We start from the raw sequence: 61,888 nt of genomic DNA, 5'->3' as shown, positions 1-61,888 counted from the left end.
ACAGCAGTATAAAAGCAGTGCACCTTCAGTGTTTTATGTTCGGAATGGAATACTTTATTTCTAATTACTACTTAGTATTTACACGGTGTACTGCCTTAAAACCAGTGGCATGCAGGGCTTGACATTAACTTTTAGTAGTTTTCCAAAGTTCCTAGCCACTCAGCATTTTCACTGGCCACAATTTTGTTGTTGGGAATTTAATTTTATGTGATTAAAGTTAACTATGGTGTGCTAAAATTTACTTTTACAACCCTTTTAAATGTAAATAACCGTACACACCCTAATCAAGACTACATGAAATGTATAACACTACAGGGCATTATCAAATATTTAGCCCTGCTATTTTGTGTTAAGCTCCTTTTTTATGAAAACATACAGTCTATTAAGGCATAAAAACTGTAGCTTCTTATTACATATAATAAAAGTGATGCAGGGGTGTATAAGAATGATTAAAAAGATAAAAAATAAATAATAAAAAACTAGACAGAGAAACACTGTTGAAATATTCATTAACAACAGCAGTAAATGCTGTAGCAGGGGAAAATATCTGCACTAAAAGCAAAGAAGAATACATTTATTTTGTCTTTCAACTTTTCACTACCATATTATGATACACACGTGTTTGATGTGCATATAATACACACTTTTCACATGCATATGATATGCAATTTGTTGGCGTGCATGTGATACGCACTTTTGGCGTAGCCTACATAAAATACACCCCACCCCACACCTCTAATCCTGCCCATTGCATATAATATGCATGCAAAAAGTAATTTCAGCATATAAATAGTACGCCAAAAACAAATATTAGCTCGTGCTATAGATATGCAGCAGGCTACTATAAGAGATCTTGGAACCATTTTCTACCTGAGTTCCACTTTTTGGTGAACTGTCTTTTCTTTTAGTTTGTAGAGTTTGAACCAACACCAGCAGCCATATCACCCTGTAGCCCAAGACTGGTTACCTACTGAAGCTAAGCAGGGTTGAGCCTGGTCAGTACCTGGATGGGAGACCTGGGAAAACTAGGTTGCTGTAGGAAGAGGTGTTAGTGAGGCCAGCAGAGGGTGCTTACCCTGTGGTCTGTGTTGTTGTCGAGACCAAGACTAATGTGTGTTGAGACCAAGACAAAACCAGGACTTTTAGGGGTTGAGACCAAGACCTAGGCAGGAGGAGACTGAGTCAAGACCAGACCAGCACTCCTTAAATTCATAGCGATCAACATTACCACCTGAGAAATGACTTATTACTTATAATAAATATAATAAGAATAAGACACTATATATAGCAGTTTGCAATCAAATTAAATAATTAACAACCAAATCAATATTTGCGCTACAGAGGTGATACAGAAGAATTGGTAAATTACAAATGCATAAATAATGTTGAGGATAATGTTTTTGTTATTTTTATTGAATGTTTGTTAAAGCAATATCATGTTTGCAGTCATGCTCAAATTTGTGAAAACAGCTCTCTTGCTCTTGTGATATTGGTTAATTATATCACATTATAAATCAAGATCTCATACAAGGACTTTTTGTAACAATATCTTGAATTTTGTGAGCATTTGTATATATTTTTTTGGACATTTTTGACACAGTCCCTAATTCATTTCTGAATCAGCACAATAAATCAATCAAATTAGAAATAAGTGATTGCATCTGAAGCAGTAAGTTTTACATCCAATCACATCAATTTAATAAATCAGGCAATGCACTGGCAATTTAGTAATATCCCAGCAGTTGTGGTCTTGATCTGTTTTGAAACAAAATCCAGAGTCCTCTTAGTCTGAGACCAAGACAAGACCGAGTACAAATGTGGCCGGTCTCGGGTACTACAACACTACTGTGTGGGTCCTAATGCCCTAGTGATGGGGACACTATACTGTCAAAAAGCACCATCCTTTGGATGAGACATCAAAGCTGCACTATGTAACTTTTCCATCCACTAGAGGTTGCCTATTCAAAACAAAGGTGTAGTTTGATGACGCCACGTTTGAGCACGGATTCATGGGAGATGTCGTCTTCACCTCGCAGCGGTGGAAAAGAATCGGGATAGGACTCGGGCAGAAATCATGTCCGTGGATGAGATTATTAACGTTACTGTAGTATGAAGCAGAGCAGGACCGAGTGTTGTGGACCTGAGCAAGGCCGCAGGAGTGATTGTTAATAAGAAGAGCGGAACATGCCTTGCGAGGAGCGGGACTTTTATTATGGCATAGTCACCGGCGGGACTTGTATTATGCCACAGTCGCCGGCGCCACTTCCGCTTTTCCGGTCATGAGTATGAGGTAACGCAGCTCTGTTTATCATATTAGACACATCTGAGTGTGTTGAAAATTATGTTATGACATTACTCTGTGCGTTCGCTCAGCGGCTGCTATGACACTTGTTCACACTGATGTAAGAGTAAAGCATTTCTGCAAAATAAAACCGGAAACCAAGGGTAACGCAGATATGACGTAATTGACAGGCGACTCCCTCACACGTCCCGGTTCCTTGGTTAAAATAGCAATTTTCTCACGATTTACAAATAGTTGGAAACATTTGGGATATTGTTAGTACTCAACTGAACAAAATATATAACACTGGCCTAGTGGTTTTAGGATATTTTACTGAAAAGATGTTACATAGTGCACCTTTAAAGCTCCTTAAATGTTCTAATTGAACTAAGGCCTAGCCCTGGCTTAATTTAAGCCATGTCTGTGAAACCAGGTCCCAATGTTTAGGTTTTTTCAGTGCTGAGTGCATATTAAATACTCTTGTGCTATGTAAGAGTGAGTTGTGTAGAGCAGTGGTTCTCAACCCTGTCCGGGACCCCCCCACTACTGCACATTTTGCATATTTTCCTCATCAGACACACCTGATCCAACTCATCAGCTCATTAGTAGAGACTGCAAGACCTGAAGTGGGTGTGTCTGATGAGGGAAACATACAAAATGTGCATTGGTCAGGGGTCCCTAGGACAGGATTGAGAACCACTCGTGTAGAGAGCTATTCTTCCCTGGGTCATGTGGCTGATGTCAACTGCCTCCATAATATCTAGGTTTGGACTATTTATCTGTGCTGTTTGATGTTGATGCTTTTTTACATTATTTTGTTAATTCACTATTTATTATATAGGCCTAACCTATGTTTGGTTTCATAGATATGATTTTAATTATGTACAAACTTTATAATTCTGTCTCCTCATAGAAATTATATTTTGACCCAGTATGTAGTTATTTAGCGTTCTTGCCTTCCAAAACTTTCTGTATTTTGCACCATCCGTCTAAGTCTATTTTAACAAGCTGCCCAGTCTGTGCTGATGAAAAGACTCACAGCATGATATAACAACACGTACTTTTGAATACTGGTTAAACAGTGCAATGCTCAGACCACAAACTATTGCCCCACATTGTAAGTGGGTCACTGCTGTGCTTTTAGGCATACTCCATATTTGGGATCAGATGGTTCTGTTTAAGAGTTCCACAGGCACTTGACTGGGGTTGGATGGCACTTACACACGGCTGAAAGATGAACTGCTCGACTGGTGCAACTTTACTCTTTTCCGTGATACTGATATCTGCTCTGTCTCTCCTTGACCTTACACACTTGCTTCTGGTCTGCAAGAGTTTTGATGCATTAAAAAACATTTGTTACTTCTACTTTCTGATAATGAAACAGCAGCAGCAGCCACAAAACATTTCAATATGCTATGCCTTTAAATAATGTATGATTAATGGATTTGCTTTAAGGAACAATTCACACCAAAATGATCATTCTGACAGTTTACTCACACTCATGTTGTTCCAAATTTGCTAGACTTACTTTATTCCATTGAACACAAAAGGAGAAATTCAGATAATTGCGCTTGGTGCTCTTTTCCATGCAGTTACAATGAATGGGCTCTGAAGCTTTCAGTCTTTCAAAAGGGATGCAAAAGCACCACAAAAGAATCAGGAAAAACAAAAAGGAAAAAGCCCTCCTATGTTGCCACAACTGGACAAAAGTTGTGAGAACAAATCATTTACACTGGTTTTGTGAGACCAACTGAAAAGATCTGACTCAACAGAATCATTCGTTGACAAATTAGACATGGCTACTTCTCTCTTGAATGAGAGTTAGGGTGGATGTTATTAACATGTGTCACTGTCTGAATAATGATTTTGAGTCATGCTTTGTGGTAGGCTAGTTATTGTAATCCACGTGATGTAAAAGAAAATGTGATTCATCAGACCAGGCCATCTTCTTCCATTGCTCCGTGGTCCAGTTCTGATGCTCACGTGCCACTCTTGGTGCTTTCGGCAGTGGACAGGGTTCAGCATGAGCACTCTGGTTTGCGGCTATGCAGCCCCATATACAACAAACTGCGATGCACTGTGTATTCTGACACCTTTCTATCAGAACCAGCATTAACTTCTTGAGCGATTTGAGCTACAGTTTTTCGTCTGTTTGATCGGACCACACGGGCCAGCCTTCGCTCCCCACGTGCATCAATGAGCCTTGGCCGCCCTGTCGCCGGTTCATCACTGTTCCTTCCTTGGACCACTTTTGATAGATACTGCAGACCGGGAACACTCCACAAAAGCTGCAGTTTTGGAGAAGTCGTCTAGTCCAGTCGTCTAGCCATCACAATTTGGCCCTTGTCAAACTCGCTCAAATCCTTACGCTTGCCCATTTTTCCTGCTTCTAACACATCAACTTTGAGGACAAAATGTTCACTTGTTAGTTTAAACTGATAATCGTTTGCTTTACTCGCGTTTTCGTAGTTTCTCCTATTAAATCCAGTCATGCAGCAGCTCTTCTTCCACTCAGTCCGGCTGAGGGGGCGTATTCCGGCGGGAAAGTGACGTCAATGCATACCCTCTATAGTGTTAAGACAAATGTAAGGTGTGTGAGGGAGAGCCTCTGTATGGATAAGGCTTTGGTCTGAGCATTCTTTGATTGCTGAGAATGATTTGTGAGTCATCTACTACTAGTGAGTCCACAGTTAACACGTACTACAAATGCTGAACTACTTGTTTAACAAGCCATGTCTTCCTGAGACCGTTTCAAACCCAACCATATAAAGACTTTCCTCATTAGGTTACTTCAACTGGATGGAAACTGCAGATCCCTTGAGTCCGATCCAAGAGTTTATAGAGCCTTCTGGAAAATGTGTCTATTTAGAACAACAGGGCCACCCCAAATTCAGAGTTAATTTTACTTTAAAATGCTTTGTTAACAGCACAATGTATAAGAGCCTTGGAGGTTCAATAGTCCATCCTGTCTATTAACTGAAGACAAAGACAAGTATAGATAAGGACTGTGTGTCCTCATGCATATCACAGTGGTGTGAAGTACTATTATTTAACAATGATCGTCTGTGATCAGGGCTTTGGCCTGATCTTCTTCATTTGATATAATTTCCATGACATTCAGTGTTTGTCTGTTTCATGTCATAGCTGAGTGCTTCAACAAGAGCAAACAAAAGATCGTATTGCATCAATAGGACCACTCAACATGGTGCTCCAGTTTTAATATGTTAACATTGAACAAAAACACTTCACAGAGGTTATGTACACACAGAGGACTGAGAGAATATTATGTAAAGCCATAGGGGAAAGCAGGGATCAATATTTTTTTAGCCTAAACCGTTGAAATTGTTCCTCAAACATCTGAAATGTCAGCAGTCATTACCTGTGTTAATTAAATGTTTCTGACAAACGTTCACAAATATTTCATTCATAACGTCCATTCAATGTAACTGAAAATGTGGTATGTGATAAATATAAAAGTAAATGAGAAATATGAACTTATACTATGCTGTTCATGGCCTACTTATGGATACAAATGTGTGATACTGCTTTTACAAAACAGGGGCCATATTCACAAAACATCGTGAGGCTAAAAGAGGCTCCATACTTGCCGATTTAGGATAAACTTTTAAAAATAATGGGCGTGTCAGTCGTAAATGAAAGACTCCCAAAATGTTGCTCTAAAAGTATTTCCAACGCTATCTCATGACCAATTCGTACGACCTCACTCATAAGAATTTGTGCGATTTGTCTATACTGCAGTGATGGGTAAGTTTAGGGGCGGGGTTTGAGGTTAGGTCATTCGTATGAAACTTGTCAAATATGCAGGATTTAGCAAAAATCTGACCAATTCGAAAGAGTGAGGTCGTACAAATTCGTACGAATTAGCCACCTCGTAAAATATGTACGAATTGCTGTGAGATTGGGTTGGTATTTCACAAAGCTAACGCTAAAACTAGCTCCTTAATCTGTGAAAAGTTAAGAGGACTCCTAAATCACTAAGACCAAATCACAAATAATGGTTGTTGCGGGCAATAAACCTCAGCAATCTGCCGAAAAACACTGTACACCATAGAGGTAATAGGCGGTAGAGCTTTGGGTGCTAAGTCTTTTCTTCATAAATGCAATAAATATTTTGATTCATAGATTTTAATCTGCGATGACATAACATAAAGGTTTTCATGTACAGGCAAAATGTATTGAATGATGAAGAATAAAACATTGCGGCGATAGCCTTGTGGGCAGTTCGGGTGATCTCATTTCCCATTCTCTCTCCCACTTCGCTTCCTGTCTACTCACTGTCCTATCATATTTAAAAAGAAAAAACCTCCAAAAATAAATATTTGAAAATAAATAAATAAGAAAATAATGTCCTACTACCTGTGACAGTTGTCTTCACGAGTTCACACATACAAATTGCTGAAAAGTGTAAACGAGTAAAATAAGCATATTTGCTGTGCTGTCTGAGGGGCTTGAGGACTCCGAGCTCGGAATTTAGCCCAAACCTAGAGTTCTCCCCCTTATCCTGGGAATAGGAACCAGCCGAGAGTGAGGAGTCAGGGTGGCGGAGGGATGCAGAAAACTGTTGAGATAACTAGGTGAGTCGGCCGTGTATACGTCCCAGCTTGAACTGATAGAATGTGCTCCTCCCAAACTTATAAAACAATTTGTCGCTTGAATTCAGCAATCTCTCGAGATGCAGACATGTAAGAAGCTGACAATCTTAATTAGTGACACTTGGCTTACATTTTAAAATCTTTATTTGAATATGGCAACATTGTTATTTTAAAATCTTCACACTGTACACCACTGAGGCAATAGGCGATAGAGCCTTGGGTGCTGAGCCTTTTTCCCCTTATAAATGCAAAAAATATTTTGATTTATAGATTTTAATTTGCGATGGGATAACATAAAGGTTTTAGAGGCAATATGCATTGAATGATGGAGAATAAAACATTGAGGTCAAGTTGAAAATAATGTCCTATCGTCAGCACTGATAGCCTTTTGGGCAGCTCAGGTGATCGGAGATCGAGTTCCGGCTCGTGGACCTTTCCTGATCTCGCCCAACCCCCGCCGTCCCCTTTCTCTCTCCCACTTTGCTTCCTGCCTACTCACTGTCCTATCATAATGTAAAAGGCAAAACGCCAAAAATAAATCTTTAATAAATAAATAAAGTCCTATTACCTGTAGCAGTTGTTTCATGAGTTTTAATAGAGTAAACGAGTAAAATAAGCCATTTGCAAAATAAGCAATTTGGCATGCTGTACGAAGGGAGGGCTCAGAGCTTGGAATTTAGCCCAAACCCAGAGTGCTCCCCCGTAACCCCGGCTGGGAATTGGAACCAGCCGATAGTGAAGAGTCGGGGTGGCAGAGGAATGCAGAAAACTTTTGAGGTAACTAGGTGAGTAGGCTGTGTATACTGTATATATATATATATATATATATATATATATATATATACAGCTGCTTGAAAGTTTGTGAAGCCCTTGCAGAATTTTTGAAAATGTGAATAATTTGAACAAAATAAGAGGGATTTGGTACTGTCCTGAATAAGATACTTTACATAAAAGATATTTACATAGAGTCCACAAGACAAAAAAAATTGCCATTAACTTTTAAATGCATCATTATATTTAAATTTCAAACACAAGAAGAGTCTCCGCATGAAAGACCCATGACTGGCAGATCAACATGCTGCTACATTGTAAACAATTAAAGTGAATGTGGAGGGTTTTAATTGTGACAAGATGATTGACAGGGCAGTTTAAACAGTGATAGGGTGCATGTAACTAAGCGACAGAGCTGTCTGTTAAAGACCATGAAGTAGTATGTCACAAAGCTTGCATACTCTTCTGCTACACACTCAAAAGTGTGTACTTTTTCTTCACAAAAAGAGTACATACTTTTAGGTATAGGCGAATTGGGACGCAGCATAGCTATCCTGCAGAGTTTCGCTTTAAGCCTGATTAAACACACCTGATCTAATCAAGATCTTCAGGATTACGAAAAATCCCATGAAAGTGTGTTGGGTTGCAGGTTGAAGCTAAATTCTGCAGAACGTTGGCATCAGGAGCAGGATTGGACACCCCTGGCGCATACATACAGTCTGTTTGGACTGTGCAAACATTGACAAGCGGAGGGATAGCAGTGAAAAGTCCCAGTAGTAGGACTGTTATATTAGCGCTCTTGTAACATTGCTCAAAACCCCCCCAAAAGAACTGATATATAGGCCAATGTGTGTTGTCATTTGCTAATTTTTCTTATCAGGTAATCAAATCGGACTAGAAAGCAACATACCCAAAAAAATATAGGCCTAAGGCAGAAATATAAACCAGGAACACTTTGTTTTATAGCAGCATCAATCAGAACATCTCCTTAGTAGAAAGTCCAACAAGTGTCCACATCCTTTCAAAAAGCAGGTTTATTAATAGCCCATTTTGGGATAGTGTGTTTTAAAGTAAAAAGTCTTTATTAGAGCCAGCCGGGGATCTCAAAATACTTTATATGACACCAAGAAACCACAATGACACCATTGAGATGCTACTTTAGGGCCATGCTAGCAGTTAAAAGTTCCTGTGTTTGCTGGGAGAGTATTTTGGGATGTGTAATGGCTTCCTCCCGCACACACTGCTGTAATTGGCACGCTGTGAAAATGAACGTCTGTGACCTTGAGTTAAGCAAGTTCTCCGTTAATCTGCTGTCAGCTGACTACCTTCAAAAGCAGCTTATCCTTTTGTTCCCTTGGCTCGACAGCCATTATTTTTATCCTAACGCCATCTGACAGTTTGACTGCGATTGTCAGTGAGGGTCACTCTGCTTGTGTGTGAATGACATAAACCTGGTTTGGATCAGACAGGCATACTGAAAAGCAAAGCATACTCTCACACGGGCTCAGTTTAACAGAGGTCACAGCTGAGGGGAGCAGAGATCTGTTGGTTTGTTGTAACAGATCTTTTTCAGTTATGGGAAACAGAAGCAAGAGACGCTTCTGTCACTATTTACAACCTGCTGTTGTTGAAGCCTGCATAGCCTGCAAGTTAATTTTATGAAGTATAAGTAATGTTCAAGTAAACTTCATGTAGGAAGTATATTAATAATATCAATGTACTAGTAATAAACTTGTAAGTGTAATATTTACTGATTGGGACTACATTTGCTCACTTTATAGTTTAAGTGTACTAAGTGTAACAGCAGTAAACTTTAAGTGCACAACTATGTTTCTCATTTGTACTGCATCTGTACTACAAGTGAACTTATAAGTATACTAGTAGTTTACTATTTTAATACTTAAAGCACATTTTTTAGTTTATGAAAGTACACTTTGAAGTGTACTCAGTAAACTACTAGTTTAGTAGTTTATTCTGCAATATATGTGTAAGTTTTCTTTAAGTTAACATAACATCATACTTACAGTTTACTATTTATATATTATTTTTTGCACTTACTATTATGTTCCTATTTAGGTATTCATTTTTTATACTTGAAATTTACTGATAACTGTACATTAACTCTTTCCATATTAAAAACATTTTATTGTAGTTTCATGCATCCTTTTTATCAACACTTGAATATGGGTAAGTTTCATTAAAAAAAGCAACATTTTAAACAAAAATTGCATTTTTGTCAAGGACTTTGTCTGGATGGGATTCAGAACGATTCAAAACATAGATAGAGTAGATCGAGTTCATCAACACCCCCAAAGCTTCACAGTTCACATTGGTAAAATTAGGCAGTTTTGATTTACAGTATATCCTATTTAATGTTTGATGATTGATTGTGTTATTTTACATTTGCATAAGGGATCTTCTATCATTTGTTTCAGCTTCTTCTACACCTGTGTTTTGATCCGGGGATTCTGTACCATTTCAGAAGACGTTTAATAGCGCGCCCTACTGTATAACAGTGAACAAAAATGGATAGCCGGAAAATTCAGTCAATGGCGAGGAAAGAGAAAAGATTTTATGTAAATTCCTTTGTACAAATTTGTATGTTCCTATTGTCAAAGCTTTACGAGGCATAAATAGTCCTCACTTTAGATGAGCACACAAAAATAGTTCACTGACAACTACTAAATGTTATACAACTACCTGAATTAATCATGAATTACAGATACATGTTAATAAAGCATTTATTAACACACTGAATAACTATTGTTATGTCTAAATAATATGAATACATTTAAATAGTTTATCAATCCTTTACTTACACTTTCTAAATGATCTTATGAACCACTAACAACTTCTAATTAACTGGTTTGTAAATAACGTAATACTTAATTTAGAAATTATAAACTGATCATTTATAAAGTAGGAAAATACAATTACTAAACACATTATAGATATGCGTATAAATAAAGAATAAAGCATTTATAGCTGTATTTATAAACTGCTTATTAATGTCTATTAATGCTTTATGAATGATGAATTAACTATTTACTAATGCTTAACTTGCGTGCAGTTATTATAAAGTGTTACCGGCTATGGAATCAAAAGAGTAAACATAACTACAAGCCAAGTATACTTAGAATACTTCTGAAGAAACCCTTAACTATGAATATTTAACTAGTATTTAGACCGGGGATGTTGTAACGTGGGTTAATTGTAACACTTCAGATTTCTCCAATCAGGAACAAGTAACAAATCACCTGATTCACTTCACACATGCTCTGTTTAGTCCTAATTACACATGTGAGAAAGTAGAGCCCATTTTTAGAGCAGAAAAACAAATTTTGATGTAAGAAAGTAACTTTTTTTACTTTCTTTATTTTTATTATGGCAATTCTTGCTTGGCAGTTAAGCTCATCAAAGTTAAATTATGTTTATTGTGTGTCTGTGTAGATATTTTTCATGCAAGTTGTCAGTGCTAATGTTTTGGCTGTTAGGTGAGCTAGTTCATGGCTACAAGACTCTGGGTTAGTTGTAACATAAATTAATCATTTTACTGCGTACCCCAAACACATTTTGTTGTGTTTTTTCTTTCAGTATGCCTAGGTCATATGCAGTCTTCCAATTTGCCTCAACACACCTGCCTGGAAGTTTCTAGTATGCCTAGTAGACCTTGATTAGCTGGCTCTGGTGTGTAGTTGGGGTTGTAGGTGAACTCTGCAGGATGGTGGCCCTCCATGAGCAGGATTGGACACCCCTGGCCTAGGTCTTGGAAGAGAATGACAAATTGAGGGACGTAAAATGAGCATTTGCTCAATTTATACATTTTTGTTACACACATGCTCACACACCCATTATGTTAACAAGTCTGTGTTGAATAAAAAGCTTTCAAAACTTTTTTTGTTGTTGTTGTCATAATCCTTATTTCATAATGTTACTTATCAACCCTGTGGATATAATAATGTTACATCACACCCCATAGTGTGTTACAACTAACCTGGACTATTGGGTGGATTGTAACATTTCTCTCCTAGTGTTTGAATCGAAACCACACATTTTCTGTTTGTGCTGCAAAGATAAAAGCTATGTCATTTAATAGCTGACACTTGTAACCAATTTTAATCACAGTTTCAATGCACAGGCTTAAAACAACCCCAAGATACAGACAGAAATGTCAAAAATGTTACAACCATCCCCGGTCTCCCCTATATAATTCATCCAGCACAGTTTGTTACATGAATGATATCAAATGTCTCTGTGAGTTCTTTTGTCGATAAATGTACGTCACCTAGCAACCATCCAGAAAATGTTAGCTACATGCTAAAAACCACTTAGAACCCATTAGCATCTATATATCAACACCCTCAAAATCATGCAAATGTTGCTGTCAAGTACCACTTACTATGGCAGTGTTTTAGTGCCATGCAGTGTTGTAGTCGAGACCAGATAATTCAAGTCTATGCTTCTGAGTTCATGATCAAAACCATGGTCTTGGACTATAGACTCAAGACTGAGGGTACGTTTACGTGTCAACAAAGTACTAAAAACAGAAAAGTTTTTCCTTTGCATTTTTCGCATACAGACGACAACATTGTCAAAACGATCCCCATTCACACGGATCTGATTAGAAACACTGTATGCCGGGCCAGTAGTTGGCAATGTCACTTTGTAAAGAAACACTTCATGCCTGAAAACGTTACGCATTCACGTTTTTGTTGTTTATACACGGCGACAATAACGGTATCGTTTTCAAAAACTTGCACTTTGAAACCCGTTTTCAAAAGCTTGTGTTTTCAGGTCCCCAAAACGCCAATGTTGTGTAAATTAATAGCTAAAACGCATAAAAAGTTTTCTGCTTATAGTTAAAAACTGTGTCGTGTAAACAGCCCCTCAATCCAAGATCATATTTGTCATGGGCGCAGGAGTGTGTGGAGCTTGACTCAGACTGAACCCTTCTTTGGTCTTGGTCTTGACTTGGACTCGAATTAGCTGGTCTCGACTACAATAAATAGGCCTTTCACAAGAATTAAGAGAAAGTTTTCAGAGTAAAGTCATATTACAAAATGAATGAAGTTGTAAACACTATATGCATGTAATGCAAGAGGAAAGAAAATACGTAAAATGTTGCATGATGCATTTATATTCGGGGCTCATCGACTGCTGATAGTGTTTATTATCAATAAGGTGAATTTAGTCTTACATTATCACTGCATAATGCCATGTTCAGCATTTTAGAAGAATGTCCCTTCTCATTATATTTCTACTTTAATCTCATTATGCTATGAATTTGTTGTAATTTGGACTTTATTCTCTTAATATTAGACTATACTTTAATCTTGCAAAGTAACATCTTTATTCTTTAGACCAGGCGTAGCCAACCCTGGTCCTGAAGGGCTACAGTTCCAACTTCAATTCCAACCAACCCTGCTCCAACACACCTGTGTTATTTTCAAGTGATCCTGAACAACTTGATTTGCTGGTTCAGCCAATTTAGAGTATGTTCCTGGTCAACTCACAAGACATTCAAGAGTCACCATGGAAACGGACGCTATAAGAAAAAGCGCGACATGCAACTTTCTTCTTTTGTTTAATGGCCAGTGCATATCGTCACCATTTGGTGGTTGTACAATCTTTTAGTGTAAAAATCTTTAATAAGAGCTATATTATTTGTTGAATGCTAATTGTATAATAAAAGAAAGAGTGATTAAACTAAATAGCCTGTGCTTGGTTTTTTTTGTTTCATCATTTAGCTTGCACATTCCTTGATAGGAAAGATATATCAAGTTTTTATTTTATTTTATTAAATACATTGAAAATGTCCTGTTGCAAAGTCAGATCAACTGGGGGGTATTCCAGAAAGCAAGGTTAACTTACCGTCACATATACCTTGAACTCTCGGTTGATTAACCCGAAACTTGCTTACTCGAGGTATGCTGGTTCCAAAAACGTGAGTAAGTTCAGCCAACTCAGAGTATGTTCCCGGTTAACACACAAGACATTCTCAACAGAGCGACGAAACGATGATTCACCATGGAAACAGACGCTAAGAAAAGCGCGCAATTCTACTTACTCTTCTTCTTTTGTTTAATGGTGAGTTACATAACCTATTTAGTGCACATTGCCACCTATTTGGTGGTTGTGCAATCAGTTTTTAAATCTTTTCGTTTAAAAAGTAATCTTTAAAAATTTGCATACCCTGAATGTTCCTCCGTTTTTGAAACCGAAAGTTGAAGTTATCCACTAACTTACCCTTAAACATACCAGGGTATGTCACATAACCTGCTTTCTGGAATACCCCCCAGGTGTATTTGATTAGGTTTAGAGCTAAGCGGCTGTTTACACAACACCATTTTCAACTAAAAACATAAAACTTTTTATGCGTTTTGGCCGTTCTTTTACACGACAACAGCGTTTTGGGGGCCTGAAATCATGCGTATACGTATTCAGTCTATAGGTGCGTAGTGTTTATTTAGAAAGTGACACTACTGGCCTGGGGAGTATTCCAGAAAGCAGGTTGTGTGACATACCTGGGTATGTAAGCGTATAACATTAACTTTCGGTTCCAAAAGCGGAGGTAACTTTCAGGGTATGTAAGTAGCCATAGCAACTCACTCTCTGAACATAACCTGCTCCGGAGCAGCTTCTGTTCCAGGGTTAGTTTGCTTAAGAGGTATTCAGATGTGTTACATAATTAATATAGTTATATTAATATAACTACATTTGTTTTATAGATACAGTTATATAATATACAATGTTATATATTATTTCTAAAGCACTATTATAACAAGGTAATGTTTAAATGTTAAATCAATTCAAATATATTTATTATTTATTTTATCCTCATCAAACACAAGGATCTGCATTCAATTAATTAGCATCAAACAAACAATATAATCCTTATTCTCAGTGAATAAATATTGAATTAACATTTAAACATTACCTTGTTATAATGGTGCTTTAGAATTAAACTACTGTAACTATATAACAAATGTAGTTATCAGGGCCGGCCCTGACCAATTTGCTGCCCTAGGCAAGATTTTACTTGGTGCCCCTTGTATCAAGGTTTAGCACTACACATTATCAGTCTAAGTTGTGGAAACACTCGTACTGTTTTATTTTTGTAATGCATTGATGTTTTATTTTTATTGTTGTTGTTGTTTTATAAGATGTCCAGTCCATTCTACCCCATCATTATGTTCATGATATTATTATTGTTTTTTTATTTGTTAAAGGCTGATGATAGTAAAACTGTACAAATATTACACCTATGCCACATTACAGCCTAAACACAAATAGCAAGAGTAATTGCATCTAACATTCATGCACAAACTATTCATTGAGAACTAGCAAAAGTGTTTGTTTTCCAGTATGGCAGCAATCTTCCACTAAACTATGAGCATTCATGCTTTCACCAGGAATTCAACTGAGAAATTTTGATATTTAATGTGAATTTTACATAAAATGTTGCCATTTTAAATAAACCTGTATATAAATATCATTACTAATTTCGGCAAAAACATTTTAAAATTGCTATACACCCCCTTAAAACTGCACAACTGCAGAGTAAAAACATTAGGCTATTAAAAAAGTGATATTACATGCGTTTAATATTTTTTATATTATTTATTTTTTACAAAATCACACTGGCTGTGGCCTCTGGAGAACCCAGAACAGCTGCTTGCATAAAGTTTAAGGTAAAAATAACTGGAATTAATTAGCAAACATTAGTATTTTACTACTATGCAATTAAATAAACTGTTCATTAACTGTTCAACTAATTTGCCTACATCCCTTTACTTCTGTCTTTACACAGCAAAAAATGCTCTTCTTATTTATAATCTTTTTCTTGTTTCCAGTCCAAATATCTAAAAATTCTTAAATCAAGGTGCATTTACTAGATGAGTAAAATGACATACTTCATTTTGATTTGATTTTCAAGTAAACAAGAAAAATGTCTTGAGTTTTTGCTTAAAACAAGCAAAATTATCTGCCAATGGGGTGAGAAAAATAATCTTATTTCTGTTTGGGACAGAAACAAGATTTCAATCAGAAACAATATTTTTCCACTCCATTGGCAGATAATTTTGCTTGTTTTAAGCAAAAACTCACTTCATTTTGATTTTATTTTTCAAGAAAACAAGAAAACTATCTTCTGTCATTTAACTTATCTAGTAAACGCACCTTCAACCTTGATTTAGGAATTTTAGATATTTAGACTAGAAACAAGACACAAATACTACGTAAGAAGAGCAGTGTATCCCTTATCTTCCCTGCATCAGAGGGCTTCTGTCTTTTTTTTTAAACACTTCAATTCGGCCATCCGTCATAAATAATCAGGCAACACCTGGCGCGAACGGCCAAGCACCCTAAAAAATGAAAGCAACCCTGTCTGCGTTGGATGCGGCGAGAGGCGACGCGACACAACAAATTCCCCTAACGATAAACTGATCGCGCGTTGTATTTCTGACGCACTTCAAGTAGATCGGCGGGGGGAGATTGATGAGGCGGACCGGAAAGATGCGGGGACTTAGTTACGTTTTTTTTGCGCTTTATTTGGTAATATTTCAAATTAATATTAATAAAATAGTATCAGTAATACATTTTGGCGCCCCTATGGATGAGTGGCGCCCCTAGCATTTGCCTATTCCGCCTATGCCACGGGCCGGCCCTGGTAGTTATATTAATCTAACTATATTAACTATATAACACATCTGAATAAATACCTCTTAAGCAAACTAACCCTGCAACATGTGCTCCGGAGCAGGTTATGTTCAGAGTTGCTATGGCTACTTAAATACCCTGAAAGTTACCTCCGCTTTTGGAACTGAAAGTTGAGGTTATCCGCTTACTTACTCTTAAACATGCCCAGGTGTCACATAATCTGTTTTCTGGAAGACCCCTCAGGGTTGGCTCTAGATTTTTTTTTTTTTATTGCACTTTTTATTTTTTTTATTTTAAAGGGATAATAAAATGCCATCACAACACTCTATCTTAAGGAAATATAAACTACTTTGTAAATGTAAACCATTTTCCCTATACACCTGGGCTTAGAGAGTGGTATGTTCTGAGGGCATGAAACCCATCTCTCTACGGACTGGAATTCATGTCAACATCTTCTAAAGGATCCAGGTTCAAGAAACCAACTGATTAATGTGTGTCTAGAAGTACACAACTCCCTCTAGGCTGTGTGGACATGGTAACCACGCGCATGTTGTGTCTGGTGTTCCTAAGGAACCAGGCATAAGGATGCACGTCAGCCCATTATCCTGAAACTCACACCTGGGCTGCTTTTCAGCTGCTCTTCTAAATGTCTCCATTTAGATCTTGCAAGCAGCTCAGATTTGATTGGTAAATATTGATTTAATTTGATAATAGAAAGCTTAATAGTTTTTCATTCTTAATATGGGCGTGAACTTTTCATGAAGCATGTTGCTGTGTGGTTGCTAAGGTGTTCTGGATGGCCGGTTCCTTACTGGCCAAAGTCAACAGTCGCAAGACTCAATGATATTCTGGTCTCTTTCAAGTAAATATGGGATCTTTCCACCATGCAAAAATTGCAATTCAAATTGCATTTCTTGAAAACAACCCCCAATATTTTGACGTATTTTGACATTTGTCTGTAGCACAAACTGAATGTTATATAGTAGTGGGCTAAGTACAGGCTCATCAGAGAGAGGTTTTCAACCCCTGCCAAAGGGCAACCCTATCAGTGAAGGAAGTTTCTCTGCCCCATGCAGGGTCTCAAGATCTCAGCCTGACATCACAGCAGACTCTAAAAACATCTGTTGCTATATATAGTCAAACACAACAGGAGCAACTCCTCAAACCCTAAAATGATTGTGTGTCATATTTTTTTCTTCAGAGTTCTTCATTAATGGAGCAGTAATGTCATCTTGTGATATTATCTGTGAAATATATGTGCAAATTTAAGTTTGCAATCTTACTGGAAAAAGAAATCAAGGACCCACTTTATATTAGGTGGCCTTAACTACTATGTACTAACATTTTAATTTGATACAATGCACTTATTGTGTACATACATGTTTTTACATTGTACTTTTAAAATTACCTGCATGTAATTCCATCTGTAATTCATTTCTGTTGTTACATTTATAATTACACTGTTGACACTTCCCTTACACCTAATCCTACCCTTAAACTTACTCATATCACCACACCTGTCCCTAACCTTACCCGTATCCCACCTCAATATCAGCAAAGGTGTTTTGCAATACAATATGAACACAATAAGTACTTTGTGTAAGTGATGCAAGTACATAGTAGTTAAGGCCTCCTAATATAAAGTGAGGTCGAAATCAATTTAGCTAGAGGAAAACAATCAAGTCTTTCAACATTTGAATCCATTTTTTAGTAATTTGAAGTTTGGATCATTGTAAATGGTCCTGGCCCACCATCAACAATTTATCAGAGCTCAAAATTGTATGACGTTGTTGGTATTGCTTGGATAGTATCATGTAAAAACCTAATGTGTTCCGTTTTACAGCATCTCTCATAGTATGTTGGCTTAACCTGCTGCCATAGTACTTTTATTCCCTCTGGACTGGAGGCACCAGGTCCATAATAATTTGCACTTGAACAATAATTATGACCAAGAATTGTTTTCTTTTTCCCTAGTGGATATCGTCATATGCACCTATATCATCAAAGAGCATGTGTGATAGAGTTGTTGGTACTAGATCAGTGAATTGAAGGCTCATGAACCTTACCCGCAGTAAATAAAGACCGGTGAGCTAACACAGGGAAAACCCTCTTCTGAAGTAATATTTACATGCATTTGCTCATGTATTAAAAAAAACAAGATGACAGTAATACACTTGCTGGCCATTTTATTGATGTTATTTTACAGTGGAACCAATGATAACAGAATCGAAACCAGCACTTAAAAAGGCAAATTAAAAAAAAAAAAAACAAAGAAAAAAAAAAGTGTTCTACATGCTATATCTGAACCTAATTCAATCATGCTAGCTTGGAAAAAAATGACTTTAATAAAACATACAATTAAAATAAAATTAATGACACAATATACTTCACCATTAACTTCATTTTAAATGTACCTTCCATTGGTTTTCTTCCATGCACAATTTCTAACAATATGTATATATATATTTATATATATATATATTTATAAAAAAACAAAGAAAACAAAATTAAGACTTTTAGGCGCATAAAATGCCGTAAAGCAGTATTCCACTCGTACAAAGCACCTACAAGTTAAAAAAAATCCTTATGGTGAATCCTTATGAAAACAAACGCTGGAACTTGGGAGAGCGTCATGAATTTCTGTACAACTCAAACGGATGAACGATCATCCACGGCTAAACAAACACAGAGCGCCAAAACAGACCAGAATGGAAGTCCAATGCCTCACATTGAAAAATTACAACGTTCTTAAAATAAATATCTCACATCTGCTAAAAATAAATAAATGATCTTAACACTTCACTATGGCAAATGCAAAATGAAAAATAGAAATTGCTGTGCACTACATTGTTGAGGGCAAGTGTTTTTTTAAAGCACTACAGTTGGGAGACAGAGCCTTCTGCTGTTACCTTGAGGTAGATAACGCCTTTACGAACTTAGTTAACACATCGCAAGCCTACGGTTAACGCTTGCTGTGCTGGCATCACGTTTGAGGAAGTTTACAGTATCAACAAAATGACAAAAGGCTTCGCTTTCAAATGGAAAAGAGGTGGAAAAAGTACGTCAAATAAATACATTAGCCTTAGTTAAAAAAACAACAACAACAGGAAGAGAAAGGTCAAGACGCACTGCTTATGTCTGTCCTATTGGCTGTCAGTCAGAAGGTCACATTATGATGTCAGTGGCAGCATCTCCCACACGGTTAGTGCATTATTCCGCCCCTTTTTTCTCTCCATTCCTTTGCTTGCAATGAATAAACCATCTATTTCCCTACTTAACAGTCGTTCCTCTGTCTTTCCCTAACCTGTTTTTGAATCTACAGTACACTGTGTGCAAATGTCATGCCGTTAGTTTCTTTTTATATATATATTATCAGAGTTGGAACTGAAAATTCTAGGGGGGAAAAAACATGTTTCTTGTGTAGGAGCACAGTCCAGCACTTTGGATGAACTTACGAACTAAATTCATTAACATTTAATCGACAAATTAAAAAAAAAAAAGAAAAAAAAGTTTCCTTAAAAAGTAACCATATGTAAAAAGATAAATGATTCAAGTACAGAAATACATAACTCTATAAAAAATAAGCTGGACTCTGCTTGAACGGGGCGGGGGTTTTAATTTAAATGCTTGAAAATGCTGCTGTAGGTTTTATGGGCGATTTGTGGGGAGCGTTTAACAGCAGAGGGCGTCAGCGTGGCCTGGATGGACTTCAGGGGAATGTCAGCCGCTCCTTCGAACCCCGGAATGGCCAGAGACTCCAGCTGCATGTTAAAGACTATCTCGCCGCCACAGGATATGAAGTCACCCTCCGGAGCGGACACCTCGGCGGGCTCGGGGATCTCGGACTCCGCCTCCTCGCGCTTGCTGAAGAGGCGGTCGAGGTAACTGCTCTGGCAGCTGCTGTTCTCCTTCTGGAGCTGCTCGTCTTTGCGGACGTCCCAGCAAGCCTCGTCGATCAGGCAGCTCTCTGCAACATCGGTGTCCGTGAAACTTTCCCAAGGACAGGGCGCCCGGACACCGAGCTGTGCCAGGTTGACTAGGCACTTCTCCTCTTTTTCCTGACTGATGGACTTGGACATGGAGCCGCAAGGAGCACGAGTGTCCAGTTGGGAAACTGAGGTGTTCAACTCGTTTAGGAGGTCAACGTCACCGGATTCCGGCTGGAGGCTCAGTTTGATGGTGCTGGCGATAAACGAGTCAAAGTCGAAGCCCTGGCTGTGGTTCTGGTGTTTTTCTTGTTCGCGATCCTTGTCTGCCACGCTGTGGTTCTGAGACCCTTCCTGAAGGGCGATCTGGGCCTTGACCAGTCCGTTCTTCTCACACTTGCTCTTGCCCTTTTTGTCGAGCTTCTCTTTGCTCTGTTGTTCTTTCCAGTTAGAGAGGTCGATGATGAGTTTGGGCTCGTAGTAGTGGTTGACCTCACTGTCCCTCCAGATCAGATTATCCAGGTAGGACGGGGACACGGCTTTGTAGTTGCAAGTGTAGCTGCACTCCTGGTCGCAATACTTGTTCTCATGGTGATCTTCCTGTTGCCACGAGTGCTCTGGGGGGAGGTCGAATGATGGATCCTCTAGGAACTTTTCACACTCTCCATCCATGTATTTCCGTGGGTCGATCTGGACCTCCTCCTCGTCTGTGACGTCTGACATAGCTCGAGGATCACGCTGCACATCTTCTGCTTCATGGGTGCTGTGCAGGTGCCAGTCTTGATCAGAGAATTGACTTTCATGGTATCTACAGAGGGAAAAACAAAATGTTGATTTATCTTGGTTCTCTGATTTGAAATGTTTTAATTTACCCATTCAATTATGTAGGAGCTGTACCGAAATACTGCTTACAAAGAAAATAGCAGCCCAGAGGCATTGGCAAGATGGCGGCCAAGAGAACTGACTTTTCTTAAATGAGCTTTGCTCTTACTCTGCTTTTACCGAAAGTCAAGTCTCACAGAATGATGAGCCGATGCTTTTCTCCATTAGGTGTGAGCTTACCTGTCCCAGTTGTAGATGTGACTATGGCTCTCATCCATGAGCAAGATGTCATCCACCTCATCCTCGATGTGGAAGGGGTGCGAGGACACTGGTTCGTCTAGTGGGAATGAGTAATCGCTCATGTATGGGTGAGCAAGAGCCTCTTCTGCAGTGAGCCGGTCCATGGGGTTAAAGGTCAAGATCTTCTCCAGGAAATCCAAGGCTGCAGTGAACAAATGAACAATACTTCATCAGATTTAGGCTGCTATTTAGGTTTCTTTTACCAACACAATATGGCTTAGCATCAAGAGTAGCAGAACTGAGATAACTTTCTAAAATCATAGAGAATATTATGGATTGCTGCAAAACTGGGTCATGGGAAGGGAGGGTGCAAGAGAAAGCGGTATTCGAGTTTCCAGGAATTCAAGGGTCCAGAAATTGGAATTTCTATGAATTGCATGCATTCTGCAAATATGCTTGTGCAACTTACCCTCAGGGCTGACACCAGGCAGTAACTTGGCAAGCGGCGTGTGTGGTTCTGACATGTCGTTCCTGATAAAGACGGGTATTACACTTTGAAGCTCCAGTCTATCCTCCTCATGGACTACCGGAATGGATTCCAGAATCAGCTGCATCTGTTCTAGCTCGTGAGCTCCTGCGCACACACAAATGTTTGATTCAGAAAAACTGCGTCAAAGCAAATGCACTGCCAATATTTGTCACAAAAGACGTTTGTATACTCAAACTGGTCTAGTTTAGTGTGCATGTTTGTCAAGACTGACTGCTTCAACCTCAGGGTTCCCACACCATTTGACCAATGAATTTCCATGACTTTTCCAGTTGTTAAGAATTATTGGATACAGACATGTAAAAATAAATTTATAGAGACTGAGCTCACAAAGAAGTTTATAGGCCATTAAATATATTGGGGCTGAGAGTAACTTAAAACATTTATATTCAATTGAGGCATTTCCATGACCTTTTACAATGTTATTAATTTCACTAACTTTGGGGCCTGGAAATAACAATTTTAAAATTGCCAGATATTTCCTTTGCCTGCATCCAAAATTAAATACACCAAAACCAACAGTTCTGCCCTAGTTTCAAAGTAGGAGTTCACAGAAAGAGCTTCTCTTCTCTTTAATACTACACAAGAAAAAAATCCATGTCCTAGTTTATTATAATACACTAACACCACAGGAAATGACCTTCAACTACCTGGTCATTGTGGGTGCGCAAGGTAATAGTGTCATATAGATATGTCTTCTAAGATACATAGATAGATATACACAACTAGTAATTATACATTCTCTCTCTCTCACACACACACACACACACACACACACACACTACCTGCAAAGAGTGTTTTTCCAGTCAGCATCTCCGCAAAGATGCACCCAGCGGCCCACATGTCAATGGCTTTGGTGTAGTTATTTGGGGAAAGGAGCAGACGGGGAGAACGATACCATTTAGTGACCAGTCCCTCAGACAGATGACCCTATAGAAGAGAGAGAACCAATGTCACAATGTTAAGACAAAAATCCTCCAAAGTCTTTCAGAAACTGTAACTTACACATGTATTTATGAAATAACCCCTAATGCATGAGCAGTTAATTAATGTTCCTCATGTCTCATCTTGTTCATTGACCAAGGTCATGCATCATATGGCATGTATAAAACACTCGGGACAGCTGTACTAGACGTGTCCTGAGTAAAGCAGGGTCAGCACAAAGCCCAGTTTCACATCTACCCTTTACATAAAAAGGCTCAACTATATGAACATTTAATATTCAGTCAACAGTTTCTAGCTATGCTACAGTCACGCCCATTGTTATTTTCCAAAACATTTTAGTGCATTTCATAATTCAAGTATGCATTATTGGTCGCTATAGTGTATACTAGCATAAATTGTCGTATTTGGCCAGATTTGTTTTCCTTTCAGGTCAGCTAACATTATGACAGGATCACAAACACACACTCAACATGCATCTAACTACTTGAATAACACGTCAGGTTTAAATGGCACAGAGATTTGAGGGTAACTACGGCCCCTCTTGAGTAATACTATTGGTTTGTTATCGCAGCAGTAACCCAAGAATGTACTGTTATGCGCAACAGGACCATGGCTTTGCCAAACCAACCAGTGTATGCTTCTGGCCCATAGATCTAAAAGGACACACAAAGATAATGACTCAAGGAGGACACAAATGGACAGACAGACCGATCAAGACAGATAAGCACAGCAGCCAATCTTGACAAAGAGCCAGGATAATCAGTCTCATGCCCGACAATGGCAGTCAGACAGACCAGTCATTGACATTAGCCTGCACCTCTGGGTCACTGTTCATTACAGCTGCACGATTCTGGATAAATTGAGATTCACGTTTTTTTGTGGTTTCAAATAGAGATCTCAATTCTGAACAGACAACTAAACAAAATAAAGTGTAATTTACTAGAGGTTCGGACAAAACGTTAATTGCTGCATTTAAAATGTGTAATTTGAATGGATCATTTATAAAAATAAAAATTGAATGAACAAGTCAACTACTCACTTATAGATACATCACTGGATGAATCTGCGTTTCTGAATGAATATCTTGAAATTAATTTAAATGACGTGGCTTGCATGATTTCATAATCCCCGCATTTTCGTTGCAAAAAAGTCACATATATCTTAGCAGAAAGTTGAAAAATGTTGCGTTTGCTTCACAAAAGAGCAGCCATTTCCCCCTATTGCCATGGGAACATTATGAAGTGACGTAATTACGCGACGTGAACATCATCGAAAAGCAACTTTACAGTTGTAAGATTGCACTTTTTTGTTACCAGTGGGTTAAATCATGTTTCAAAAACCTTACAGTTGTAAGTATATTAGTAGTAGTATGTAAATTTACGTTACAGTAAGATTGCACTTTGTGCATTGGAAGCACTAATTTGAACAGAAGATGTCCGTGTTGTATAGCTACCTCTGTATTAAAATATTTTATTTATTCATTTTTACAGAAGTTGTAGCATATTCCTTTTGTAAAGCTAAAGAACTTGTTTGACCCAATGTTTTGTAAGTTTGAGCCATGTGTTTATTAAGGTCTGAAATAAAACATGATGAGAACTTAAATATTCCCAGCACTTTCTGTGATGTAGTATGCTTGCTTATCATAGGAAGTGACTCTTTACATTAAGGTAGTAGCCTAGTGAGAACAGGGTGTTGTGGGAATCACTCTTCATCAAACCGCAGTTTTTGAAAGTTCCCGCAATTTTATAGACTAAAAAATTGCATAAATATCCCGCATATTCCATCGCATTTAAGAAAACGTGACACAAAATCAAGGATTTTTGCCCGCTACATTCACAAAAAAAAATAAATAAATAAAAATTTCTGGAAGGACTTAAATATGACCTATAAACTTTAATTCCAGAACTTGTGATAATCTGAATATTTGTAACATGGAAATAACAATACTGTGTGGTTGAAAAGACAGTTTGTAACGCCGTTTCATACCCACATAGCATAACTGCTCAGCGGAAGCACTAATGCGGATTTGGATGTTCCGCTGTGATGTGTCAAAGGCTTAATAGACATGGCCGAATCATTGTCATTTTGGACTAAGACGTTGGGGGTGTTTGAATCAAGATCATGATTTTTTTTTTAACAATTAATTGTGCAGCTCCACTGTTATAGTATCAAACGCCCAAATCATTGTGTCCAGCAAGTGGCCCAAAACAAGAAAAGTCTAATGATTCTTGAGGTCATATTACTCAACAGTTGGGTTGAGGGCTATTTCAAAGGTAAGCGCTATTTCGGTCTCCATAGTCATGTTCTTTTGCAGGGTCTCGGTCAAGCTGTTAAAACCAGATTACAGCAGACCGTATGTTCACAATTGGCCATTGAAAAACCTTCTCTAGACCAACAAATACCATCAGAGCCTGACAGACTATCATTTTACATCACAACCAGACCTCTGTGACCTTTCAGTCCCTCTTAAAACAGCACGGATGCTTGGAAGAACACCAACATAAAAGGATTAGCTACTAAACAATCGTCATAGTCATAGTTTCTGCGTCAAAGGTCTTGCGCAGGGTTACATAATGCAACGAGAGCAGATTACCTGGAAGAAGATTACCAACATTCAGATCACATTCTACTCAAAGACTGTGAAAGAAAGATCCTGCTAAAGGATTACACTTAAAACTCTCCTGCTTAAGAGACCAGACTGATGCTCAATCGAAGGACAAAACCCATCGCCTGTAATGGCAAAGTTACGTTTTAGCTGTGCTTCCAAGAAAGTGGTTCCTTGCTGGGCAGGTCAAAGAAGCCAATCCACAAGCTTGTAGATATACATGACTCCAGAGTGCAACCTAATGCTGCTTTTTTCTTGCTGGTGTGACTAAATTGTTAGAGGTCGCACTGGTGCGATCACCACAGCGCCCAAATGATAAGAGCTGCCATTTGCATTATATATGAGAAACATCAAATGGCAAATTGAACAAAAGCGGAACGGAATAGCGCTGCTTGTCTGAGCTGTGCGGACCGTTTATCAGCTCAGAGCAATAATAGACAGCGCAGGGCAAGCTCATACACAGGGCCAATCTCGATCACGCGACACCATTACAACACATCGCTGGGAGATCCAGTGAGAAAGCATTTCGATTTCACCACAGAATGAATAACATTACTACTGCGAGATCTAGTGGGAAGCGTTCAGTGCAGGATGCTCTGTTATAAATCAAATATCAGATCAAACAGCGCTGACGTGGAAATGTTTCAAAGTGAAGCGTGAGAGTGTGACTCTGACCAATAATTTGGACAGCACATTAATCGTTTATAAAAACAGAAATCTTATTTATAAATGATAATGATTCACCGGTGACAAAGTCACACTGGAACATTTAAATCTGCATCGTCTCTGCCATCTTTTCAACTACACAGTATCATTACTTCTGTTACAAATATTCATATTACAGATGTACTGGGATAAAAGTTTATAGTTCAGATATTAACACATATCTATGGAGGAACAAGAGAGCAAGCAAAAAAAAAAAAAAAAAATTGGCGCTTCAAATAACGATCGTATTTTATTTTTACACCACCAGGTGGCGACAAGTGACAATGTATTTGTAATTTTAAAAAGCTGATTCATTCAGTAATGAAAGAGTGAAGTGTTGATGAGCGAGTCATTGAATCATTCATTCAAACAGCTTATAAAAAAAATTAATTCAGATTAATTCAACATTTTAGACTGCAGCAGTTAACAAGTTAAATAAGTTAATAACAAGTTAACTTCTAGGTAATAGCATGTTATTTGTTTAGTTGTCTGTTCAGAATCATGGGAGAATTGTGATCTCGGGTTTGAAAAAAAAAAAAAAATGCTTTTCAAATTAATCCAGATTTGTGCAACTCTCTCACTATCCCTCTCATGTACATACATACATACACCTTTAGTAAAGTTAAAGTATTATTTTTAATAAATATTCAATTTATTTTGATGATAATGATGATGATGATAATAAAGCACAAATTATGTTTATGATGCATTACACACACAATAGTTTAATAGAACAAGCATGTGCAATTCCAAGAGAGATGCCAAGCACAAAAACAAAAATATTCAAAATTAGGTTCAGACAATTCTGTCTGCAGTTCTTATTGACATTCCCCCCAAAAAACTTCTTGTGCTTCTTGACTAGAGCAGAGTCTCATAGGGTCGATGCAATTTCAAATGCCTGCGTAAATACTTCTTGAGAAAGTCAAACCAAGTCAGCCATGACACATTTTAGGCAACTCATTTGAATGTTAAATAAAACCACCCTCGCTGGTGGCGTGAGGTGGCAGATGACTCATGCAAACCGGGAGATAGGCTAGGCTCCAAACCAAACAGCAGGAGGTTTAAATGTCAGACAAATTGACAGACTCCAATCACACAAGCATTACTATTGCTCAAAATTAGGGGACTTCAGGGGACTGTTTGCAATATGGACATGCATCACGGTTAAATGCACTGCACCCCCCCCCCCCAGGTTGTGGGAAAAGGGTCTCATTTTTATCCCTTATTTAAAATAAAAAAACCCACCTTGCTTTGATCTTTCATACGAGAAAGCACTGTGTAGATTTTTTCTTTTTTAAATCTTCAATTTCAGTTCTAAGATCATCGGAGGCCACAAAAATAAAAGTAGGTCAAATTCAAAGTCTGGTGAAGGAGTGGAGTTTCAGGAGCTCCCCTCTAAAAATGAGTCATGTCAGAAAGCGCTGAGAGGAGTGGAAAAACACTCCAGGCCCAATTTATGCCTCTAAAAGTCCCGTGTGTACAAGAAACTTTTTCTTAACACCACATTTAACATATGCACGTGCATGATGAACAGAGAGGAGCCCCTCTAGAGCAAAAAGGAGGAAGGGGGGGGGGGGGGGGGTGTTGCAGCCTTTGGTAACCTGACAAACTCGAAAACCTCAAACGGCAGGGGAACAGCCTTTGGTAACCTGATAAAAACTCTAAAACCTCAAACGGCTTCGGAGAAGGGGCAGAACAAGTCTGAACCCAATGACACAAGCACACATCAAAAGCAGGGCTTGGAGGAAGACCAGAATGCAGAGCCCTCAGCCAAAAAAAAGACAAAGAGAAGAGAGAAGGGAAGTAGGGGGGTTGATCCGCTGTGCACGTGAATTCCAAAAATTCCTCAGACTGGGTCGAATTTCTAGAGCAGAGCATAGAAAGACCATCTAAAAACAAACAGCTGTCATTTAATAACGGACCCTTCTTTACAATACTTAAAGTGCTCACGTTCTACACTTAATTTTTCTTCTCTGAGGTCTACTTAATTTTAATTGTGTTTTTTCATCTTTTACATGATGATGATCGGCATTAGTCTTTTTCTGTTTGGCCGATACGTGTCGGAAGCGGACTTTTAAAAATCCACAATATCATTTGTCACTAGTCTGGCACAAAGCTCATGTTAACAAAGAACTATCAAAAGAGTGAAGAAAATATATCCCAATAGAGGGGTGCAGGGATGACATGACTTTGTAGGCCAAAACAAGGAAGCGAGTAAGCATTTTATCATTTCCGGTTCCCACGTCCCAAAGTCAATGGGGTTTTGGTTAAATGGCTGAAATAAGGTCTGTGGTGAACACAAGCTCAAGACACTTTCACGGTTTAATCAATGACATAAAATACATCAGTATTTAAACTGTTGCACGTCTTGAAAAAGGCGGTTGCTAACAAGTGGCTAAATGGGACTACAGAGGCAGTTGAGGAGATATAAACGTCATAACGCCGAAGAGGTAACTTCATTATGCTCCTAATTGTGCTATAAACTAGTCCAACTCAAACGTTCTGGGAAGATGTTTTGAGGATAAAACTGAAAGAGTTGTCGGACGTTTAGTGATGGTGGCGCTAAAGTTGTGGGACGTTGTGTAGTTTGTTTATAGCCTACCTTTAGCCTTTTACTTCTGGCGACTGCAATTAGACTTCAAAATGCATAAAAGTTGTGCTCATCTGTGAAAATTATCTTGATGGACAAAACATGCAAGTATCATGTCTTAATCCAAAAGACTATGGGAAAATCCTATTGTTTTTTAAATCGAGGGAACCAGTGTGCTAACTGCCGGTTGGGCTAAAAAGTGACGTCATACCCGCACCACTCTATTAACAGATTGTTTGCCTCTGATGCAGCGAATAATCCACCAAACACACATAACATTACTTTCTTCCATACACAAAGCACATTCTGAATGTGGAAGGGTTCAAGTCAGAGCTTCCAGTCAGTTATAAACCATTACTTATCCAGGTCTGAGAAACCTTGTTCAAACATTTCTTAATAACACTTTCACCAGCTCTGACTAGTACTGCCATGCTTCAAACAATGTTTTTTTTTTAGCCAGAGAGCTTTGCTTACGTTTAGCACTTAAACAGCCTGTTTGAATTATAGCTTGCAGCTAGATCTTATTTAGCTCTTCAAAACGGACCCCATTTGCATGGACAGAAGCTCTGTCCTACTGGATGCTGGCCATTTTAAAGACTGATTTGACTGGATTGCCTTTTGAAACAATACAATACTTTCGTTGGATGTAGAGAAAAACTTAATTCACTAAAAATGTTCCCCTATGCTAGAGCTGCACGATTCTGGATAAATTGAGAAATCACAAATTCTTGTTTAAAATCAAGATCACAATTCTCCCATGATTCTGAAAAGACAAATAAAACAATAACACAAATTGTTACTTGCTAAAATAAAAATAAAGTTAACTTGAAATTAAAAATGCTGTTTTAATGAATGATTCAACGACTCAAACACTTCACTTGATTACTGGATGAATCAGCGTTTTTGAACAAATCTCTTGAAGGAATGCTTCAATGACAATATAATTGATATATATACACTTGTTTGATGCAAATGTATATGTTTGAAGCATTGTATATCTTCGTTTGAAGCGTTAAGTTACTTTCAAAAGGTGATTTACTCCATTTTTATTGCTACCGTAGACAGTGCAAATCCAAACTATAAACCAGTACTTCTGATCACAACACAGCAATAATGATAATGTGTGGTTGAAAAGACTTTGTAAAGCCGTTTCATACATAAGCCAACTGCTGTATCTGGGTCAGCGGCTGCACGAACACAGATTTGAATGTTCCACTGTGATCGTACTTGTCAAAGGTTTAATAGACATAACCGAATCCTTGTCATTTAGGAATAACTGTGTGGGTGTCCGAATCGAGATCACAGCTTTTTAACGATTAATCATGCAGCTCTACCCTTGTCCCAAACATCCCGTCACATTTGACGTCAAAGACAATTTGTCATGTGTAACAATCAACAAAAAGAGTAAAATAAGCCTTGAGGTGCTTTGAGTAGCTTAGACATTCTTCACAACATATCTTATGTTCAATCGAAAGGAAGTTATTTTAAAGTCAAGTTTAGAACAACATATGAGTGAATTAAATTCTCATTTGTGTGTGAACTAGACTTTAATCTCGTAAGGAAGTAAAGAGTTAGGGAATTCAATGGAAAAGCAGTCGCACTGGCAGCAAAAAAAAACAACCATGTATACACCGGACGTGAACGGCTTGAAGCAGCATGACAAGACAATAGAACACATTATAATCAGTGATACTGTCTACACTGGATGTGGTGCACCGTGACATATCACCGACAGTAAACTGATGCCAAATTCTATTTCTGACGTAAGCCAAGCACTTGCGCTACATCTGACAATGACAAATGAATTTGGAGTGGTTGCTTTGTCACGCCCAGTGTAGACTCAGTCTGTTGTGCACATCGCGTCTCAACAACGCTCAAGTCCAGTGTAGACACAGTGTAAAGCCTTGTTTATACTCGACGCGTCCGCACGACGGTGCGCGCGGCAAAAATTACATCATCGCGGAGTGGGCGGTAGTGCGCGAGACCCCATTTTGTGTGGCGGTGTGCAGCGCATTTTTTATTTATTTTTTTACTTTTCGCGCGGCTCTGCATTCGAAGATGCACGAGTTCTAGGCGAATCTAGCCGAGCATGATGTCTCATCATACCGACACTAGGCTTGCTACGATAGTCGGTGTTGCCGGTGTCCAGACTCAACACCGGTTACATCACTTGCCCACCGTGGCACCGCCCACCGTCTTTTTGATTTTTTATAGTAATAAAATAATTTAGTTCAGTTAGAGAACAGACAATACAAATAAAAACTGAACATATCTGCTTAAAGCAGGATCCGACGGTGAGTCTCGGCAGCGGCAGGAGTCATTCATCATATTTAAGAGTGAGGAGCTGACTGAGATGATCGCGGAAGATTTGGTTTCAAAGCGAAACGTAAAAGCGCCTATTTAAGGGAGTTTGTCACTTGTTTTGTTGTTGTGTTTTTCATTAAAAATAATAGGCTAATGAACCCACAATTCAAGCAACCCGCAGCCGAATTGGCGCTAATTAAAAAACGAAAGTAAAATGTGCACGGCCACACAGAGCGCGCATTGTTTACTTTCGCCTGGCTCCGCAGTGCGAGCCTCCGCGCTACGCTGACTGCGCGCATTTATTTTTGCCACGCGCACCCTCGCGCTCGTGCAGGCACGTCGAGTATAAACAGGGCTTTACGGACGAACGGTTATTCATTCATGGTGTGCATCTCAATCATAGACTGATCAATGCTTGATCAGTGCCCTGACTACTGAACTAGGGAACTGATTGAGACGCGCCCATGGCCTCACAGAGCGCGCATTTACAGACGAGCTGTCATTCACAGTGTGTGCGCACTGGCGCGTTTTCAGTTCAGAGCGGTCGCGTGTGCATGTTACTTTCGGTTAGATAGAATTAGTGATTTTAAAAGCCTCCGCCGGTGATACCGGTATTACCAGTGTTGTCACACATCAATTAACCGGTGGGGAAATTTCCTCACCGTCACATCCCTAACCGACACCCAGTTTGCATGTACAAATTAGTTGCTTATATTTACAAAATGAGCCTACAAAAGCATAAATAAGCCCTTTTATTGAAAATAAAAGATCCATGTTTGATAAAAAAAAAGGTTCAGGAAACTAAATGAAAATGTTTAGTGAAATTAGGAAATATTTAAGAGATCGTTAATTTAGTTGTATACATACATTGTGTTCTCATGTCAAGTAATAATAATCACGGTTTACTGAGTTTTACACAATTCTTTTGTGTGGTTTTTGGTCAAGTGTATGTAAATAAATATCGTCACCGGTGTATATTCTTCTACTTCTCACCGCTGTTTCCTGATGGTTTATAGAACAATTACTCCGAGTCGCCCTCTGTCGCTTCAAAGAATAGTTCAACGGCGAGCGCATCAAGTATAAACGCCTCGTCCATTTGGGGAGGAGCGCGCGCAATCAGCGGAAGCTCGCACTGCGGAGCCAGGCAAAAGTATAAACAAGGCTCGAGGCTTGCTTTCCACAAACCTCCATAAACCACCACTGAAGTGCTGACTGCAGGAAAGGGTTGTTTCGCAAAGGCATCACACACACAAACACACTTGTCTTTCTCCATCTGTCAATGCACAAAACTGCTTAAACAGGTCAGCAAAAGTGAGCACACAGCAGTTTGACAATACCCAGTGCAGCAAAGAGAGAGAGAAAGGATGAGAGAAAGAAGAGAGAAAGACAAAAGGATGAATGGATAGAAACAAAAGAAGTGTGAAAAAGTTTGCTTCAACATCTCTTCCGGCCTCTTCTACAAAGACAAGACATTTTACTGAGAATCAGTAAGCATGTTTACATAAAGTGAACAGTCAAATTAATATGACAATTACTCAGACTGTGTATGCGTTATGTAAATGTTTTTACATGCGCCTCTTTTAATCGGAATTGTCATTTCAAAACCATCGTTAAAGCGGTGTGTGTCTGAAAAGTATTTATAGGCAGTTGTGAAAAGTTCAGCTATCAAAGTTAACCATTTTTGGAGTGGAAAGGAAACAAATTCCTTTCAAAATTACAATATAAGGGACATAAATCAGATGGGTGAAACCCTAAAAAAAAGACTTATGACCTACACTCTAAAAGTCATTGTGCTCATGTGAATGAAAATGAATGAGCAACTGTACAAAAAAATTAACTCGAATGACTAGAAAACAGTGGGAAAAGAACATGCACGTGTTTGTTTTTTATAATTAACTTATTAAATGTACATGTTACAAAAACATGTTTTGTTTACGGTTTGTACATCTGCAGTCCTAGGTTCAGTTTCTCTTTTTGAACGATGAAAATAGACTATTAATACCAGCTGATATAGACATATTTACTTACACGCAGGTGCAGAACGCACGCGCGAGTTGACAGTTGCCTTTAGTCTTTTTGGTGTGTTCAAGCGCAGCTTTTTTGGTCAAGAGGCGACAACACAGTCAGCTTTCGTCACCTCTAGTTCTTTGATGTCGGCTTGGTTTGTTGCAGACTTTATTTAGGATTAAGTTCCGCTTTTTTCTATGCATGTAAACATGGTCAATGAATCTGATTCCTCAAACTTTAAAGTTCAAGTTGTCCAAGCCAGTAGAGCAGCTGAATCAGTAATTACAGGACCAGAGCCTGATATCGTCTCTCAATTGTCTTGTTCCCTGTAGAACAAACCCAGACCAGAGTATATGTGGGGGAGTGACAGCAGCTATTCATAGACCTGAAGCAGGAACAGCTCTTGTTCTGAATGTCCCTGGAGGAGGCGTCTGAGTACATGCAAGATAGGAGATCTGGCTGGCATACGGATCATGTGGGCTCATGGAGGAGAAATGATTACAAATTTGAGACACGTGTATGCTTGGATCCAGCCACAACCCCTAACATCAGTGAAATTACCCCTCTACAACCTAATTGCAACACACACACACACACACTGGACATTCAACTCTGATTCCACAAAGGAACAGCTGTATCGTTCTTTCATAATATTTCAGTACTGTTCCTGTCTGCTTCCTGTCAATACACAAAAGACACAAACAACCGGATATGAGGAAACTGTACTGGTAGTTTCCATATGGGAAAGCGTGTCAGAGAAACAGGAAGTTAGGTGTCATTTCAAGGACTGCGCACTACTATTTACTTCCTGTGAAGCAACCAATTAGTGAATGGAATGAAGGCTCATTCATAGCTCAAGATGCCATCTGGATGGTTGTCAATGAGATGGAACAGACTTCAAACACTGAAATAGATAAATATGAGAAGAAAAATAAATAAATACCTTATGGGAATAGTGGGGGTCCATGATACGGGCGAGTCCAAAGTCCCCAATTTTCAGTACCAAGTCCTCGGTGTTGACGAAGAGGTTGGCGGGCTTCAGGTCACGGTGAAGCACATTTGCCGAGTGGATGTATTTGAGTCCTCTCAGCAATTGGTACATGAACAGCCGTGCATGTTCCTCGGACAACAAGCCCTGTTCCAGTACTTTACAGAGGTCGGTTTCCATGTACTCCTGTACGATGTACACGGAGTTGACTTCTGTCAGAGAGGTCACGTCCTCCGTAAGCCTTCGACCACTGGGCCCCAGGGTTTCGAACACCTTCACGATGTTGTCATGATCGAGTCTGCGGATGATCTTGATTTCACGTAGTGCATGTTTGACGCTCTGAGGGTCGGTCAAGACGATCTTTTTCACAGCGACCCTCTTGTCACAATCGGTGTCGACAGCGGAAAAGACCAGTCCGTTGCCCCCGTAGCCCAGCGGCTTCAGGTCCATGTAGCGAGGGCCCAGGTCGAAGCCATGAATGTTCATAAGGCTTTCAAATTTCTCTGCCATTTTGCGATCTAGAAGAGCAGCTCTGCAGATGTTATAGCAGGAAGGATTTATGATTTTTCTGATACGGCGCCGATCTTGAGTTGCGACTACTAGAGCTAGATGAGAAAGACAAACCTAAAAACACAGGGCGAGCACTCAAGCCTAAAAAGACTTGAGTGTTTTCCCCCGACCGACTGTTATAGTGTATTCTGAGAGATGCTGGAAACGGATTTTGGATATGTTGCCAAGGTATGTTGTCATTATTCACAACACTTTTTAGCAGCTTTTTACGTAGTTCTTGGGAGAATTTTCTTTATTTCAATGTTTAATAGGGCAAAATGGAATGAATTTGGAGGCCAATGAAATATCTTTGAAAGCAACTGAAATAATTAATGTCACTAATCTATTAAATCATCGTCACAGTGCAGAAATTTTCAGTGTATGACTGGCCCTGAGCAGCAGCATTATTAGCGGTCCAAGTAAATGGTGATGAATCTTTTTTTTTTTTTTTTTCTGTTTTAAAGCACCTGATGTGTGGAAACCGAAAGGGTTGATGATCTCAGTGAGATGATTCCTTCTCAATGATCAGGCGGCTCCAGCTCACCGCAGTCGCAATCAAAACTATCCTCCATTTTACACTGGGATACCCTGCAAAACAGAGCAAAAAACAGCCAATTAGCAATGCACCGCATGTCAGAAGACCAAAGCACTTTGCAAATATGCTTTCCCTTTTCTATGGAGGAGACGCTGGAAATTGAACGAATTTGATCCATATGAACATATGGATTTACAACTTTCTGAATGAAATCACTCCGGTAAAATTAAAGCACTCTTTGCAATGTTTCCTGTTTGTGTGATTGTTCATGCACCCCATCTCTGACGTCTCTACGCTATCTGATGTCATGGGTTCCTATTTCTCCTCCCCAGACTGCAGTAACCACAGTGATCGTAACACACATGTAATGGATTACCACGGGCCCCGGCCTGTGTCTGAAGACACAAAGGTTGGGGGTGATTCAGCCACGTTGCAGTAGTGTGTGAGGGAAATTATGGCCGACCGGCTGCCAACCATTTTGTTAGCCGAAGAAGGGAGCCAACAAACACTGAATCGGTCCTGTACTAACATTAAACCAACACCTAGAAGTCATATTAAAAACAATGACAAAGTGAAAGTGGGTTTTAAATAATGAACATAATTCCACTAAATGTTTCTGTTATGGACCCGCCACATAAACTCCATTCAAGACATTCTATGACAGTGTTTACTGACATTTAACACTCAAAAAGTAAATGTTAGGATTTTCCAGGAATACCTACAGATATTAATTAACAATTCAATATTAAAGTGGATAACTGTTATTGTTTAGGTGTGAGGATTTTAGGAACAAAATACAATAACGAGGAAAACTAATAAACTACTGTGTTGTACAGACGTGGTTTGTTTTTATTGCGGTCCAGTAAAGTTTAGTTGATCAGGATGTGTTTTTATTGGTCATTATCGGTCCTCCATTTTACTGTCAGGCTACATGCTAAAGCTAAAACTGAACACCGGCTCAGAGTCGAAACACTGTCTCAATTCAAAACCTATAAAACAGAATCAATAACCTAATAAAAACATAAGGATTCTTGTATATAAACACAGAGTAAAACTGACGTAACAACAAAATGAACAATAAATATAGACAGGATTCACGTATACACCAAATCTCCCTAAAAGCACATTTTTAAAAGATTTATAATCCAGCTAATGTTGAAATATAAACGTTAACATCGCATATTAATGTCTCATGTAAGAGTTAACATTGTGTTCTGAAGATATAGTAGTAAAATCTTGATGTTTTGAAGGGGCTTCAACGTGTTACCTGAACAAAGAAGGTTATTGTGCCGCGGCTGAGCATCGCGTCGCCCTTTGCCTTGAAAATAAACCCTTTTAAACCTTCTAAAGTAGTCATATTTACACCGCAGACATGCTCATACATAAAACAAAGACATAACCCATGTACTCACTCTTCTCACGGGTGTCATGTATATTTTATTCCTAACCGTTCTTGGTCAGGTTTGTGTGCGCTCCCAGCGCGCTCGCCTCGCAGACTGCTGTGTGAAGCGCCTGTGTTGAAGCCCTGTGAATAAGCGCAGCTACGCATGCGCATTGTGCGCTTCTATTTCTATCCGTATGGCGTGAAGCCCTGCTCTGTGAAGCGTTACTACGCATGGGTATTGAAGACTCTTTGCACTTCTCCAGTTTATTATATTGCTATGGGAACCGCGCCTCATTCAAATTGGATTTCGAATCATTAAATTGAAACTCACTGCACTGCAATAACCACAACATCTATAAAGAACTTGAAATTGTTACACATTCTGTGAACAACAATTCAATTGATTACTTAATAATGCAACAGATCATCAAAACTTATAGCAAACTTTATAGCAAAATTGCCATAACCATTTAAACCATTACCAAATGGTTTCCAGTAGCATATTTTTGGCCCAGAAAGGTTAAAATAGTCCATATGTGACTCCAGTGGTTCAACCTTAATTTTATGAAGCGATGAGGATACTTTTGTGTGCAAAAACAAATAAAAATAACGACTTTATTCAACAATTTCATCCTGTGTCAGTCTCCTTAATTAAATGGCTGTCTATGTGGGGTCAGAGAGCTCAAAGGTCTGAACAAAGGTCTTACAGGTTTGAAACGGCATTCATGACAGAATTTTCATTTTTGGGTGAACTAACCCTTTAAAATTGTGTATAACGCATAACAGTGACTGCAAAATATGTATTTTAGGTATGGGTATGGCATATATGTTGAGTTTTAACATTTGAATAGGGTCATTGGGCTTGTTTTGGGCTATTTTTGATAGGTTTTTGGGTTGGTTTTGTTAGGCTACACAGACCTGGTAACACAGTCCAGCATAGTAGGCCTATGGACAACAGTTTTAACATTCCACCAACAGAAGGCAACTAATTAAAACCGATACGATGTGGTTACTAAACTTGTTTGCTGTTTCAGGACAGTTTGATTCCAAATGCTCACTTTACGCTCATCGGTGATAAAGCAGGGTCGTTCTGTTCTGGCCTGAGGTCGGTTTGGTCTTTAACGTCATGTAATCCTCACTGAATACGTCGCTGCTGACACTGGATCTGCCAGTAGGGGCAGAACTGCTTCAGATCACAATGTTCCCATCATTCAAGATTTATTGCCATTAAGCTGCTGCCAAATAGTTCTGTGTCTGTGGTGATGTAATTATTTTGGGATAGCCTAGCTACATATTGAACTTGCAAGGTAACTTAGCCTACTGAATGTAGCCTATTTATTTAGTTAGTTAGTTGGTTGGTTAGTTAGTTATCCTTACATTTTCGACAATACCATCGCCAAAACTGCCCTGGATGATTTTACGAGTAATAATAACAGCAACAAAACTATAAAACATCAACCTATAAAATAAGGTTCCTATCTAATGTGCAGACACCATGTTCTGGTCCAAACCAGCTCTACTCACTGCAGTCGGGTCGATTAGTCGCTCCCTCCCTGTTTCGTCTCGCTTATTTCCAGAATGCACGTTGTAATTTTATCAAAAAAGTCTTCATGTGGCTATAAGAAGAGGTCTGATCGCACGGCGCATGATAAATGTTGTAACATCTCCGCACACGAGCTGTCCAAAAGCCATCTGATGCCCACAAGCCTCCAGACTGATAACAAACAACACGGTCTAAACACATTACATGCAGCAAAGTTGAGCTGCATGGGCCCGAACAGAATAATCAGGACTGCATGTCCTGCGCCAGTGCTGAATGAATGGATGGATGCGGTGCAGCATCAGCAGCAGAGACGCGCGCATGTGAATCCCCATGTGCTCGCGTCTCTGCCGCACTACGACTGCGCAACACTCACACTACAGCACAGCGTGTGTGCCCTGCTCATCAAACATCACACAATGTATCACTAGGCTATACCAAAGTGCAAGCAGAAAAACATAATTTTAGACTAATGTCCCATTATAAATATAAAATATACGTAAAATAGCATCTAATTTATTTAATAAGGACGTGTTCTGTAAAATACACTAGCCTATAGGCCTATTGTTCACCCAAAAATACAAAAAATAACAATGAAATGGTCATTTATTCATCATGATGTTGCTTGAAACATGTATATTGAGGATTAAAGGGATTTAGTAAAATGTGCATGCTGCTACTTTCCACACAATGGATGGTGGCAATGGATTTCATCTGTAGCCTACAACATTTGTGGTATATTCTAAATTTTCTGAAACCAGCTTTGTGAGAATCAGATTAAAATTTTTGTCATTATTCACTGAAAATGTTCCCTGAAAAAAGCCCCCATTTGTGTCTGATTTATAATAGGTTTCATGAGTTCACACTTACAAATAATCAGATAGTAAATATAGTATACATAATAGTATGCGTGGTAGTATGCGTATTTGGCGTGCTGTCCGAGGAGAGGGCTCCGAGCTTGGTATTTGGCCCGAACCCAGAGTACTCCCCCCGTATCTCTGGTTAGGAAGTAACCAGGTGAGCGTGAGGAAGATGGGGTGGTGGAGGGATGCTGGGAAACTGTCAAAGAACTTTGGTGAGTTGACTGGGTATTTATGTAGTCCTTCCCTTGTGCTGATTGGGTAGACATGTTGATTGCTGATTGCTGACAGCTGGTTTAAATGACGTGATAATTGGATAGATCATTTGAATGTGTTCCTCCCGAACTTTGTTAGTAAAAACATCATTTAAATATACACCTACTTATGTGCCTCCAAGATTGAGGCCTACAAGGTACAAACTATTACCCATCTCTGTGGCAATGTTGTGTAACTCTGAGACGTATATTGTTACCCATTATTAATATTTGATGATGGAAGAGTTTCACACAGCCCAGTTTCACACCAAATGTCTTAGGTCAGCCATTCGAGAAGCCCAAATCAACCCACACAACACATGCATGACCTATGCAAACCCTTGTGATTCTAGAGAGATTCATTTGAATAAAAATAAAAAAACAAACACAAGCTAGTGGTGTGACTTTGTGGACTTTGTGTCTACCTGCAGCATGTGGAAGGAGCAGGAACAGTAGGTGTTGGGTAACAGCTGAGGTGTCATTCATTCACACACATCAAACATTGAGGTTTATGACCCTCTATGTCATCAGACCGTCTATGACAAACAGACCCACTTTCAAAACAAAACATTTATCATTTATAAAGTGACGGCATTTCACAGAAATCACACATGAGGCTTTTCTTTTTCACCTTTGGATACTACCACACAAAATATGAACTACCAGACAAAATTTTATTGTTATATGAAACTTCTATTTAATCGTTTTAATATTTTTATTTAAGCACCACTATTACTTTAGACTATACCTTTGAGTTAAAAAAGAAAAAAAAAAACTTAACCCAAAGTAGGCTATTAAACACCATTTGTGCCATGGACATCAACGCCTCAAATCCTGTTATCTGTTAATTAATTTTGTAAGTGGTTGGACTTTTGATCATTTTTGTCTGATCTTCTGGAAAAATCCAGCCATGTTAAAGGGATAATTCACTCAAAAATGAAAATTACCCCATGATTTACTCACCCTCAAGCCAAAGGTGTATATGACATTGTTATATTAAAAAATATCCTGGTTATTCCAAGCATTATAATGGCAGCCCAAAATGTGAAGCTCAAAAATGTGCATTCATCCATTATAAAAGTAACCATACAGCTCTGGGGGGTTAATACAGGCCTTCTGAAGTGAATCAAAGAGTCTGTGTAAGAAAAATATCCATATTTAAAACTTTATAAAGTAAAATATCTAGCTTCTGGTGGACCGCTATATAGTGTAACATCTCTCACAGTCGCTACTTCCGACGTCATCGTCGCGGCAGTTATGCTTTTCTCCGTAAGTTGAATAAAGTTGAAGTTGATGGATGCACTTTTTTGGGCTTAAATTTTTGGGCTGCCATTCACTGCCATTATAATGCTCGGAAGAGCCAGAACATTTTTAATATAACTCCGATTGTATTCGTCTGAAAGAAGAATGTCATAGACACCTAGGATGACGTGAGGGTGAGTAAATCATGGGGTAATTTTCATTTTTGGGTGAACAATCCCTTTAAGGACTCTTTGCCTAGCAACACCTAGCGACTATATAACCCATTTATTCATAATTTTTTTTGGGTCATTTTTAAGCACCTTTTATAATACATTTTATGACTAGTTAATGTGTTGTAACCTACACTCTAAAAAAAAAAGGTTCTATATGGCACCAAAAATGGTTCTTGGCTCGTAATCATAGGGGAACCTTTTTTAGTGCTATATAGCACCAATTTTGGTGCTTCAGTGGTTCTTCAGCGGTTCTTCAGAGGTTCTTCAGCGGTTCTTCAGAGGTTCTTCACCGGTTCTTTGACTAAGGTGCTATATAGCACCTCTGAAGAACCACTGAAGCACCAAAATTGGTGCTATATAGCACTAAAAAAGGTTCCCCTATGATTACGAGCCTTTTTTTTTGAGTGTATGCAATATTTATAACCCAATTTATTCAAGTCAAGTCAAATTTATCACAATAAACATTGTTTCAAAACAGCTTTATAGAAAACCATGATATTAATATTCATAATGTCTTAATATCTTCATGCCTTATAGTCACATTTAGCAAGAAAGAGTTGGGTTATATAGTTTACATTTTGCAACAATACAAGCAATCAAGCAGATAAGATATGCTAAATACACTGGTGTCTCTCAGGGGGGTTAGTAAGCAGCAATAAAGCACACGAGACAGGGGTAGAAAACTTCATCCATCTTGTTTTACTCTTTCACTTCCATTTTCACATGTGCATCACACAGAACAGTTCAGACTAAGAACAACATAGAACATCAGAGTTGCACCAACAATGCAAACACATCCATACATCAGATTTAAGTGACATAATCATTCAACCAACTAGGCTTCTGAACATCATGTTTAGGTCTAATGGTATGAGTGTGTTTGTAGTGAGCAATGTTCTCAGCCAGAGTTGATGTTGTGCATGGAAATGCAGTGAGATGGGAAGCATTCCATGTCTTTCCTTCACTAAGAACGTATGTACCCACCCCAAGACTTTTGGCAACCATGAGAGGATCGGTAAACTTTCTGTGTCGCTTAGCAACGTGCAAGGGGTTCCATACTTTATCCTCCTCTTGGAAACAAGGAATGCGTGCACCCCACATAGTTTTAGTCTGCTTTTTCATTTTGTGTTGAAGCTGTGTAGCGGTTCGCCAAACAGTCATGTCAGTTGGTGGGTGCACAGGAGCAGATGGCAAAATACATTGCCTTGTGCGCATTTGCATGCCATAGAGGAGCTGAAAGGGTGAAGTACCAGTTGCAGGATGTGGAGTGGCACAGTACACCTACAAGAAGTCAGTTACCACAGGTTTCCATGGCTGGTGTTGCTGGATGGCCATTTGGACAGTGTGTTTGAGTACACAGTTGAACCTCTCTACAGCACCATTAGCTGCCAAATTATAGAGAGAGGAAAGATGGTGACGGATATTCCTTCCAGAAAAGTGTCCATATCCATAGCCACTTTCTGCAATGGTGGCAGCGGCACCGGCTGGAGAGGAGTAGTATGTGACTTGACAGTTTTGTCATTGAGCTCACACATATGGCAAGAACGTACAGCAACATGAACCTGAGTATCCATCCCTGGCCGTCAATAGAGATCACAAAGAACTTGTTTGGTCCTCTCCCTGATGTAATTTGTGTGCTATGGAGACCTGCACAGATCGAAGAGCAGCAGGTGCAATAAGCAATGAGCCTTGTCCTTAGAAGACGAAGTTGTCCTTAACAGACAGTATAGCTACAACTCAACGTCCAGTCTCTTGGGTGAAGGAGGCCAAACAATCGAAATCTGTGTATGAAGTTTGGTTAGAACAAGACAAGAGGCACATGCAGCATCAACATCAGCAGACAGAGAATTACAGGCATTAGAAAGAAAAGCAACAAACTCCTCATCATCAAATGGAGCTGGAGCAACAGTATTATCTGCAGGAGAGGCAGGTTAGGGCAAAAGTGACAGATAATCAGCAGGAGCATTTTGAATCGCCTGTACACGTGATTCTTCAGAAAGAAGACCCTTCGCTGAAACAGTATGAACTAAGAACGGCAGGCTGGTTTGCTATAAATGCCACTTGCCACTTGTCTTTATTGAGCTGCAAGCCAGCAGCTTCTAGTCGTTGTAAGACCGCTTGAAGTGCTTTTCCATGCATAGACTTGTCATGTCTGTGGATGATAATGTCGTCCAGGTAATTTTTAACTCCTGACAAACCAGTCAGGATGATGGTCATCATCTTCTGAAATGCTGCGAGTGCTGAAGCCAATCCGTAAGGAGCACAACAAAAGCGGAACAGACCGTAATAAAGGCTGTGAGGTCACAACTGTCCTCATGCAGCGGCACTTAGTAGTAAGCATTACTCAGGTCGATGGTAGAGAAAACAGTAGAATTAGTAGACAGGACTTGATTGTTTTCAATCCTCACATGCAGTGCAGACATTAGGTCCTTCAGCAGGAGTGGCGTCTCTTTGTCCACACTGGAAAACGTTGCTGGAACTGAATGGTCATGTAGGGAAATGTTTGCTGACAAACATCCATCCACCGGAATAAGGACTTTTGTATACGTCACAAGATTGGCTTTGGGTTGCGATAGCACATTGTTACTGAAATGCATAAGTGTTGTAGGGCAGGATACATATGGAAGATCCAGTGTTAACCACCAAATCCACCACACAAGCCTGTGACTCAGAAGTAGATATAGTCACTGTGCTTGTAATGCAGGGAGTATAATATCTGTGTATACAGTAACTGCTGGTAATTACATTTCATGGACCATGCGCACCTATCGCCACATTTTAGTGTAATGTCCAATCTTTTTACACTTCCTGCATGTTGCAGTTGCAGTTGCAGCCGGATAGTTTGCAGCGTTAGCTAAGTGTGCCTTCGATCCAGAGCGAAAGCATGACTTACTCTTCCACACCTAAGCAGAATTAAGAGGTGCATGTGACGGTTTCCCCGTTGTTCTAGCTCTCGCAAAGTAACAACGTACTGTAAAATATTGACTCACAGAGTTTACGGAAGGCGTGACATTCAGCTACTGTTTTAGCTTTTGGCACGAAGTAGGCTTTCAGTGCATCCTCTGCAGTGTTGCCACAGTTACTTTGAAAAAGTAACTTAGTTACTTTACAGATTACTTGATTTTAAAAGTAACTAAGTTACTTTACAGATTACTTGATTTTAAAAGTAACTAAGTTAGATTACAAGTTACTTTATTAGTTACATTCATCAGTTGCCGACAACACCTCTGCAGCCTCAACATAAAAATGACAACCGTTTTTGCCAACACTTTATTGGAAAGTGCATTTTTAACAGTAGGCCTAACGTCAACAATGTATCTCCTGAAATTGTATTTCCAAAAAAAATCTTTTGACTAATTTTATAAAATCTAAACATGTTAATGAAAAGGTACAAATTACTTTGTGTTCTTATTAAATACATTTATGAAAAACAATTTATATTTAATTTTTAGTTTATATTTATATATGAATGTAAATAATTATATGGGCCTACACAAATCATATAAAATTACAAGATTTATATTTTATTGTAAACGTAATGTGCAGCTCTGATTGATACGTGAGAACAATATATTTTTTAATAATCTTTAAGTGCACAAAACTATGAAAATATATGAAACGCTTCAAAACAGAGCGGCAACAAAGCGCTTATGCGCATCCCGGGTGCAGAATGATGCGCTTAAAGCAACATGTAATCAGTGTGCAGTGCAGCGCGAGTGAACATTGAAAAGTTCACGGCATAAAGAGAAGATGAGCGTTGAGCCCACAAATCCTAGTCTACTATGTATATCGGTCCAAACATTCACTGATTATTTGTTTCTTCACAGTTTTAAATTCCGGTTATTGTGCGTGTGATGCTAATTAATAGTCCTTGTGTTGTCACCTGGGTAGAGAGCACAACATCTTTCAGAAACCGCTAGATAAACTCCAGGAAGATAAATAATTTTATCAACATATCAAGTATTATAATGGTAATATCATATTGGAGTGAGCTTTACCGTGCTGCTGACTGGAACCGAACGCGACGCGCAGTTTGAATGCTGAACGGAGAATGCTTGACAGCTACAGCGGAGGAAAGACATTCAGCTATGGAATGGCTTTAGATGACTTTGTAGGCTACAAGCAAATCTTAATATACTAATAATGATTGCTGAAGGATAATGTGACAATATATATTTCTGATGATTATTTAATTATCACGACATGCCTAATCTGAGCAAGTGACTGCCTGTCTTGAGTTTTGTCGACAGACGGAGGCGACCGCCTCGTAATTCTCTATGCAGGAAAACCCCTGCTGAGACTAAACAAGAAAGCAAAAATATATATTTTTACTAAGGAAAATTACAAAAATAGTAACTCACAGTGACTTGGATAAGTTACTTTAATCTGATTACTGGTTTGGAAATAGTAACGCGTTAGATTACTCGTTACTGGAAAAAGTAGTCAAATTAGAGTAACGCGTTACTAAGTAACGCGTTACTGGCATCACTGATCCTCTGCATACTTATATGTTAAGTATGAACATGTGTTAGGCAATGAGAAGAAAATCCGTTGACCCTCTGTGCCAAGGCAGTGAAGCAGTACAAATCTCCATCTTTCGTCCGGCCAAGCATACCGTAGCATCAATAACTCGATAATTTTCAAAATTTCGCAGCCATTTGCTGAACAGCCTTGCAGGCTCACCAGGGCAAATCAAGAAAAAACTCGGGAAGGGCACATTAGCAACAGCCATCTTCATGACCAAAATGCCTAATCCTCGTCGCCAATTTGTGGTGTCTGTCAGGAGTTAGTAAGCAGCAATAAAGTATACAAGACAGGAGTAGAGAATCCATCTTGTTTTACTCTTTCACTTCCATTCTCACACATTATGTCACACACAACAGCTCAGACTTCCTTTTTCAAAATAGAGGGTATGCATGTGACGTCACCACCAGGCAGAGTGACTACAGTTACGTCCACTGAGTGGCAAAAAGACTGCGCGGCAACATTAATGTTCAGTGTGAATGCCGCGAAAAACACACAAAACACATCTAAAACGGGAAAGAGCTTTGAGATTGATTGTACAAATAGATTTGACAAGAAATCTGAGGTATATTTTTACTGACTGCTGAAAGCAACAGAAAAGAGAAGCAAATGGATCGCTGCATATATATATATATATATATATATATATATATATATATATATATATATATATATATATATATATATATATATATATATATATATATATATATATTTATATATATACACTCACCTAAAGGATTATTAGGAACACCTGTTCAATTTCTCATTAATGCAATTATCTAATCAACCAATCACATGGCAGTTGCTTCAATGCATTTAGGGTTGTGGTACTGGTCAAGACAATCTCCTGAACTCCAAACTGAATGTCAGAATGGGAAAGAAAGGTGATTTAAGCAATTTTGAGCGTGGCATGGTTGTTGGTGCCAGACAGGCCGGTCTGAGTATTTCACAATCTGCTCAGTTACTGGGATTTTCACGCACAACCATTTCTAGGGTTTACAAAGAATGGTGTGAAAAGGGAAAAACATCCAGTATGCGGCAGTCCTGTGGGTGAAAATGCCTTGTTGATGCTAGAGGTCAGAGGAGAATGGGCCGACTGATTCAAGCTGATAGAAGAGCAACTTTGACTGAAATAACCACTCGTTACAACCGAGGTATGCAGCAAAGCATTTGTGAAGGCACAACATGCACAACCTTGAGGCGGATGAGCTACAACAGCAGAAGACCCCACCGGGTACCACTCATCTCCACTACAAATAGGAAAAAGAGGCTACACTTTGCACGAGCTCACCAAAATTGGACAGTTGAAGACTGGAAAAAAGTTGCCTGGTCTGATGAGTCTCGATTTCTGTTTAGACATTCAGATGGTAGAGTCAGAATTTGGCATAAACAAAATTAGAACATGGATCCATCATGCCTTGTTACCACTGTGCAGGCTGGTGGTGGTGGTGTAATGGTGTGGGGGATGTTTTCTTGGCACACTTTAGGCCCCTTAGTGCCAATTGGGCAACGTTTAAATGCCACGGCCTACCTGAGCATTGTTTCTGACCATGTCCATCCCTTTATGACCACCATGTACCCATCCTCTGATGGCTACTTCCAGCAGGATAATGCACCATGTCACGAAGCTCGAATCATTTCAAATTGGTTTCTTGAACATGACAATGAGTTCACTGTACTAAAATGGCCCCCACAGTCACCAGATCTCAACCCAATAGAGCATCTTTGGGATGTGGTGGAACGGGAGCTTTGTGCCCTGGATGTGCATCCCACAAATCTCCATCAACTGCAAGATGCTATCCTATCAATATGGGCCAACATTTCTAAAGAATGCTTTCAGCACCTTGTTGAATCAATGCCACGTAGAATTAAGCCAGTTCTGAAGGCGAAAGGGGGTCAAACTCAGTATTAGTATGGTGTTCCTAATAATCCTTTAGGTGAGTGAATATATATATATATATATAACATTGATATAGGCTAAGTGATCACCCAGATTTAGACCTGTATTTTGAATTACACATTGCATTAGTTTGTGTTTTAAGGGTTAATGGAAATTTCCGTAAAATTACTGGATAATGTCCTGGCAGAAAATTACCAGAACATTTTCCGTTTTTATCTTTTACAGTGCATGTCAGGAAACACGATTCCTGGCTGCACGTCAATATCCATGGATCGCTGGATCTTTGGTAAGTTGCAAGGAACACTATATCGAGTCCAACCTTTAGTTTAATAATGAGTTGATAATTGTTTGTTTTACTTGCGTTTTCCCAGTTTCCCCTATTAAATCCAGTCATGCAGCAGCTCTTCTGCCACTCAGTCCGAGTGAAAGTGCCACTCAGGGAAAGTTACGTCATTGCATACCCTCTATAGTAGTCCACAATGTAATTTACTAATGAACACAACATATACTGTATGCATGTGGATACCGTTGGATAAAATATACATCCAATTTTATAAAAAGAGCTAGGCGATAATACAGTTTATATTTTGAAATATATACAATCACACAGCAGAGATTATCAATTCACAATCTGGACACAAAATCGAAATAAATAGGTAATGTTTTAAAACATTTACACATCATTTAACATGCTTTTTTATGCTAAACAACTTCCTGTACAGTAGTTCCCTTGGGGGCAATCCGAAGCCGCTGATCAAGGGCACAATGGCCTTTTATAGTTCCTGGGTCACCGCTACTTGACATCAACCTGCAACCATTGTATAAGCAGCCCAGATCATTAACCAGTAGGCTACCACTACAACACTGACATCGTCACAGTTAATGACATAACGTTTGGGTGATTGACACCTCCATCCTGCCGTAAGGAGAGAAATTGTCACAGGCGTCACAGAGAAACTACTGATCAAAACAATAATGTCGTAGAGGAATGTTCCATGATCTATAGTTTACATAATCCAGTGAGCCAGTTATTACGGTCTACTGAGCCTCCTACACCCTCTCACGACTCTCTTTGCCGAGCGCCTGCACCACACACTCTGTTTACTGTTTGTGTGCACGTGCTGTCTAGAGTTTTATTGGGGTAAAAACAACACTCTTCAATTCAAATAGTTGATTTTTGTGCCCTATAATTACATTACAATGTACCCAGGGCCAACTCTATCTACTTCATAATGTTCAGATGAAGCTCTCCTGTAAATTGTAACTGTGCCGGTTTAGGGGTCACTGATGCACTTCTGGTAATGAGAGTTTTTAAGCTTCACTATGCACAAGTGAGCCATGCCAGGACCTTCCTGTCACTCCTAAATCCTGAAGCTGTCCATGTGTACCCTGTTTCTGGGACCTTTCCCAACCTGTCATCATAAATCAGTTCCGATTATTCAATGTCTGTATTGTCTTGTATTGCAATGTCTGACGGACGCCAGGAGAAAGGTCTCTGAAAGTTAGTCAGTGGTCTTATAAGAGTCACTGTATTAGTAATAATCATAAATTAAGCAGCAAAGTTCAGCAAGTGAAGTAAGGTAAGAACAGGTAACTTACCATGGCTGAATTCATCCAACAACAGTTGGGAGCACATTTTTAACTCAGTAATCCATGTAAACGTGTCAAAGAAGTATCCAAAATAACAGTATCCAGCAGGGAGTGGTTAAAAGCAGGTCGACAGAGACAGCCAGAGGGTGTCCAGAGTGGTTGTGGTGTGGAAGAACACTCATCTGTTTCAGGACTCTGGCTCCATAGTGGGCTGTTATAGGCTAGGAGATAAGGGGGCGGGGCTTCTTCTGTGTATGGTTCTGTTAGTCAGCACCAACTCTAGTCCTTTTACAGGTCACTCTATAAGCTCTCTTTAAACTATCTCTCTTGCTTCTTCAATCCCTCCTTATTTCTATCACTCTCTACAAATTTATCTTTCTGTCATTCAAACGTGTGTTCAGTGCACGTAAGCAAACTATAGAGCATTTCGAGAGCATTTTCCTTTTTTTTGTTGAAAAAAGCAGTTTGAAATGTTAATAATGTGAAACAATGTTCAGACAAATGATTCATTTAGCAGACACACCTTTTACATTTCATATTGCATGACTAAAACTTTCTTAATACATGCCCATGGTCTTATTGTGAATGATTCATTATTTCAACAGGAAATATAACAGCTTGCTCTGTTATCTTTCCTTTATGGCTGAAGTTACCAAATGTTCTTATCCCGTAACCCCTCTATTCCAACCACCTGTCATAAAGAGACCTCTTTTCATGATTCAATTTCAATCAGTTCCTAAGATTTCCCATTCTAGTTGGTAATACTGTACTTTATGTTTGAGTTGTGAACTCTGTTCACGTTGACTGTATGCAGTATTTTATTACACATGCATGTAATACACTTTACAGTATAATGACGTGAAGTATCCAATTAAGGGCCCTATCATACACCCGACGCAATGCGACGCCAGTGTTTTTTTTCTAGTTTCAGCCCGACGCAGTTATCATTTTCAGAGTCATGTTGTTTAAATAGCAAATGCACTCGCGCCCATCTGTTCGCGCAGGGGCGTGCTGGTCTGAAAACGAGGTGTGTTCAGTTGGCGCATTGCTATTTTGAGGCAACTGAAAACGACTGCACCATTGACTTTTGACCAGGTTTTTGTTCGTCGTTGTCAGTTGCTTTTTCATATTGTTAGTTAGTAATATTGGGCGTGTTAGTAATATACACCTATAGGCGGGTGTACAACACGCGTACACTCTGCTTATTACACACACACTCTGCTTATTACACACACAGTTTGTAGCAGCAAACAAACATTTAAAGCTACACTGTGTAACTTTTTTAGTTTATTCTTAGCTAAAAACACAGTTCTTTCAAAAATATATGTGCTCATTAATGTATATTTACTTCTTTCAAGTAATAAAGTATTCTCGTAAGTTTATAATATGCCATTTAAAATACATACGGGTAGGGGTTCGAATGCAGGTCGCCATGTTGCCCCTCAATCTTGAAAGTACATTAGCCAAAGAGGGACTTACCCGTAAATTCAAGCTTCGCCTTTTGCTTTTTAACACTCGATGGCACTGTACAAAATTCCCTGCCTCGCGCATGTGCGCGTCAACTTGTTCAGACTTGTCTGGTGCATGCGCAGAGAGTTTTCATCTCAGCAGCGTCCAGTAACAGAGATACAGAGTTTTCCTGGCTTGTATATTCCTCAAAAGTCTGTTTTTCCTTGTATGGTATTTCTGTGCGTTAATACCTCCGTAAGTAATAATATAGTCATTGTAGATGTGTTTCAGAGTGTGTCATCGCGTAATTCAGTTGATGTCACCTCAAGTATTTTTGTGTCAACATGCAATAGCGTAATGCTCACCTATTTGAATAATCATTCAGTTATTTTGTTATCAACAATGTTTATTCGTTTATAGAAAATATTTGCTTGTAATGTGTGTTGATGGAAATATGTATCAGGCCTGATCGGCATATTAACAATTGTTATACAGAGTGCACTGCAGTGCTAAAGCTGCACACACACTTTTGTAATCCGACACCGCTTGTTAGCAGCAGCAGCGGCAGCTCCGCTCCTTTTAATGCAGCTGCATTAAGCGCCTATATATGGTACAATAAGCTCTGGTTTACGGTTACATTATACAAATGTAACTAATAAGTATAGTTATACAGTTCTTAACTGTGTATCTTCTGTCATGTCATTATCATGTATATTTACGATCCTTATTTGTTCTCTCACAGAAACCACATTTATGTACATCCACACAAAACTGTTTATGCCTTGCAATTGGATGACTGAATAAACATTACTATCATCAAAGTTCACTTTGGATTAGCTGCAGTTCTTTCTAGCCGAATAATTAGGCCAGTTGAGTTCCAACCATCCCACTGCGCACAGAATATCCCACAGGCACCGTGTCGAATGTGGACGAGGTCGAACTGGAAGCCATGTTAATCTTGGGCTAAATCGGCCACCGTAGGAGTTAAAACGAAATCGGAATTGAGAGGAACAGAAACTAAAATTCACTGGATGGTCATAAAGCTTTTCACCGCTTGATGGGGGAAAATATCACACAGTGTAGCTTTAAAAATATTAATTATAAAAGGATTCCTTCATATCCTTTTATAATCAGTCTTTCCGCTCGCAATGTAAATAGCGAATCCACCAATCAAACTGGCTTTTAAAGGGAATGGGAGATGAAACTCTGATTGGTTTATTATGTTATGCCTAAAACACACAATGACTCATTAAGAGACTAGGTACAACCCTTTTGGACCACACGCCGGGTGCGCCGACCGTTTTTTCCGTCGTTAAACTAGCAAAAGTGGATTTGGACAGGCCCTAAGTGCAGCTGCGCCATGCGCTTCAGACCATGCACTCAGATCATTCAAATAGGCCCCTAATTCTGTTAATAAAATGTATGAATATATCATTATAATTAGGCTGTTGAAATGTGTGTTTTCATTGTTTAGACATGAACTGCACTTATAAAGCATTTATTTATCTTTGTTAATGTTAATTATAACATTTACTAATGCATTATTCAAATCTTGTTAACATTAGTTAATGCACTGTGAACTAACATGAACAAACCATGAACAGCTGTATTTTTATGAACTAACGTTAACAAAGATGATCTAATGCTGAACAGAGATGTCGTTCATGGTTAGTTCATGTTTACTAATGCATTAACTTATGTTAACTAATACAACCTTATTGTAAAGTGTTACCATAAAATCAGTAACTTGGTAATTCATTGTAGTACCTTGGAGTAATAATTCATGAGAATTTCTTGGAGTACCATATGAACACAAAGGTAATTCATGTGGCAAGTGGCAACTATTAATTACCATAAAAACATCTGATACCATCGGGTACCCCAATACTTTTTTGTAGGTCCAAAGTTCCAACTCTGACATTGGTGCTGTTATTTTGTTGATCACAGGGAGTGTATATCTACAGAGGGGGCTGAACTTCTGCCACGTTTGGATGTTTACAGGAGATAAATACTTTGGTGTGATAAAGTTACATGTCATATGTGGGGGTTTCTGTGTCGTTGTGTGTCATGTTGCAGAAAACTATCTCTTTTCCTCTCTCTATCCCTCGCTAATCATCTGTCTATTTTTCTCTCCATGCCTGTCATGCCATAAACTCTGCATGCATGTGTTTTGTATATGTCCATGAGGTCAACATTTCCACTAACAGATGCTTGCATCAAGGGTGTGATGTTATCAAAATAAAAGGCTCTAAATAGTTGGCAGCGGGCCTGTGACATGTGTTAGTCTTATTACCATTTGGATTTGTGTTTCCAGTCAAGTGTTTCCAATCCAGTCACTGTCAACCTGTGTACGTGCCCATGACGAATAAAATCAGGTAATCTTGGTTCCCTTAGATATCACACAGATGTTGGTGTTAGGCAAGCAACTAGTTTCCAAGCTACAAGCTAATAATTAAAAGTAGTTAAACTACACTAAATTTACTCCTTTCAAACATGCACATACAGTAGCTATGCTACAAGCTAATAAAAAAGTAGCAACATTGATGTTAGGCCTATATATATTATAATTTAAACATAAACTATGAGGATTTATGAATGAATATGTTTAACAAGAAACCTGTTTGAAAAAAACATTACATTTGCAATTCCATTTGCTAATGTGAGTGTTTTAGAAAATTAACCATGGTTTAAACATTTACTATAGTAAAAAAAACTATAGTAAAAGTGTAGTAACCATGTTTTTTTTGGCTAATTGATTATCTACAGTTTTACCACAAATACCATGGTTAAACTATGGTTAGAGTAGCAAAGCCATGGTTAATTTGTGGTTACCATGTTTTAACTACAAAAAAACATGTGTTTTGGTTTTATTTGTAGTAAAACCATGGTTCATTTTCATAAGGGTAGTAAATGTGAGCGGTTATCAAAACCAGAAATTAAAGAAAGCTTCTTTCTCTGTTTGCAAGCAGATCCCATATACATTTAGCCTAATATGATAAAGTACCAATAATTGTAGTTGTAGGCATTTTTATTTGGCATAAAATACACATTTTAGGGGCATGGTCTCTGAACAAAAGAGTTCTAATACATTTGTCCTTTTGTGAAGAAAGAAATTCTTACTGGTTCAGAATGACATGGGTGAATAAGCACTTTATGTGGTTGTGTTATGCATTGACATCAGAAATAGGTTGCCCTTTCAGGACCCTGATGACATCGGTGAATCATTCATTTGCAGAGGCTGCATCAGTTTGGATTGTACCGGCCTGCACCAGCCCCTCATTACAATTCAGACTGCTGTCAGTGATTCAAAAACTTGTTTAGGATAAATAGGCATTAGAGAACATAAGGCAGTGAATTAATCTTTAACTGCAAAGATGTTGAATAAGGGCTCGTATGTGTGTTCCTCTCCTTTTCAGACAAAAGTCATAATAACATCCCATATCCAATATGCTGATTGCCATGAGGCCATAGGGATTCGAGTCAATGTTTAAATCTTAAAGTGCTTGTGTCTATCTTTCAAAGCATGCCGCTGCTGATAATGAATGACACATTACAGGTTCAGACGAACCCAGACTTTGACTGATTGATAGGTCCCCAAGAAAAAGAAAGAACTTCCTCGAATGTAAGTGTGTTGGCATACATTTGAAGGAGGTCAAAGGATGAGTGAAGAACCACCAACTCAAATGTGTTTTTCTTCCCATCAACTGGAGCAGAGGTCACTGACAAAGAGTTCAATTCATTTATCTATATGCTCAGATCTGCATGATGTATGTAGCAGATACGATGTATGCAACCAACAGCATTTGTCCAACAACAGAATATTTTTTCTAGCCTGGTTTTACCAGACTCTCGTACATTTCATTTGTACATAGAGTCTGGCCACTCTCCATTGACAAGCGTTTACTTCCTTGAAGGCGGGTTCTCTGTTGAAGTTTAAAACTATTGGATCTGCCAAGAGTCACTCTGGATCTGCCTAACCAATCACTAACGTTTGGTCGTGACGTATGTCACGCGCCGTTCGCCTTTGATTCTCACGTTAACTGAGCACACCACCTCAGTATCAGTGATAAAACCTCGTGCATTCGGATTGTTATTTATTCACGGTGGAGAGGAGAGTTTTGTGATCGGAACGCGCTGCTCTCGTGGTGCATATCTCGTGCAATCAATAACATGATTGTATGCTGTCAATAAAATGTCATATGCTTAGTATGATAAGAATAAATGCTGCCTTGAATAACAGCCCAATTCAAATGTTTACGTGCTTTTATTTTATTTTTTGAGCGGTGGTGAAATATTTTGTTCTTGTAAACACTTGCCAGTATTTAAAGAAATACAAGTCTAGAAATGCAAATTACAGCTCACGCAACCGTACAGTGCTCTGAGAGGGTCTATAAAGGATAAACAGTGAGTTTTGAAGTGATATATTCTTGAAAACTCAGAGATGTGGATTCGGAGAGCAATTACATTACCACACGACCTTCGCGGACGGCTTCAGCAACTCCTTCACCACTAACGGAGCGAGCTGGAAAAGACTTTTCCCGGACCACAACATCAGCAGTACAGCAGTGTTTGTTCTTGCTCCGTGTAACGGGAGTTCGTTTGTTCAGGGAAGAAGGAGGCGGGAACCGGCGAACGTTTAACAACTTTTAATCATATAATAAACACAAAATGAAAGTAAAAGCGGCAGCCCCTCACGGACGACTGCCGCGCACAAACATAACAAAACCCAACTTAAAATCCAGGCCTAGTCCTCTCTCGTCCTTCACCGGTGTCGCTCGTCCTTATATGCCTCCGTGCTCCCTCATGAGAGGACTCGAGACCGGTGTGTCTCAATCACGCACACCGCTCTCGCTCGCTCGTCCACCTCGCCACACTCTTAACTTCTGGACATTCGTCAGCGCTGCCACACACTCGCATCTTTCACCGCCGCCATTACTGAACTACAACTCAAACTAGCGCATGACATCAACGTCATCGCTCTCAGCCACTCCCTCTGTTCGCTGATTGGACCGGTAAAAAATTGTTCGGGGGAAAACCTAAGCATACACCGCAGTCCCAGACGTAGTACTGAAGGAAAATGAAAATTGAGCGGAAGTACGTAGGAGGGCGGAGCCAGGCTATATTTTTTCATCTCTGGTGAATGTTTTGCCATGATACATTACCGACCAATAAGATATAACTTTTGCGTCATATGTCTGTAGTGAACCCATTAGAACTACACATTTCAGAGCTTTGAATTGGCTAAAACTCTTTCTCAAAAGAGCAAGCTCCAATCTGATTGGCTGGGAGTTTAAAATCAGTCATTTTAAAGGTGCAGTGTATAGTATTTATGAGGATCTATTGACAGAAATGCAATATAATATACATAAATGGAAGCTTCAGCTTAAGTTCTGCCAGGAAGACTTAATCACTTCGTCACTTATTAACTTCATCTCTATCCAATCACGTCTTCATATTTTCTGTATAAAGGTCGTACTTACACATGTTTGAGTTCGCAGATGCCGATGCGACAACAACCTCCACCCTCCCCACCACCACCAGGATGGTTCCGTCCATACCTCAAAAGGGGGGTCGGCTGCGCCCCTGCCTTCATCTTCAGGCAGGGATATGCTGATCCGCTACCCTCGGATTACTAACTATGGACGGGGCCTATGCCAAAACTTTATTATGCTTGCTGGGCTGTTAATAAATGTATGCTTCATTCATCATCCTATCTCTGAGTCTTTCTGGTAGAACTATGTTTTCAGTGGTGTATAAAGACCTTAAATAAGGAACCGTGTTTTTATTACCTTAGAATGAGCCATTTCTATCTACATACAACACGGTGAAGTCCTCATTTTGTGCCACCATGTTTCTACAGTAGCCCTAAACAGACAGAGCGCTAGCTACTCTCTCCAGTCTCAGACGAAATCTTTTGTCCTGTGTCGGCCACCGTAGCTTCTCCATATGCTTCGAAAGGGAGTGGTGGGCGGTTGCAATTCGCTAAAATTAACACAGTGCACCTTTAAGTCTGTTACATAGATTTAGCCATCGAATTTGACAACATTAGTAAATGTTATCAAATCTGAGTTTAGTTTGAGGTATTTATAGGGCCTTTTGCCACATCTGGCTCATTTAAAGCATTTGTTCTGGAACCTGCTGCATTTTCACCCTATAAGTTCGGGTTAATTTACACATAAATGATCACAACGATCGCGATCGGAATCGAAATGCCTCGAAATGGCTAACTGAAATCTGGTCAGACTAACATATATTTAGAACAACTGAACAAAATACAGACAAAGCCTATTCCTGCTCAAAATGACAACGCAATATACTGACAGCTAAGAAGTAAATCCACAATAATCCAGCAGATCTGTTCCTTCCTGAAGACTGACCGCTATGAGCAGTATCCTGGAACATAAACAGGTGCACTCTGACCAGTGAAAGGACAGTTTACTTGCATGTGACTTGGATTAACACATTTTTGTCCGTTTAAAAATGTTGCCTTGTGAAAGCCAAACTGAACAAGAAGAAATTGCAACATTGTAAAAATTGTAATCCCTTTTTCAGAACAAAGCAAATCTACAGGTGTGAGAACGGCATTAGTAGCAAGTAAATAAGTTAAATAAGTCTTTTCTTGTCTAAATGGATGGTTCTTTAGAATGAGCTGCAGTGGACCAGATCCTATGGTTACATTCTAAATTCTAGCTTTTTGAGAATAAAGAATGATTGTGTAAGGGCAGTTTTGGGTCAGGGATAAGCTGTCTGAGCCTATAATATTGATGGTGAGACTCTAATAAGGACAGATCTGGGGTCAGAGATCTGATGTCTCTTTCAGTTTGGACAGGAACTGGGGCCATTGAATTGTGAAAGAGTTGTTGCCTGCATACTGGGTTATGTGATGTAACATTGTTCTACTGTCTGCCTGGGGACAGACATGCTGTCACAACATGTCCTTGCATCAAGTGCAGTTTGGGATACAGCAGAATCTGGGTTTTCTGTGATGTAACCAGATTTGCACTCGCTAACCATGCAATTTATAAACAGGAATTAGAGGTAGCCAGTCCAGCTCCTTTAGCCTTTGGACAATCCCCTTTCAGAGATTGAGAGAGAAAACTCACCATAGAGTAAAATTCACCATAAACCAGCATGAATTCCATGTTGGTCCATAGTTTATGCTGTTTAGAGCTGGTTTAGTGCTGGTCTAGTTGGTGGATCAGCACAGTCATGCTGTTCTCAAACAAAACTAAGCTGGTGTACTCTGGCCAACCAGCACTCCCACTTTCCATGCTGGGGATCAGCCAACCAGCAGCATTCCATGCTCCAGCATGCAAAACATACATTATGCTGGTTTCCAGCAATGCTGGATTATTAAACAGGGAATGCTTGGCAGGGAGGCTATTTTTTTATGTTCCCTTCGCACTTGGTTGTTTGTTGTGAGTGTTTACCCTTTCAGACAGCACTGCATGTGATGCTGACACACCATAAGCTAGCTTAGCTTCTGCAGCTAAATCACATGCACAACTGAGTCACAACTGCTTTATTGCTGTACTTTTTATGAGACAACGCTTTCCTGCCATTGATTCGGAATTTCATTGTAATACCATAGGGGACGCTATTACGCATCTTCTGAAAGAGTAGAGAATTTCCAGATCAAAATACAGTTGCGATGTTTTGTTAGGACCAGGGCTCCGAACCGGTTCAAGGAACGAAAACGAAAACCAGAAACAAACGAAATTTTAAGAGGAACAAAAACGAAAACGGAATCAAAATCAATTCGAATCGTTCTGAACAGAAACGTTAATTTGAGATGACCATTAACCGGTTAATAACGTTATTTTATCGTTCTCTTTAATATTTTAATTTGGCAGTGACCAATAATGAATAGAGTAGTACGGCATGTGACGTTGACGGATCAAGCGTGAGTGAAATGCCCGCGCACCAGTCATCTATGAATCTACCGGTACGCAAGTCAGTATAGAGCGCGCATTTTCATGCCTCAAGTACATTCTTTCCCCGCTGAGGTCTACTATGAATGTGCAGGTATTGGAGGACATTCTTTTCGAACGTTTAAATAAGCAGTACGGACTTTAAGCTCAAATAGACTGATTTAGGCTAGTTTATGGATTCCGTTTAAGCCTATCCAAGTAGGCTACTAGCATCTATCAAACATTTTTCCTATTGTCTTTCAGATTGCCTATACAGGACAGGTCAATGTTTTCTATATAGACGGTTGATGCTTTGTATTAAATGGTATGTTATATTGCATTAAATGATCAAGCTTTATTAGCTGACTGAATTTGATTATGTGATGCAAGGACGTGTTGCGCAGTGTTTGCTTTGAAATTAGCAGTTGACGGTGCATTAAAAGAGCAATGGTTATCCAGTTTATTTATTCTTTATTCTTACAATTTTTAAAACAAGTCGTGTTGAAAAAAAGTTATGTACAAAGAATGTTATCATTCTTCTGAAAAGAATTAGGCATATAGAGGGCCACTTTCGATTGTCTAACGCTCCATTAAAACAGGTCAATATTTGTCCCGCTGTTTATGCTTTGTAATTAATGCATGTATTTCTGTTGTGGTTTTAAAAATGTTATGAAATAAATATTCAAGTTTAATTACCATGCGTTATATTATTATTGAGTGAAAATAAGTCTATTTATACATATTTGTTTAAAGTATAGGCTAAATTAAAATAACGTTATTAACCGGTATTTTTTTTAATCAAACCGTTTTTCGGAACAATAATGTTTATTGAGGAACGCAAAAACGGAAACGCTATAATATCGATTCTGCTGGGAGTAAACCGATTGATATTTTTTTCAGTTTTTAAGCCCTGGTTAGGACAATTGCTGACTGCTAAAATTAGCTTCTCCTTTATCTTGCTTTGGCACTGAAGAGTGACGGGTCACGTGCGCACCACTGACTTCCCTCCTATTGGTTGTCGCTCACCAAATGTTGCTCTTCATTTGCATAAAGTTAAACAGATCTCATCTTTTTCGCGTCGCTGGACACGCTGCACCCTGTTGCCAACGGTCACTGTCGCTCTTGTCGCATTGAAATGAAGGGGATTGTGTCGCTTTGTCACTGCTTGTCGCTGGTAATGTGAATGCACCTTCCTGCATGTTGTAGTCTTTGAAAAAAAAGCAAAACAGCAATTTTCTCAACTTCAGTGACCTCTGAACCGACGCATGACATGTAGGAGTAGCGAAAGCTTAGGTGAGAGTAAACACCTCTCGTGGCGTCTTACCCATCTTCTGAAAGAGTAGAACATTTCCAGATCAAAACACAGGAAAAAAGGAACAGAAACAAGTGATAAAAGCATTGCTTTAAGGTGCATTCACACTACCAGCAACTTTGTTGCTGCATGTTGCCAGTGGTTGACGGTGAGGTCCCTAGGGGGCGTTCCCACTACTGGTTACCTAGTAATGTTTGTGGGTGAAATTCCCGGATGTTTGTCCAAGTTGACAAAATAAAGTTTTCTTGCCCCTACAAACATTTATCTGCAGCAAAAGGGCAAATGCTGGTTTATCTGGGCTCACGAAACCTCGGAGTCAGCACAGTGAGTACCACATGTACATAGAAATATAAAATTGTTGGACAGTTGCTGACTGCTAAAATGAGCATCTCCTTTATCTTTCCTCGGCACTGAAGAGCGACGGATCACGTGCGCTCCACTGACTTCCCTCCTTTTGGTTGTCGCTCCCGAAATTCGCTCTTCATTTACATAAAGTTGAACAGTTCTCGACTTTGTCGCGTCGCTGGACGGTGGTCGGTCACCAACGGTCACTGTCGCTCGTGTCTCTCCATTGAAATTAAGGGGATTGTGTCGTTTATGTATGTTGTAGTCTTTCTAAAAAACAGCAATTTTCTCAGATTTTTGTTCAAAATGTTGCTTTTCTTTTGAAACATACCCACCTTCATGTGCTGATAAAAAATATGCATGAAGCTTGAATAAAACTGTTTTTGTTGTTTAAAAGCAGTGGCTCTGTTCTTTCTTTTGTAAATTGCATGTTCACATATGCACACAACAGAATAGTCTAGGGACCATGAAAGTTTTGTGAAAATGATAAAAAATGCTGAACCCTGCTGAGAAATCCAGCATAAACCAGCATGAATTCTATGTTGGTTCAGACTGGTTTATTGTGGTTACAGTTACTGTGGCGTGTCCAAGCAAAACTGAGCTTGGTGGTCCCCCAGTTCTTCAGCTTTCCATGCTGGGGACCAGCAAACCAGCAACCATACTGGACCCAGAATGCAAAATATACCTTATGCTGGTGTCCAGCAATGCTGGATTGTTTAGGATGGGTGGCTGGTAGCCCAAAAGAGTGAACCTCATTATGTTTTCAATATGTCAAATAAGTAAAATCAATCAATAAATAACATTTTCAAAGAGGCTTACCAGGACATCGTCATTATGGATGGCTAGCTCTTCATAATGAGATTCTCAGACGTGATTTGATGTTCTATATGTGCAATTGGATGCAGGACATTCCTACTAGTTATCTCTGACTTGCTATCTCTGTCAACAAATAAATCTCCTGGCACATACAACCATATTGTGAAGGATAAAAGATGCTATGATAGTGTGAAGATTTATGATAATGATATCATAGATGATAATTTACCATGTTTTACAAAGTGCTAAAACACTGTCAAAGGATTTTAGATCTTTTTGGCAAGGCTATAGTAGGCTACAGTTAAAGATTTTTTTCTAAGTGAGAAAGAAGTTTCCTCACAGGATGAAGACTGATAAACTTCATAGCAAAAAAAGAGGACACATGATGCTCCAAGGAGAGAGAAAGACCTCTGAACATGAGCCTATAACTTTCTTTCAGCACTCACATCTAGATAATCATTAACTCCTCATAAACCGACTTTACCTGACCGCAGTGGGCTCAGAAACAGCTTGTACACCAGTACACCCAAATTTGTTTATGGCGTGAGACGGATCACATGATTAATCTTTATGTATTTTGTCTTAAAGTCTGTAAGTGAGATATAAATAGAAGGTTTTGTGCGTTGGTTTATACAGAATTATGTGAGATTCAGGATCAGCCTCTCTATTTGAGCTTGAAACCTCTACGTAATTATGGGCGATGCTTGCAGCATTGCCGTGGTAACTGCACCAGAGCGCTCGTTGGTGGGCCGGTTACATAATTATATCTCTTTATCACTGTCAGGGCAGCATTGCTCTTTTACCCAGCTTCCATGGTCTGTCCTTCATCTTTTAGACCCATTTTATTGCCAACCAGATACTCTGTGAAACAAACTCAAGTACGACTGATTACACCGAGTGGTTTGCTGGCTGAGGACTTGAATGAATATTGCTTATCTGTTTCTGGAAGCAAGATGCCGATATACCAAAGTCTGTCATCAAAAGTGAGAAATCTCAAACTTCTTACGTATAACTTCATTCCAGTCTCATGAACTATGAGAAAGAACAACTTCTGAATAAGACAAATATCCTTTTTTAATTTAGCCCAGTCTACTCTTAACATGTCCATTCATTGTCCATGAAAAAACCTTTTAATTTAGCTAATGCGTAACATTGCCTTAGGTGCTCTCAGAACAGTGCAGTTTGGAATGAACCCAGTGGGCTGTGCAGTAAACACTGCCGTCACGTCTGTCTGCCATCCATTAAAGGAATGTTTCACTGCCCTGAACAATATGTGACTGGGTCATAGCCTGGTATTTAGAGCTGACTATGGAGCGCCTGGTGTCTATCAATACGTTGTATGGATTTGGATTCTTTACGCCACATTAACCAGGACAGATGGGAACAAGTGTGGTAGTAATAGATTAAACCAATAATTGAAATGTAGAAATGGGCCTAGAA

General features: G+C 39.1%; 1 protein-coding gene across 2 annotated transcripts; it reads right to left on the bottom strand.

Annotated features, from left to right (window-relative positions):
- Nucleotides 1-18,927: 18,927 nt before the first annotated feature.
- mapk6 (mitogen-activated protein kinase 6) lies at nt 18,928-48,805 on the bottom strand. 2 transcript variants are annotated; one of them, XM_079824805.1, is made up of 6 exons: nt 48,626-48,805; nt 33,958-35,139; nt 22,644-22,788; nt 21,781-21,945; nt 21,312-21,513; nt 18,928-21,057 (listed from the first exon to the last, which is right to left on the bottom strand). In XM_079824805.1, exons 2-6 carry the CDS (start codon nt 34,510-34,512, stop codon nt 19,938-19,940), a joined length of 2,187 nt encoding a protein of 728 aa, XP_079680931.1. In that variant the 5' UTR covers nt 34,513-35,139; nt 48,626-48,805; the 3' UTR covers nt 18,928-19,937. The 2 variants fall into 2 exon arrangements, with proteins under 2 accessions (XP_079680931.1, XP_079680930.1); XM_079824804.1 differs by lacking the exon at nt 48,626-48,805 and adding an exon at nt 36,499-36,600.
- Nucleotides 48,806-61,888: the final 13,083 nt, after the last annotated feature.

The sequence above is a fragment of the Gobio gobio genome (assembly GCF_949357685.1).
Source record: "Gobio gobio genome assembly, chromosome: 9".
In the NCBI taxonomy this organism is placed as follows: Eukaryota; Metazoa; Chordata; class Actinopteri; order Cypriniformes; family Gobionidae; genus Gobio; species Gobio gobio.
This window is presented reverse-complemented; position numbering and strand designations above follow the sequence as displayed.

What these genes read in the sequence shown, in the direction of transcription:
- mapk6 (XM_079824805.1), bottom strand. Translation starts at nt 34,512, where the DNA reads ATGGCAGAGAAATTTGAAAGCCTTATGAACATTCATGGCTTCGACCTG. An exon ending in TGGAAAAACACTCTTTGCAG is followed by an intron (nt 21,946 to 22,643) that starts GTAGTGTGTGTG and finishes GTGTGTGCGCAG; the next exon opens with GAGCTCACGAGCTAGAACAG. An exon ending in GCCTGGTGTCAGCCCTGAGG is followed by an intron (nt 21,514 to 21,780) that starts GTAAGTTGCACA and finishes TGTTCACTGCAG; the next exon opens with CCTTGGATTTCCTGGAGAAG.